The following is a 65,003-nucleotide window of genomic DNA, read 5'->3' as shown; positions in this document are numbered from 1 at the left end:
GTGTACCAAATGACGTTGTACCCCAGTCATGACCAACTTGAAATTCTTAATTGTAAAAACCATTGGTATGTTATCTTCAATAATCTCTCATTCCTCTGGTAAAAACTATAGCAAATGTTTGGGACTAGCCCAAATTAATGGGTTGGGCATTGCCTTAATGTACCTTTGAGAGCTTGATTGTTCTTTCTGATCTTTGCTGTGTCTGACCTGGGAAGCTTGATGAATTCATGGTGTAAAATAGTTATATTCCTGAGCATCGATTCATTTCAGCAAACTAAACTCTCAAATTTCCAATCGCTAATACAATATAATTAAGGGCTCAAGTAAATGATTAAATACTAAGGAGCAAAACATTGCGGATTCTGGAAAACCTAAAGTAAAAACAATATGCTGAGAACCCACCAGAGGTTAACCAGCATCTGTTGATAGAGAAATAAAGGACTAATTTTTAAGGCAAATAACATTTCATCAAAGTTGGAAGACATTACAATTTAATCACTTTTAATTAGGGCCAGGCCTTGTTATCTAGTGCAGAAACTTGGGCAACATCAAAGACTCTGACCTTGGTATCCTCCTCTTTTGCAATTTAGTTGAAAATCAGCTTGAGGAGCAGCACCTCGTCTTGGCTATGGCTCAGTTGGTAGCACTTATGCCTCTTGAGTCACAAGGTTCCAGGTTCAAGACCCACTCCAGGACCTGAGCACAAAAATCAACCCTAACACTCCAGTACTGAGGGAGTGCTGCATTGTTGGAGGTCCCAGCTGCCTGCTCAAGTGGATGTAGAAGATCCATAGAACCATAGAACATTACAGCACAGAAACAGGCCTTTTGGCCCTTCTTGGCTGTGCCGAACCATTTTTCAGCCTAGTCCCACTGACCTGCACCTGGACCATATCCCTCCACACCCCTCTCATCCATGTACCTGTCCAAGTTTTTCTTAAATGTTTTCTTAAATGTTAAAAGCATTCACTACTTCATCTGGCAGCTCATTCCACACTCCCACCACTCTCTGTGTGAAGAAGCCCCTCCTAATATTCCCTTTAAACTTTTCACCCTTAACCCATGTCCTCTAGTTTTTTACTCCCCTAGCCTCAGTGGAAAAAGTCTGCTTGCCTTCACTCTATCTATACCCATCATAATTTTATACACCTCTAGCAAATCTCCCCTCATTCTTCTACGCTCCAGGGAATAAAGTCCTAACCTATTCAACCTTTCTCTGTAACTCAGTTTCTCAAGTCCCGGCAACATCCTTGTAAACCTTCTCTGCACTCTTTCAACCTTATTAATATCCTTCCTGTAATTAGGTGACCAAAACTGCACACAATACTCTAAATTCGGCTTCACTACTGTCTTATACAACCTCACCATAACATTCCAACTCTTATACTCGATACTCCGATTTATAAAGGCCAATGTACCAAAAGCACTCTTTACGACCCTATCTACCTGTGACGACTCTTTTAGGAAATTATGTATCTGTATTCCCAGATCCCTCTGTTCTACTGCACTCTTCAGTGTCCTACCATTTACCTTGTATGTTCTACCTTGGTTTGTCCTTCCAATGTGCAATACCTCACACTTGTCTGCATTAAACTCCATCTGCTATTTTTCAGTCCATTTTTCTAGCTGGTCCAAATCCCTCTGCAAGCTTTGAAAACCTTCCTCACTGTCCACTACACCTCCAATCTTTGTATCATCAGCAAATTTGCTTATCCAATTTACCACATTATCATCCAGATCATTGATATAGATGACAAACAACAATGGACCCAGCACTGATCCCTGTGGCACACCACTAGTCACAGGCCTCCACTCAGAGAAGCAATCCTCCACTACCACTCTCTGGCTTCTTCCATTGATGTGGAGATGCCGGCGTTGGACTGGGGTAAGCACAGTAAGAAGTCTCACAACACCAGGTTAAAGTCCAACAGGTTTATTTGGTAGCAAATACCATAAGCATTTGGAGCACAGCTCCTTCGTCACTCCATCTGACGAAGGAGCTGTGCTCCGAAAGCTTATGGTATTTGCTACCAAATAAACCTGTTGGACTTTAACCTGGTGTTGTGAGACTTCTTACTGTTCTTCCATTGAGCCAATGTCTAATCCAATTTACTACCTCCCCATGTATACCTAGCGACTGAACCTTCCCAACTAACCTCCCATGCAGGACCTTGTCAAAGGCCTTACTGAAGTCCATGTAGACAATATCCACTGCCTTCCCTTCATCCACTTTCCTGGTAACCTCCTCGAAAAACTCTAATAGATTGGTTAAACATGACCTACCACGCACAAAGCCATGTTGACTCTCCCTAATAAGTCCCTGTCTATCCAAATATTTGTGGATCCTATCTCTTAGTACTCCTTCCAATAATTTACCTACTACTGACGTCAAACTTACCGGCCTATAATTTCCCACATTACTTTTTGAGCCTTTTTTAAACAACGGAACAACATGAGCTATCCTCCAATCATCCGGCACCTCACCCGTGGATACCGACATTTTAAATATATCTGCCAGGGCCCCTGCAATTTCAACACTAGTCTCCTTCAAGGTCCGAGGGAATACCCTGTCCGGTCCTGGGGATTTATCTTCTCTGATTTGCCTCAAGACAGGAAGCACCTCCTCCCCTTTAATCTGTTTGGTTCCATGACCTCCCTACTTGTTTGCCTTATTTCCATAGACTCCATGCCAGTTTCCTTAGTAAATACGGATGCAAAAAACCCATTTAATATCTCCCCCATTTCTTTTGGTTCCATACATAGCCGACCACTCTGATCTTCAAGAGGACCAATTTTATCCCTTACTATCCTTTTGCTCTTAATATACCTGTAGAAGCTCTTAGGATTATCCTTCACCTTGTCTGCCAAAGCAACCTCATGTCTTCTTCTAGCCCTCCTGATTTCTTTCTTAAGTAGTTTCTTGCACTTTTTATACTCCTCAAGCATCTTATTTGCTCCCTGTTGCCTATAAATGTCATACATCTCTCTCTTCTTTATCAGAGTTCCAATATCCCTCGAGAACTAAGGTTCCTTATTCTTATTCACTTTGCCTTTAATCCTGACAGGAACATACAAACTCTGCACTCTCAAAATTTCTCCTTTGAAGGCCTCCCACTTACCAATCACAGCCTGTCCCAATCCACGCTTTTTAGATCCTTTCTCATTTCTTCAAATTTGGCCTTTTTCCAGTTTAGAACCTCAACCCGAGGACCAGATCTATCTTTATCCATTATCAAGTTGAAACTAATGGCGTTATGATCACTGGAACCAAAGTGTTCCCCTACACACGCTTCCGCCACTTGTCCTAACTCGTTTCCTAATAGGAGATTTAATATTGCATCCTCTCTAGTTGGTACCTCTATATATTGATTTAGAAACTTTTCCTGAACACATTTTACAAACTCTAACCCGTCTAGAGCTTTAACAGTATGGGAGTCCCAATCTATATGTGGAAAATTAAAATCCCCTACTATCACAACTTTATGTTTCCTGCAGTTGTCTGCTATCTCTCTGCAGATTTGTTCCTCCAATTCTCGCTGACTATTGGGTGGTCTATAATACACCCCCATTAATGTGGTCATACCTATCCTGTTTCTCAGCTCCACCCATATGGCCTCGGTAGACAAGCCCACTAATCTGTCCTGCCTGAGCACTGCTGTAACACTTTCCCTGACTACCAATGCCACCCCCCATCCTTCATCCCTCTGCCTCTATCACGTCTGAAACATCGGAACCCTGGAACATTGAGCTGCCAGTCCTGCCCCTCCTGTAGCCAAGTTTCACTAATGGCTATAATGTCATAATTCCATGTGTCAATCCACGCCCTCAGCTCGTCTCTTTTCCCCATAATACTCATGGCATTGAAATAGACACACCTGAGAAGATTATTACCACCACACACAACCCTTCTATTTGTGATTTTGCATGAACTACTAACATTTATTTTCACCCCCCCCGCTCCACTATCTGCTCTGGCACTCTGGTTCCCATCCCCCTGCAAATCTAGTTTAAACCCTCCCCAATAACACTAGCAAACCTCCCTGCAAGTATATTGGTCCTCTTGTAGTTCAGGTGTAACCCGTTTCTCTTGTACAGGTCCCACCTGCCCCAGAAGAGGTCCCAATGATTTGGAAATCTGAAACCCTGCCCCTTACACCAGTTCCTCAGCCACATGTTCATCCGCCCGAGCATCCTACTCTTACCCTCACTGGCACATGGCACAGGTAGCAATCCTGAGATTACTACCCTCGGGGTCCTGCTTTTTAACTTCCTACCAAGCTCTTTATACTCACTCTTCAGGACCTCCTCACTCTTCCTTCCTACGTCATTGGTACCGATGTGTACCATGACATCTGGCTGATCACCCTCCCACTTCAGAATGCTGTGCACGCGAACAGAGACATCCCTGACCCGAGCACCCAGGAGGCAACAAACCATCCGGGAGTCTCTGTCATGACCACAGAACCTCCTGTCTGTACCTCTGACTATTGAGTCCCCTATCACTACCGCTCTCCTCTTCTTCCACCCTCCCTTCTGCGCTGCAGAACCAGACTCAGTGCCAGAGATTCGGCTGCCACAGCTTGCCGCAGGTAAGGCATCCCCCACAACAGTATCCAAATCGGTATACCTGTTGTGGAGGGGAATGGCCACAGGGAACCCTGCTCTGCCTGCCCTGTCCCTTTCCCTCGCTTGACGGTAACCCAATTACCTGTGCTCTGTGCCTTTGGCGTAACTGCCTCCCTGAAGCTACTATCTATAAACTCCTCATTCTCCCGAATGATCCGGAGGTCATCCAGCTCCTGCTCCAGTTCCCTAACGCGGTTTGTTAGGAGCTGCAGCTGGATGCACCTCCTGCAGGTGTCGTTGTCAGGAACACCGGAGGTCTCCTTGACTTCCCACATCCTGCAAGAGAAGCATTCCAACATCCTGCCTATCATTCTTTCTACTCTGAAGAAACAAAAACAACTTACCGGAACCTACCCTCGCCTCTGCCTGTTCACGCCAAAGCCTGTTTGAGCCAAAGCCGTCCCACTCTGCTCCCTCTCACAATGCGGCCCGCTCACAACGCTGCCCGCTGGATAGAGCAGCCTGCTTTTTAAACCTTCCGTGCGCTACTGGCTGACGTCAGGCGCCTGCGCAGTCTCGCATTCCACTCGCTGCCTCCATTGCTCCGACTCAAAAAATTCACTGGGGCCTACTTCCAGTTTTACACTCGCGGCTGCCTTAGAGAAAAAAAAACTCCGAAAAAAAGTGTAAGTTAAAAATACCTCTTACCTACTAGCCCTCCTCACTTGAACCACCACTCTAGCTGCTCCTCTGGAACAATCTCATAGCACTGTTTCAAAGAAGAGCAGGGGAATTATCCCAATATCCTAACTAATATTTATTTATCCTTCAATCAACGTCACAACAACAGATTATCTGATTATTATCAAATTGCTGCAAGAAGGGATTTGCTGTGCGCCATTGGCTGCCATGTTCCTTAGGTATAACATAGGAACAGGAGTAGCCCATTCAACATGTCAAGGCTGCTGCACCATTCAATATGATCATTGCTGATTGGACATTTCAATGCCTTTTACACTCACTGTCCCCATAACTCTATACGTTATTGTTAATCAGAAATAAAACTATGTTAAACAGACTACATTTCAAAAATACTCCATTGGCTCTAAAGCACTTTGAGATGTCCAGTGGTTGTGAAAGGCATCATATAAATGTCAGTTTTAAAAATTTATTTACGCACTTTAATAGCTTTCTGATCTTAACATTAACTTTAACAACTTTAGACCATACACACCTCTTACATTTTCTTTTCCACAGCACATGTTGACAATGTTGAATGGATACACTCGAGCAATAGGGAATGGGAAAGGTATGCGCTGTTACTTGGGTTGGGAAGCCCCTATCAGTATACAGTACACATGGTCTGGCTGCTTTTATTCTTCCACGTTCCAGGGCCATAGGAGCCCGATTTTCCATACTTCCCCCTCACTCTGCTATTCTGATGTCCTGATCTTAGCCTCCGACACATATACATTTCCAATATTGATTTGGGTCTCTGCAGTCACTGCATTCCACTGCTGTGTTTGCTTTTAGTTATGGGTTGTGGCCTCCCAGGTGTCTCTGCTGAATGTTATTTCTTCAAAGCTCCATTCGTAGCCATTAGTTGATTTTGTTTCAGATTAGATCAATCAAAAAGTTCCAAGTGCAACCTGCCTGGTTTGAATTTTAATGAAGGCTGGCCAGTAAACTGTTCTCTGCTGCATTCTCCATGGCAACACCTCTATCAATCAGAGTCCGTTTGCCAACCAATCAGCACTCTCTTCTTTTGCAGTGTAAATTGTTGTTCCCTTAACTGTTGGTTTAACTGTCCTGATGAGTGCAAGACAAAAAGATTTGATAGCATGTCTCTTTTTTCAGCAATATTCTTCGTAAATTCTCTCAAAGATTTTCACCTCTAGTGCATTAAAACAGATGTGGAGATGCCGGCATTGGACTGGGGTAAGCACAGTAAGGAGTCTCAATACCAGGTTAAAGTCCAACAGGTTTATTTGGTAGCAAGAGCTTTCAGGTGAGTGATGAAGGGGCAGCGCTCTGAAAGCTCGTGCTATCAAATAAACCTTTTGGACTTTAACCTGGTGTTGTGGGACTCCTTACTGTACTTAAAATAGGGATTGAAATGTTAAGAATAGGAAGGTTGATTTGCTTTATATTATGAAATGTTTAAACACCTATTAAGTTTCTTCTCAAAATGAAAGTCAAAAAGATTTTTACTCATGAAGGGAGGACACCATCATAAAAACAATTAACAGATTGGAATATTCCCTTTTTTCTTAAAATAGTTTATCTCCACCCTGATCTTTTTATTAATCATGCAAGAACTGCATCTGTACAGCATTATTTACTTCCACATGTCATGCCAAATCACTTTACACCCAAATTAATACTTTTTGGAGTGTAATCACTTGTCTTGGTAAATATGGCAGCCAAAAATGTACACAGCAAGATCCCACAAACAACAATGAGCTGAGTAACAATTCAATCTGTTTTTGATGGTGCTATTTGAGGGATAAAGGCTGGACATGGCAGCAGAGCTTTCCTACTCTGCAGGTAATGATGTGGGATCTTTATTATTCACCTGAGAGGGCAAAAAAGGTCTATGCCTATGTCATGGCTCAGTTTGTAGTAATCCCTTTAAATCTAATGCTGTGGGTCTAAATTTCACTCCAGAGTACGGCTGACACTCCAGTGCAGTACTGAGGGAGTGTTTTTAATGAGACATTAAACTGAGGATCCTTCTTTCCTCTCATGTAAAGGATCCCATGGGACCATGTAAAGGGCAGGAGTGTTCGCGAGGTGTCCTGACTGATATTTTTCCTTCAGCACAGTTAACAAGAGATTATCTGATCATTTCTGTTTGTGGAATCTTGCTGTGTACAAATTGGTTGGTGCATTTTCTACATTACCAAAGTGACTGTGCTTGAAAGGTACCTCATTGACTGAAAGGCACTTTGGGATATTCTGCGATTTTATGACATCTCAGCTGAAGATTGTACCTCGGTTATTACAGTAACTTCCACAGCGTGGTATCAAACTTATAAGTAGAAGCTACTAAAGAAGACAATGTGGACCAGTATGAAGATTTCTGAAATGTATATGGCTGTAGTAATGATTGAATAATGATGTAAATAGTGGAGCTGTATGAACAAAGCATCACTTCATAAAAATTAGGTTGTGGGGCATGATTTATTGCAAAACTAGAGCAGAATAAACTTAAAAAAAGAACACGAATCCATTTCCTGGATGAATTTACCTTTGTAAAAAAAATCCCAGAAACTCTTTGTACTGCAGTAATGCTGCAGTGACTTAATCCCAGATTGAGAATTGTTTTTACCCCTGTAGATTTGTAATCCCAGTCCCTTACTCCTTTTCCTCCAGCATTGCTTTAGAAGTGTACGTACCTACATGCATTGGCTGGATCTCCTTGCCCTTGTACTAGTTCATGCGTTCTTTGTGAACATAGCATCCATTTTCGACTACTGTAGTAATTTCCATAAAACGTCTTGGGAACACAACGTTTCCCATCAACCTTGTTACAATTATTTAATTATGAGACAATGTAACACTGAATTCAGTAAAAATCTGTGCAACAATGCTGAGAAGAGCATAAATTACAACAGATTATATTACTTCACAGAATCAGAAAATTGTTACAACACAGAAGGAAACTATTCGTCTCATAATTTCTGCGCTGGCACTTTGTAAGAGCAATCTACCTGGAGCCACTCACCCAACTTCTCTCCTCAACCCTTATAGAATCCCTACAGTGCAGAAGGAGCCCATTTGGCCCATTGAGTCTACACCGAGCACAATCCCACCCAGACCCTATCCCCATAACCCTTTGTATTTAACCTAGCTAGTCCCCCTGACACTAAGGGGCAATTTAGTATAACCAACCTAAACTGCACATCTTTGAACTGTGGGAGGAAACCAGAGCACCCAGAGGAAACTCACGCAGACATGGGAAGAATGTGCAAACTCCACACAATGTAACAACACACAGTGTTGTTAAAACTCTTACTGCGTAAACTCCACACACACAGTGACCCAAGCCGGGAATTGAACCTGGGTCCCTGGCGCTGTGAGGCCATGATGTGGAGATGCCCGCGTTGGACTGGGGTAAGCACAGTAAGAAATCTCACAACACCAGGTTAAAGTCCAACAGGTTTATTTGGCAGCACAAGCTTTCGGAGTCTCAGGCTCCTTCTTCAGGTGAGTGAGGAGTTGAGCAACTGTGCCACTGTGCTGCCTGTGAATTTGAATTTGATGATCAGCCATGGTCAAAATCAATGGCAGAGCAGACTTGAAGGGCTGAATGGCCTACTTGCGCTTCTATTTTCTATGTTACTTTTCAGATAAAAATCCGATTCCCTCTTGAATGCCTCCACCACACTTTCAGGCACTGCATTCCAGAGCCTATCCTCTGGCTACATGGAAAAGCATTTCCTCGTGTCGTCATCGATTCTTCTGCCAATTGCCTTAAATCTGCCCAAGCCTGCCACCAGTGGGAACAGTTTTCCCCCATCTGTCCAGAACCCTCATGATTTTTGAATACCTCAATCAAATCCCTCAACTTATTTTCTCCAAGGAAAATAGCCCCAATTTCTCAATAACAGCTCATTCCTAAACCTGCAGAAGTGATTATGCATTTGGCGTTTGCATGATCAACACCCTCCTAATCTTTATAACTGCAGCGTTTGTTTTACACGCCCGGAGCAGTGAGATCTGCCCCGCCTGGTTTGCACTGTTATACTGCAATAAAAGTTTTCTCACTAAGTTTCATTTCTCGCCTCGCACCTGACACCAGCCGTCAACAGAGGGCACTGGCCGGACCGGCGCGGGGTCTCCTGGGAATTGTAGTTTGCAGCTGGCGAACCGGATATCAAACCCCGCGGCGATGCTGGCCGGAAGGAACTACAACTCCCAGAAGGCAGCGCAGGTGCGGACACCCTTGAAGACGGGAGTGGGGGAGACAGCGGGAGGGAGGAGTTGGCAGTGGAAAGTTGTCAGCGTTTGTTTTTCCGCCCCCCCCCCCCCCTCTCACACTCACTCAGTATTAACTCCGGGGGCCGGCAACAGGAGGGTATGGCCACCTCGCCTCACGGAAGCGGAGGGGCAGCTGCCGGCGGAGGCCTCGGCGCCAGCGGCTCGGCTTTCTCCCTGGCGGTGATGTCGGGCTCCGGGCCGGCCCTGGGGCCACCGCTGGTCGCCGTGTGGGAGTGGGAGGACGAAGCGGCCCGCTGGCGGCCCTACAGCAGCCGGGTGAGCGAGCACATCGAGCGCTCCCTCCAGCAGCCGCACGGAGCGGCGGCCAAAGGAGCCAGCAGCATCTCCCTGGGCCAGGCCGATCCCCGGCTGGCACCCTACATCATTGACATCCCCACACTCAGCCAGTTCCGGCAGGACACGGGTAAGGCCAGGCACTCAGCCACAGCTGGCATCAATGCTATCCATGAAAATTCAAACTTCTGCCATTGTGTCTACTCTTTATTGTCCATTACAACTAAATATTTACTCCAGCTGCAAATCTGCTTTAAAATATTTGATTCCTTTCTTCCTCCCTCACATTACTTTGCTGATTTCTGTTTTCAATCCCAAAAAATATGTATTTTGTTTGGCACACTGCTGCCTCACAGCACCAGGGATCTGTTCACTTCTTGCTTGGGTCACTGTGGAGTCTGCACATTCTCCCCGTGTTTGCATGGGTTTCCTCCAGGTGCCCCACTTTCCTCCTACAGTCTGAAAGACGTGCTAGTTAGATGTATTGGCCATGCTAAATTCTCCCTCGGTGCACCCGAACAGGTGCCGGAGCATGACGACGAAGGGATTTTCACAGTAACTTTATTGCAGTGTTAATGCAAGCCTCCATGTGACACTAATAAATAAACTTTAAACTAGCTGGTTTCTTATGTCAAAAATAGAAACTAAACACCACTGTTTTATCACCTTGGAGGTTCACGGTCTCCCCGGAGCACCACAGTTCCTCTGGGCCACCTAAACAAATGCACTCTCACAATTTTATCTTAAAATAAAACTTAACAGATTTAAGAGACTAGTCATTTCTTCTTGTAGCTATTTTGATGCCCTTTTGATTCAGATATATATTTGTCAGATTTACCTTTTGAGCCCTCTTTCCGTATTTGGAGCACTGTATTCACTCATTTCCAATGGGTGCAACAGGGAGTTAGGTTGTCAGTGCTCTGTGCATTTGGGTTTTCTTATTCCAAAATTGTGCGGTGCTGTGGAAATCTGACGTAGCAACATGATGCGGATTTTGATTTTCCAGGGATTTTTCAAGTCTGAAAAGAAGCAAGTGATATCGACTGAGGAAAAACGTGCTTTCTAACGTTAGATCTGTAATAAGCAAAATGATATGAAGGAATTATTCAAACACTTGAAGTAAAGATGTGTTTTCATAAAGCTCTCTTTGCAAAGTATAAAGCTAAGTGGAGTCAAGATGTACTGCCATTACCTCCTCCCCAGTGGAACTTTGTTCGGTTCACTGTGCATGACCAGACAATTGAAGGTGTGTTCCGTTTCAAAGCTGGCTGTCGAGAAAGCTGAGTGGTCCCTGGAGCAAACGGGCAAAGCAATTGTGTTGATTCAAAACAGCAAATTTCAAGTTTAGTTTTTTTTTCTGCAGCTTTATCTCAATATTGGAATTGGGAAGGTGTGGAGGGAATAATTGGGCTTACCCATTGAACCAAAAAGCAAAAGAAGGCAACCTCAGACTGAATAAGCAGGCTGTCTCTAGGTAGATGAGGAAAAAAGCACAGTTATCTTAGTTTGCCTCCCTTTTATATTGGCTTTTTTACATCAACTGAATGTTATTTTAATTCTAGTTATCATAGAGCCATAGAGGTTTACAGCAAGGAAACAGGCCCTTTGGCCCAACTTGTCCATGCCGCCCTTTATTTTTTAAAACCCCTAAGCTAATCCCAATTGCCCGCATTTGGCCCATATCCTTCTATACCCATCGTACCCATGTAACTATCTAAATGCTTTTTAAAAGACAAAATTGTACCCGCCTCTACTACTACCTCTGGCAGCTTGTTCCAGACACTCACCACCCTGTGTGAGAAAAAATTGCTCTCTGGACACTTTTGTATCTCTCCCCTCTCACAAACCTATGCCCTCTAGTTTTAGACTCCCCTACCTTTGGGGAAAGATATTGACTATCTAGCTGATCTGTGCCCCTCATTATTTTATAGACCTCTATAAGATCACCCCTCAGCCTCCTACGCTCCAGAGAAAAAAGTCCCAGTCTATCCAGCCTCTCCTTATGACTCAATTCATCAAGTCCCGGTAGCATCCTGGTAAATCTTTTCTGCACTCTTTCTAGTTTAATAATATCTTTTCTATAATAGGGCGACCAGAATTGCACACAGTATTCCAAGTGTGGCCTTACCAATGTCTTGTACAACTTCAACAAGACATTCCAACTCCTGTATTCAATGTTCTGACCGATGAAACCAAGCATGCCAAATGCCTTCTTCACCACTCTGTCCACGTGTGACTCCACTTTTAAGGAGCTATGAACATGTACCCCTAGATCTCTTTGTTCTGTAACTCTCCCCACGCCCTACCATTAACTGAGTAAGTCCTGCCGTGGTTCAATCTACCAAAATGCATCACCTTGCATTTGTCTAAATTAAACTCTATCTGCTGTTCGTCAGCCCACTGGCCCAATTGATCAAGATCCCGTTGCAATTGGAGATAACTTTCTTCACTGTCCGGTATTCCACCAATCTTAGTGTCATCTGCAAACTTACGAACCATGCCTCCTATATCCTCATCCAAATCATTAATATAAATGACAAATAAGAGTGGACCCAGCACTGATCCCTGAGGCACACCGCTGGTCACAGGCCTCCAGTTTGAAAAACAATTCTTTACAACCACCCTCTGGCTTCTGTCAAGAAGCCAATTTTGTATCCATTTAGCTACCTCACCCTGGATCCCGTGAGATTTCATCTTATGCAACAACCTACCATGCGGTATCTTGTCAAAGGCCTTGCTAAAGTCCATGTAGACAACATCAACTGCACTGCCCTCATCTACCTTCTTGGTTACCCCTTCAAAAAACTCAATCAAATTTGAGTTCTTTGAGGAACCTTTCCACCTGTTTAATTGACAAGATCGGTCTGTTGACAATAGCACTTTTAGTTACATTTAGTGGGACGGGACGGTGGCATAGTGGTTAGCACAGTGCCAGGGACCCAGGTTTGATTCCAGCGTCGGGTCACTGTCTGTGTGGAGATTGCACATTGTCCCCATGTATCCGTGGGTTTCCTCTGGGTGCTCCGGTTTCCTTCCACACTTCAAAATTGTGCGGGTTAGGTTGATTGGCCATGCTAAATTGCCCCATTTTGTCAGGGGGATAAGCAGGGTAAATGTGGGGTTATGGGGATAGGGTTTGGGTGGGATTGTTGTTGGTGCAGCCTCGATGGGGCAAATGATCAAGATCCCGTTGCAAGCCTTTCCCCCCCCTTATGAAGGGGAAATGCTTCTTCCTATCTACCCTATTATTGTCCCTCATAATTTTGTACACCTCAACCAGGTCCCCCTCAGCCTTCTCTGCTCCAAGGAAAACAAACCCAGCCTCTCTTCTTAGCTGAATGCTCCTTGATGTCACACTCAGTCAAATGTTGCCTTGATTTCAAGGGCAGTCATTCTCATCTCACCACTGGAATGAAGCTCCTTTGGTAATTTTTGAAATAGTATGGTACTTGCGTTCCCAACATAAGTGTGCTCATGCTGGAGACTGAAAGGCAGCTATTTTGGGCTCCATGGAATTGTCCCACAAACCAATATGACTCGCCACATTTGTAGAAGTATTGGGTAATGGGGTAATTTCAGAGCCTGAAATTGGTCATATTCCAACATCTAGGATCAAGCTGTCTTTAGGGCATTTCATGTCCGACCAGGCCCTATTTTTTTTAAAAAGAAAGCAATCCTAACTTCTCCTTTTGTTCTTTTGCTAATTACCGTTCATTTTATGGCCCCCCTCATTACTGATCCACCAGTGATAATACCTCCTGATTTGTCAATTTTGATTTCCATCCAACCTCCTTTTAACCAATTTCATAGAATAATTGAATGGTTGCTGCACAGGAGGAAGCTATTCAGCCCCACTTGTCTGTGCTGGTTCTCTATAAGAGTAACTTGCCTAGTCCCACTTGCCTGCCTTTTCTCCACAGCCCTACAAATCTTTCTCTTTGGATGAAAATCCAATTCCCTTTAGAAAACCACGATTGAACCTATCTCAATCAAATTCTCAGGCAATCCATTCCAGATCCTAACCACACTCTGCATAATAAAGTTTTCCCTCATGTCACGTTTGGTTCTTTTGCTAGTCACCTTAATTAATTGTCATCTTGTCCTCAACTCTTCTGCCAATAGGAACATTGTCTCACTATCTACTCTGAACGGACCTGTCATGGTTTTGAATACCTCAATCCAAATCTTTTCTAAGGAGAATTGCCTCAGCTTTGTCAATCTGTTCACTGAACTAAGGTGTCTAATTTTTGGAATTATTCTTGTAAATCTTTCTGCACCTTCTGCAATGGCTTCACATCCTTGTAAAGTTTGGCACCCTGAATTGAACGCAATACTCCAATTGAGGCAGAACCAGTGTCTTATAAAGGGTAATCATAACTTCCTTGATTTTGTAATCTGTGCTTCCAGTTATAAAGATCAGAATCCTGTCTGCCTTGTTAATTGCTTTTTCAACAACAGGAGGCAGCTTGTTGGGCGGGTGGGATAAAAGGCCGGCTCACTGCTGCAGTTGTGGGGATGAGAAGGGAAGGTTGACTGCAATCGGGACATGGCGAGAGAGGCTATTGTGGGACAAGGGGTGATAGTCACCTATGGCGTGGAGAAAAATGGTGATTGGCAGAGAGGAGGCTCCAGTTCCTGGCTCCTGAGTGCTGCTGGGAAAGCCACTTAACCTTGTGGATGGAGCCAGCAACCCCCACTTCCCTTTCACTGCTGCTGAGGAATAAATTTACTGTGGGAACTTTCTGAGAGAAAGATCATGGGCCAGCAAAGATTAGCACTGCTGCCTCACAGCGCCAGGGACCCGGGTTCAATTCTGGCCTCGGGTCACTGTCTGTGTGGAGTCTGCATTTTCTCCCTGTGTCTGCGTGGGTTTCCTCCGAGTGCTCCAGTTTCCTCCCACAGTCTAAAGATGTGCGGGTTAGGTTGATTGGCCAAGCTAAATTGTCCCTAGTGTCAGGGGGATTAGCAGGGTAAATACGTGGGGTTACAGGGATAAGGTCTGGATGGGATTGTGGTCGGTGCAGGCATGATGGGCCGAATGGTCTCCTGCACTGTAGGGATTCTATTCTATTCTAACCTGCCCTGCCACCTTCAGTGGTTTGTGTGCATACACTACCAAGTCCCTCTGCTCTTGCACGAATTTAAAATTGTACCTTTTATTTTACATTACATTTTCTTGTTCCTGCTATCAAAATATATCGCTTCACACTTTCTCTGCCTTAAAATTAATCTGCCACATGTTAACCTATTCCACCAACCTGCCTTTATCTTCTTGGAATCTATTACTATCCCCTTCACAGTTCAAAATACTTGTAAGTTTTGTTTCATCTGCTGATTGAAATCTTGCCCTGCCCCCCACACATCTAGATTATTAATATAGATCAAGAAAAGCAGTGATCCTTACTTAGACCAACCTCTGGGGGAATCCCACTGTTTATCATCTTCCAATCCAAAAAACAACCGTTCACCACAGAATCCCTACAGTACAGAAGGAGGCCATTCGGCCCATTGAGTCTGTACCAACACAATCTCACCCAGGCCCTGTTCCTGTAATCCCACACACTTACCCTGCAAATCGCCTGACACAAGAGTCAATTTAGCATGGCCAATTAACCTAACGCGCACATCTTTGGACTGTGGGAGGAAACCGGAGCACCCGGAGGAATCCCATGCAGACTCGGAGAAAGTGCAAACACCACACAGACAGTGACCCGAGGCTGGCATTGAACCTGGGTCCCTGGCTGTGAGGCAGCAGTGCTAACCACTGTGCCACCTCAATCAGATTCCCATGCTCTGCACATGCACCATGCTCTGCTGTTTCCTGTCACTCGGCCAACTTTGAATCCATGCAAAGTCACTTTTATTCCATGGGTTTTTGTTTCTAATCCTTATTATCTTAAAAATTCTTTTCTGCCCTTCAGTCTGTGGCCCTGTTTCCCTTGCTAAAGTGGGCAATCCTAAATTGGAAGCAGTATTGCAACTGATGTTTAAATAATGATTTTGTGGAGGTGGACATTATCACCTTGCTTTTGTTCTTTTCAGTATATTTAAAATCCTTGTCACTGTCTATAAATACTTCCACAATCTTCCCTACCCCTGCTTCCACAGGTTGTTCCGGTCCTATAAATCCCTATTGAGTATTCCTTTCTTCTGCGCTTCTGTGTACACTCTCTCTTCCCTTCATTTCTTCGTTGGTGTAAGCCGTTAGCAACCTTGCTTCTATCTCTGGAGTACCCTTCCAAGACATTTTTGCGAATCTTGGAATGTTACCCTGTGATAAAGATGCAATGCAAATTCATGTCACATTTAATATTTCGGAACTCCTAGATCTCTTTTTTTTCGCTATTAAAGGGAAATACTTCCTTCAATATTTTTTCCAAAATGTATGCTCCCATTTCCCAAAATTAAGTTTTGTCTAACATGCTGAAAATCTGAAATAAAGATGGGAAATGCTGGTGAAACAACACAGGAAAGAAATTTGGCTGTAATGCCCTTATTCAGGACTCTTGCAGTTTGATGTTATGTTTACCCTGCAGCCAAGACATTCATATCAGCAGCGCTACCTTTTATTTTATATTACTAAGGCACTATTATTGCCTGTAGCTACGTGTTTATGATTAAACACCAGTATTGTGAAATAGAGACAAGGTACAGATACCAGTACCCAACTCCAAAATTATTTCTATGCAATTGTGTCATGAATTAGCATTGGAATGTACAAATAATGTAATACTGTTGACTTGAGATTTTCTGCAGCTGAAATAAATTTAGTACCATATGGCTCTACACAAGTACACTTTTGACACAAGATTGGAATGTGTCTTGTGATCCAGTTTGCTGCACTGCACGACATGTTCATTGTTTGCGAAATGATTGAAGGATCTTGTATAAGTGAGTAGAAGGTTGTGGATTTGAGCCTTACACCAGGACCTCAGCACAAGTTAAAGCTGGCACACTAATGAGTGACCCCCTTCAGATTGTTGAGATGATGAGAGCTGGTTAAAGGCTGGGAATTCTACACTGTGTAACCCACCTCCTGGCTCCCCAAAGCCATTCCACCATCTACAAGGCACAAGTCAGGAATGTGACTTGCCTAGATGAGTACAGCTCTAACAATACTCGAAGCTTGACACCTTCGAAGACACATGTCCTGCTTGATTGGCGCCCCATCCAACATATTAAATATTCATTCTCTTTACCACCAACATACAGTGGCTGCAGTGCATAACATTTACAAGATGCACTGCAGCAACTTGCCAAGGCTCATTCGATAGCATCTTCCAAACCTACAACCTCTACCAGCTAGAAGGACAAGGGCAGCAGATGCATGGGAACACCACTACCTGCAAGTTTCCTTCTAGCCACATACCATCCAGACTAGGAATTAGATCATTGTTTCTTCGCTGTCGTTGGGTCAAAATCCTGGAATTCTCTCCCATTACAGAACATTTGGAAAGCATTAGCGGGGTTGGACAAAGCCAGCATGGGTTTATGAAAGAAATCTACTGGAGCTTTTTGAAGATGTAATGAATAAAATCAATAAGGGAGAACCAGTGGATGTGGTGTATTTGGACTTTTGAGTTTTGATAAGGTTCCTCCATAAGAGGTATAGGGGGTGATGTATTGGCATAGATTAAGAATTGATTAACCAACAGGAAACAGAGTGGGGTAACACTTGAGCCCGGCTACTTACAATGTATATAGATATATTGTATAACTAATCTGGATGAGGGAACCAAATGTAACATTTCCAGGTTTGCTGGTGACACCAAACTGGGTGGAGTTGTGAGGAGGATGCAAGGAAACTTCAAGTTGATTTAGACAAGTTGAGTGGGCAAACACATTGCTGATGTAGTACAATGTGGCTGAATGTGAAGTTATACACTTTGGTGTAAATAACAGAAAGGAAGAGTATTATTTAAATGGTGATATATAGGGAAGTGTGGATGTATAAAGGGATCTGGGTGTCCTTTTACACTAGTCAATGAAAGTGGAGCGATAGGTGCAGCAAGCAATTATGAAGGCTCATGATATGCTGGTCTTCATTGCTCGAGGATTCGAGTTCAGAAGAAGGGATATCTTACTGCAGCTGTACTGGGCTTTGGTAATACCACACCTGGAGTATTGCATGCAGGTTTGGTCTCCTTACCTCAGAAGAATATACTTGCCATAGAGGGAGTGCAGCGCAGGTTCACTAAGCTGATACTGGAGTTGGTGGGACTCTTCTGGGCCTATATTCGGTAGAGTTTAAAGAATGAGAGGAGATCTGATTGAAACATATAAAATTCTGACAGGGCTGAACAACCTAGATGCAGGGAGAATGTTTTTCCTGGTTGGGGAATGTAGAACCAGGGGATACAGTCTCAGGATACGGGATAGACCACTTGAGATGAGGAAACATTTCTTCACTCAAAAGGGTAATGAATCTGTTGAATTCTCTAACACAGAAGGCTGTGGAGGTCAAGTCACTGAATTTATTCAAGAAGTTTTTTTTCGAGTTTAGTGGCATCACGAAGTATGGGGAGAAAGCAGGAATATGGCGTTGAGATAGAGGATCAGTCATTGTTGTGTTCAATGTTGGAGCAAGTTTGAAGGCCGAATGGCCTACACTTGCTCCTAGTTTCTATGCTTCTAACAGCACTGCAATGTGGGTGTTCTTACAACACATGGACCGCAGTGGTTCAAGAAGTGCCCACCATTGTCGTCTCAATGGCAACTAAGGATGGGCAATAAATGCTGGCCTTACTCATGATGCTCACATCTCAAGGATGAATTTAAAAATAATCCTGACCTATATTCCACCCCCCCCCCCCCCTCAAACACCACCAAATATAGTACAACTTTCAATAATTTAATTGCTGTTTGTGCATCATCGTTGCCACAGGCACCCACACATCCACCCACTTAACATTAGTCTGCAACTCATTGTGTGCGTACATGCAAAGTACTTTTCTGAGACATATGCTATATGAATGTTCACAACTTACAAAATCTCCTACAAGCAATCAAGATCAATTTAAACTTTTGAGGTTAGAGGATGTGAGGTAATGAATCCAACGTGGGGGTGGGGTGGGAGGAGAAGGGAGGAGGTGTGAGATAAGGAGGAGTCAGCAGTGATGTTGAGCAGTGGAAGGGAGAAGTGCTGGGGAAGGGCAATGGAGAGCAGTAGGGGTACAACAGTCAGAGCCGACCACTGAGGGAGGGCAAATAGGGCCTTAGAGAGGGGGTGGTGGTGTTGGTTGGAGGAGGTGATGGATATTCAAAACCCGTTCTTGATTTTTAAAAAATTTATTCTTAATTTTTTACTTGACCAAATTTCTTTCAATTAAGCATCCAATTTTAACCCTAAAATGAAACAAAATGAACTTTTCTGTCTAGCCTGCGAAACAGTTGGAATAACAAAAGTCTAAATTAAGGGATAGCCAGCAGCAATTTTGAGACTGGAAAACCAAAATTTCATTTTGCAATTACATTTCAAAACTACAAAATTGTACGGATATGTGCAGATCTGTTCTGTGTCTACAAACTGGTTTTAAATGTGGCCAGTCCAGTTGTGAACTGAGCAAAACCTAGCAGTGCTCTCTGCAACAAGCAGATAGAGTAAGAAGTCTCACAACACCAGGTTAAAGTCCAACAGGTTTATTTGGTAGCAAATACCATAAGCTTTCGGAGCGCTGCCCCTTGCTCCGAAAGCTTATGGTATTTGCTACCAAATAAACCTGTTGGACTTTAACCTGGTGTTGTGAGACTTCTTACTGTGCTTACCCCCAGTCCAACGCCGGCATCTCCACATCAAGCAGATAGATACAGGGTGCCGTGGATTGGCGATGAAAGAAATTCATAGCAATCCATTTGGCAGAAGGTCTTTGGCGCCACTGTAATAATACAAAACAGTATTGCTCCATTTGAGTAGGTATAAATTCCCTTTGTTTTCTGTGCTTAGTGACATCACGTTTCCAGCAAAAATTGAATGTTGAAAAGCCAATTTATGAAACTGTTCTGAAATCGAGCTGTGGGAGATGGTGGGAAATAATTAGGATCTGCGGCAAATTAAAGTTAAAACATTCATTTTACACTCATGAGTTTGGTCAAAATCTTCAAGGTATTAAGGAGAACTGATGGGGTGGACAGAGAAAAATACTTCTGCTGGTTGGAAAGGCAAGGACTAAGAGGCATGGTCTAAAATTTAGTCATGATGTGGAGATGCCGACATTGGACTGGGGTAAACACAGTAAGAGTTTTAACAACACCAGGTTAAAGTCCAACAGGTTTATTTGGTAGCAAATGCCATTAGCTTTCGGAGCACTGCTCCTTCATCAGATGGAGTGGATATCTGCTCTCAAACAGGGCATACAGAGACACAAAATCAAGTTACAGAATACAGATTAGAATGCGAACCTCTACAGCCAACCAGGTCTTAAAGATACAGACGATGTGAGTGGAGGGAGCATTAAGCACAGGTTAAAGAGATGTGTATTGTCTCCAGACAGGACAGCCAGTGAGATTCTGCAAATCCAGGAGGCAAGCTGTGGGGGTTACTGATAGTGTGACATAAACCCAAGATCCCGGTTTAGGCTGTCCTCATGTGTGCGGAACTTGGCTATCAGTTTCAGGTCAGCGACTCTGCGCTGTCATGTATCGTGAAGGCAGTCTTGGAGAACGCTTACCCGAAGATCAGAGGCTGAATGCCCATGACCGCTGAAGTGCTCCCCCACAGGAAGAGAGCAGTCTTGCCTGGTGATTGTCGAGCGGTGTTCATTCATCCGTTGTCGTAGCGTCTGCATGGTTTCCCCAATGTACCATGCCTCGGGACATCCTTTCCTGCAGCGTATCAGGTAGACAACGTTGGTCGAGTTGCAAGAGTAGGTACTGTGTACCTGGTAGATGGTGTTCTCACATGAGATGATGGCATCCGTGTCGATGACCGGCACGTCTTGCAGAGGTTGCTGTGGCAGGGTTGTGTGGTGTCGTGGTCACTGTTCTCCTGAAGGCTGGGTAGTTTGCTGCGGACAGTGGTCTGTTTGAGGTTGTGTGGTATTCTGATCAGTATTCTGTAACTTGATTTTGTGTCTCTGTATGCCCTGTTTGAGCAGATATCCACTCCATCTGACGAAGGAGCAGGGCTCCGAAAGCTAATAGTATTTGCTACCAAATAAACCTGTTGGACTTTAACCTGGTGTTGTTAGAACTCTTACTAAAATTTAGTGCCAGATCTTTTGGGTGTGAAATTAGGAAACACTTCTGCACACACAGGGTGGTACAAGTTTAGAACACTCCTGTAGATGGCAATTGATGCTGGGCCAATTGTAACTTTTTTTAAATTTGAGATTGATTAACAAGAATCTATCAGTGGTATTGAGGGATTTGGGGTACAGGAGGATATTTGGAGTTAGGCTACAGTTTAGCCAAAATCTCTTTGAAAAAGTGGAGAAGCCCAAGAGGCTAAAAGGCTCGCTCCTGTTCCTGATTTCCTTCAGGTGCAGATGGAGTTTGTTGCAACGTTATACTGATGATCCAGAATTTTGCAAAATAATACACTTAATTTCCCATAAACACCAAGAGGGGGCAAATATAAAAAGAGCTACCAAACACTGATTTCTAATTCTTAGTAAGTAGTCTTATATTCCAGAATAGGTTGTTAGTGCTTTTTGAATTGCTCAAATTGACATTTGTCAGTGAAATTGTGATCAGGGTTTAGTGCCTGTTGGTAATTTGCTGCCTGAAATGATGATCATGCGCAGAGATCAGGTTTGTTATTGATATGATTACACAGACACTGATCATTTGTGCAGAGCCATTCTAGTACTGGCTTCAGAAATACTATAAACAAAGTGAGTAGAACAGTAATGCCAGTGTATCAGATTTGAAAGATCTCCCACACACTGCTTCAAGTGGATCCAGTGGGCCACCTGGGCTATTTAGAGTTAAACTACAGCTACTGTGAACTCAAGAACTAGCGTTTTTGACCTATCAGGTCCTTAAACCATGTGTTATTCAGAGACCTCTCTCAGCTTTGGTTAATGCAGGTGGGTGTGAGATGTGTTCTGAAGTCTGGCTTATACAGCCACTTCTGTAAAAATGGATAAATGAAACCATTAATTTTTAAAAATTAATTTGTGGGACAATGGCGCCACTGGCTGGCCAGCATTTATTGCTCAAGCCTAGTTTTCCTTTGGGGCCAGTTGAGAGTCAGCCACATTGCTGTAGCTCTGGAATCACATGTCGGCCAGACCAGGTAAGGACAGCAGATTTCCTTCCCTAAAGGACATTAGTGAACCAGGTGGGTTTTTCCAACAATGGTTTCATGGTCATCAGTAGATTCTTAATTCCAGATTTTTTATTTTATTGAATTCAAATTCCATCATCTGCTATGGTGGGATTCGAACTCAGGTCCCCAGAACATTAGCTGAGTTTCTGGATTAATAGTCCAGCAATAATACCACTGGGTCATTACCTCCCCCAATATAAAAGTGGTGCTGTATTCCAGCTCTAGTCTTGAATCTGAAGATTCTTTGTAGTTCTTTTCTGAGTCATGTCAAGTTAAGATCCCTTTTAAAATCCACCAATTGTAAGAATTGTTAAAACAGTCTGAAGTTTTTACTTTTGATTTTGGATGCTTATTTAACCATGGTTTGATTTGCAAAGGAACGGGGGTGAGCCTTTCAGTCTCTCAAAACCAGTTCTGCCATTCAATTTGACGATTGATCTATATTTTAGAAACATAGAACATAGAAAAACTACAGCACAAAACAGGCCCTTCGGCCCCACAAGTTGTGCCAAACATATCCCTACCTTTTAGGCCTACCTATAACCCTCCATCCTATTAAGTCCCATGTACTCATCCAGGAGTCTCTCAAAAGACCCTATTGAGTTTGCTTCCACCACCACTGACGGCAGCCGATTCCACTCGCCCACCACCCTCTGTGTGAAAAACTTCCCCCTAACATTTCCCCTGTACCTACCCCCCAGCACCTTAAACCTGTGTCCTCTCGTAGCAGCCATTTCCACCCTGGGAAAAAGCCTCAGAGTCCACCCGATCTATGCCTCTCAACATCTTGTATATCTCTATTAGATCTCCTCTCATCCTACGTCTCTCCAAGGAGAAAAGACTGAGCTCCCTCAGCCTATCCTCATAAGGCATGCCACTCAATCCAGGCAACATCCTTGTAAATCTCCTCTGCACCCTTTCAATCTTTTCCACATCCTTCCTATAGTGAGGCGACCAGAACTGAGCACAGTACTCCAAGTGGGGTCTGACGAGGGTCTTATATAGCTGCGTCATTATCCCCGGACTCCTAAACTCAATCCCTCGATTGATAAAGGCCAGCACACCATACGCCTTCTTAACCACCTCCTCCACCTGCGGGGCCGATTTTAGAGTCCTATGGCCCCAGACCCCAAGGTCCTTCTGATCCTCTACAGTACTAAGAGTCTTTCCCTTTATATTGTACTCCTTCATCCCATTTGACCTGCCAAAATGGACCACTACGCATTTATCTGGGTTGAAGTCCATTCCTCTAGCGCACCTTGTTTCATAATTCTTTATTTCTTTGCTCAACAAACAAAGTAGCAGTCAGTTTTGTGATTTTCAGTTGAATTAGTGTCAGCAGCTTTTTGGGGGAAGAGTTTCAGATTTTCCTTTCTGTGAAAAAGTGGGTCCTGACATCACTGGTTCTAGTAGGGATCAGCTCCCAGACCATTGCCACTCTCCCCAAACTTTCCTTCTGGGAAAGCACCAGATCTCTGTCCCATTTCAGGAAGCTGAAGGTCAGATTCTCTACTACATTGGGAGCTGCAAGAATAACGTACTGCCTTGAAAGTAAAGAATATTCCATGATGCTATACAAATAGGAGAGGTTTTAGACAAATCATGACATTTCTGGATGAATTTTGAGTCATTAGATAATAGTGCCAAAGAATGGAACACTCCCACATTGACTTCCAGCATCAGGATCAGGCATGTCCTGTTAGGTTTAGGACAATCTGAATGTTAGACAGGGAGCCCAAGTGTAACTTCAGTGTCAGCCCTCTTGTACCTTTTTAAATGAGAGCTAATTTGTACTGAATTATAGGTCATGTTGTCCTTTGGAATCCCTACATGGGACCAGTTTGGGAGGCCTTTACGTAGCACCAATATGCAGCTAAAAAAAGAGGAGACATTTTGTATTTGTCTCGGCCTGAGAGGTGAAAGGACTGTATGTTAACCTAAAATAACAGCCACTACTTAATGTTATCACTATTCCTGATTTATTTTCCAATGCTTTGAGGAATGTCCAACCTATTTTGTGTGCAAGGTTTTTAAACTGTTGGAATATCAATAGGGTTGGGCTGCTCGGAAGTATAGATAAAATATTATTTGACAGACACGTGGGCCAGATTATACAGAATGGTTTTACAGCTGTCTGCACACTGACACCATGGCCTTCACAGGAAGCCAGAAAGAATAACAGGAAACTTGTGAATGCAAAGGTGATTGTTGCAACCACAGAATAGTCCAGCGACATTTAATTGTTTTGTATGTTAGACAATTAGAAAATGAATTGCACGTGTTTCTGCAGTTGGTTCGTAGGGTTTGAGATGGATGAGGTTTTGTGCAACTAAAAGGAACAGTGTAAATTTGACAGTGCTGTTGGAATAGACCTGGAAAGGCCAAGGAGGTTATGACTAACTTGTGTGTTACGTCATTTTGTAGTGGCCCCACCACAATATGGTTGACCCTGAACTGCACTCCGAATTGGTCTAGCAAGTTACTCAGTTGAGTTAAACAGCTACAAGATTAAAACTGAATGAACCACCCGATATCAACCGAGGTACTGACACAAAAGCGCACACAATCTAATCAAACCCTGCAAACTCCTCACGAACACGTGATGCTAAATTTGGAAGTGATAACCCACAGATGAGTCAAGAAACAGTCCAACGTAGTCATTCAGAATCCTACCTTTCAGCCAACTTCCCAGACAGCTTCCTGTAGGACAGACCCACCAAAGATAATGGAACATTTATATACGGTCTGGAGGGAGTGACTCTTCTCATACAGTCGCATGACATTGTCAAACATGGACAGGGAGATTTCCTGCTGACTATCACCTACTACCCTCTAATTAATTAGTACTTCTCCATGTTGAACACCATTTGGAATAAAGCATTGGTGCATAATGTACTAGGGACCTCAGTGTCCAATGCAAGGCAGCACTAAGGGATATAGGTATTTTGTGAATGGGCAAACATTTGACAAAGAATATAATAGGTTTGTCCACTTTGGCAGAAAGAATAGAAAAGCAGAACATGTGTTAAAAATTAATAGCAACTGCAGAAAAGTTTTTTTTAAAGTTTATTTATTAGTGTCCCAAGTAGGTTTACATTAATACTGTAATGAAGTTACTGTGAAAATCCCCTAGTTGCCTAGTCTGGCATCTGTTCGGGCACACTGAGGGAGAATTTAGCATGGTTAATGCACCTAACCAGCACATCTTTCGGGCTGTGGGCTGTCAGGCCTCCCAGTCTTTCGGGCTGTGGGAAGAAACTGGAGGAAACCCATGCAGAGACAGTGACCCAAGCTGGGAATCTGACCCACGCTGGGAATCTAACCCAGGTCCGTTGCTGTACAGAGGAATCTGGGTGACCTTGTACACTAATCACAAAATTGGCACACAGGTACAACATGTAATTCGGAAGGCAAATGGAATTTTGGCCTTTATTGCAAAAGGGATGGTGAGTAAACATAGGGAAGTCTTGCTGCAGCTGTACAGGGCATTGCTGAGACCACACCTATAAGTGTGTGTACAGTTTTGGTCTCCTTATTTAAGGATGGATATACTTGCATTAAAGGCAGTTCAGAGATAGTTAATTCCTGGGACAAAGGGGTTGTCTAATGAAAAATGGGCCTGTATTCAGTGGAGTTTAGAAGAATGAGGGTGATCTCCTTGAAACATATAGATTCTGAGGATAGTTGACAGAGTACCTGCTGAAATGATGTTTCCCCTCATGAGGGAATCTAGAACTAGGGGCCATAGTTTCAAAATCAGGGATTTCCTGTTTAAGAAAGATCCGAGGAGAAATTTCTTTGGGGTTTATTGATCTTTAGAATTCTCTCCCCCAACAGACAGTTAAGATTGAATGTATTCAAGGCTGAGTTAGACTGATTTTTGATCTACAGTGGAGTCAAGGTTTAAAAGGAACAGGCAGGAAAATGGGGCTATGATCTTATTGAATGGCAGAACAGTCTTAAGGGGCCAAATGACCAACTCCTCTAATATACTAATCAAGCTGAGTCCTGAAGGACAAATCTACCAGATTGGGCTTGCAACAGGTGGTGAGAAGACCAACATGAGGGAAAAATCTATTTGACCTTGTAACCACCAGTCTACCTGTTACAGATGCATCCGGTATTCCCTGCACTGTTGTGCTCCATAAAGCCAGTTAGTGAAGGATAGTGCTGGAGTAAATCTTTACTCAGTCTACAGAGTGAAACATTACAAGCACAAGCCTTCTAAAGGGGAGGATTCATATTTTTTGGCTGTGTGATCATAAATCTGTGTTTTACTGTGTGTTCTCAATTTAATTTAATTTCCCTATTTCACAATCTTCTTTACAGGAAGAATGCGACGAGTGAGGAGGCAGCTTTACGCTCAGTCATCTGCACCAGGACAGGGATTGTTCTGGCAATGGGAGAATGATGAAGGTGGCTGGACAGCCTATGAAATGAATATCTCCGTTTTCATAGAGGAGTGCGTCACTGGACGGCAGCAGATAGCTGACTTGGGGCAATTTGGTTACAATTACATAGTGGATTTGACCAGCTCATCTCAAATAAATAGAATCACTGGGTTCAGGAGACGAGTTCAAAGACTTTCTGATGCACCCTATCCGTCAGCTGTTCTTGGACCAATTCACAGAGGTCAGATCTGCTCTTGCAATCAGTGTCTAGCTTATACTGGTTCTGGCCCCATTTTAAATCGTAGTCGACACATTGTCTCCAACTTAGCAGGTCCTTCTACTCAGCTGACTTCAAACAGGTCATCTCTAATGATGTCTCATAACCATGGATACTCCCCTTATAGCAAGAGGCCAGCATCTATGGGCCCAATGCCTTTCACAAGTTCTAATTGGCCTGGTACTACAGCAACTTCTGGTTCACATTTCACCAATGGTTCAAGGTATAGTATTAAACATTAATGCAGTACATTCATTTACAATTGAAAGGACATTGAGGAATCGATGATACAGAACCTTTCGGCTTAATCTAGGCTCTACATGGAAATACCAAGGGTGAATTAGTAGCTGCAGTTGTATTGAATGCACTCAATGGCACAGTGATATAACAATTGGTGCATTGTTTTTCCCATATATTTGACTGCCTAGCCTATATTGTGACTTTGGGAACAGTAGACTGGCCGTGCATTGTAGCAGTCTCAACATGCCCGGGGAAATGTATGTGTCCAATTGGCATTAAACCCACCTTTTGAGCTAATTCTGTTTTAAACCAAGTTTACAGCAACATACACATTCGTACATAATAAAACATCCCAAGGTGCTTCATGCATTATCAAACAAAATTGGGCATCAAGTCACATGAGGATACACAAGCCAATGGGGGCAGTATTTGTGAAGAAAGAGGTTGAAGGAGGGAATTCCAGAACTTAGAGCCAAAGCAACTGAAGCTCCAGCCACCAACAGTGTATCGATGAAAATTGGGAGCACAGAAATTGGAGATTGAGAGGCAGAGAAAGTTACATAGATGAGGAGAGCCAAACCATTGAAGGGATTGGAAAACAAGGTTAAGAATTTTGAAATCAACATGTTGCCAAATTGAGAGTTAATGTAAGTCAGTAAATGCAGGGATGATGGGTGAGCAGAATTTGGTTAGGATATTCCTATTTGAGGATTGATACAAGAGTACAGACGCTCTCATAGGGAGCACAAAAAACCAAACAAGTCCAATGCTATTGTAGATAATTCACAATACAGCAACAAAAGCATGTAAAAAATTTGAAGAAAAGCAAAAATGTTCTTGTGTCTGGCAAACATTTATCCCTCATTTAGCATCCTTGAAATACAAATCATCTGGTCATTTCATGGAATTGATACAGTGCAATAGGAGGCCATTCAGCCCATCATGTCTGCACTAGCTCTCCAAAGGCGCAATTCACGTAGTGCCGTTCCCCTGTTTCTCCCCATAACCCTGCACATTTTCCTTTTCAGATAAGTCTAATTCCTTTTTGAATGATTCGACTCGACCTTCCTCCATCGCACTCAAGGCAGTACATTCCAGATCTTAAACACTTGCTGCACGAAAAGGTTTTTCCTCCAGTTGCTTTTGCTTCTGTTGGCAATTACTTTAAATCTGTGCCCTCTCATTCTCGATCTATTCACACATGGGAAGAATTTCTTGTGTAGTCTGTCCTGACCCTTCATGTCGCTGAATACTCCCATCAAATCGCCTCTCAGCTTCTCTTATCCAAGGAGAATAGTCCCAACTTCTCCAGTCTATCTTTGTAACTGAAGTTTATATCATTGCTGTTTTTGGGATCTTGCTGTATGCAAGTTGGCTGTCAAATTTCCCCACATTACAAGAGTTACTACATTTCAAAAGAAATTCATTGGCTGAGAAGTATTTGAGACTTCCTGAAATTCTGAAAGATGCTATTTTAATATGTTTGGTTTGAGGTAGTGGTGAGAACATGAACAGGTAAAACATAGCAAGTTTATTCTATTGACATGGATAAGGTTGCAAAAGGGCCACATTAATTGCATTGTCTCTTTTATATATCTCTTCATATTGCATCATCTATAGAAGTGCCACATAAGGAATGGACCAAAAGAGATTTTTTCACTCGTGTGTGAAATTTTCGGTGTTCTTTATTTTAAACCTGTGCACCCTCAGTCATTGAGTATATTCAAGGTTGAGATCAATAGATTTTTGGGAACTAGGGGAATCTAAGGATATTGACATTGGGTGGGGAAAGTAGAGTTAATGTAGAAGTTCAGTCATGGTATTGCTGAATGAAGGGCAGACTTGATGGGCTGTGTGGCCTACTCCTGTGGCACGGTCGGTTAAGGACAACATGGTGGCTCAATGGTTGTCTCAGCGCCAGGCACACTGGTTTGATTCCGGCCTTGGATGACTGTGTCGCACGTTCTCCCCGTGTCTGCATGGGTTTCCTCCGGGTGCTCTGGTTTTCTCCCACACTCCAAAGAAGTACAGGTTGGTTGCATTGGCCATGCTAAATTATCCCTTGGTGTCCAATGATATGTAGGTTAGGTGGATTAGCCATGGTAAATGTGTGGGTTTACGGAGATAGAATGAGGAGGTGGACATGGTTAAGATGCTCTTTTGGAGAGTCGATGCAGACTCGATGGTCCAAATGACCTCTTCTGCACTATAGGGATTCTATGATTCTCCTCCTACTTTTATTCTTGTGTATAGCCATAGAATTATGTTTAAACTTTATAAATTTCTGAACAGAAATGTTGAATACTATAGCTACTTGCTCTCAACCTGCCACTAATGGAGTGCTTTCACCTGTCAGTCGTCATCATCAGTTGTTCCCAGTCAGAAGCCAGTTTGAGAGACGTTAGGTTGGATACTGAATGGGTTTAAATTAAACATGTTCTTCGGGAGGTTGGTTGAAGAAACAGGTGGAACCCGATTTGCTGGAGGCACTGATCACAGAGAAGGTAAATGATTGACTTGTAAACCACGTGGTGATCTGTGCATCAGCCTGTGACTTCAGTTTAACATGAAGTGCTTCGGATCTACTACAGCCCATGCAAAGAAACTAGGCATACTTTCTGCAGGGCAGTTTAGCAGAACTCTAGTTGGAGTGAGATTCTGTGCTGCTCTGCGTTGGGGGGGGGGGGGGGGGGGGGGATTAGGACTAGTATTCTGTTTTCCAAAGACAAGTTGGCTTCAGTTGTCATTCTTGGCAAAAGTGATGCTTGAATTGATGGGTGGGAGACCCTGCGCCTGACTTATGTGCATGTTGTTTTAGGATATCATTAATCAGATGCCACTCAATTAAAATAATTACACAAGAACTAGGAACAGGAGTAGGCCATCTGGCCCCATTCAATAAGATCATGGCTGATCTTAAAAGAAGGGACTTTGCATTATCCGTTCAATTACTTGTATCCGAGCCGTCTCACAACCGCACCCCCCCCCCCCCCCCCCCCCCCTTCCTACTTTCACGCTGACATGAGGGAATCACTTGAAATAAGCTGTTGTTTTTGTCCTCCTTTCCTCTCCTTTGCTTGATCAATAACAGGAACGTTATTTAAAATGTGGAAATCTTTAAGGTACCTTATTCTTTGGAATAATAAAATAAATATTAGCCTCTTTTGAATCTATACTGGACAGTATTTGCTAGGCTTCCTGAGGCTTTTCCTCCCGATGATGATAGCCAAGTTTTGTTCTTCCTGCCTGCCTGGTTATATTTATCTGCTATGTTCAGCTCTGGCAAACAGTATACATAATTAAAAGTTATTGGCAAAAAGGAACTGCAATATACCAAATTCCCCTCCCATCCTAACTTGGAACTATGATGTTGTTCCTTCACTGTTGCTGGGTCAAAATCCTGGAACTCTCTTCCTAACAGAATTCAGCCAGTTGATGATTCTAATCTGAGGATGCTCCTTCAACTCATGGACTATAGTGGTTCAAGGAGGCAGCTCACCACCACCTTCTTGAGGCCAATTGGGGATGGGCAACAAATGCTGAGCGACGCCCACCTCCCATGATGAGTAGTTTACACTGAAAGCTTCAACCCGAATAGTGCTTTTTCATTAGATTATTTTCCATGTTTGCAAATCATTGCCTGTCTGGTAATGGCCGTGGAGGGAGTGGGGGGCTGCGGTGTTTCACTATCTGTCTGATAATAGCTGGTGGGATGTTGGAAGGGCCAATAAATTCAGCTCCCCTGATGTAAGTGAATGTGTCACCAGCCAATCATCCTGGAAGATCTCAGTTTCTCTAATTGCCTCTAATGTAGTCTATAAACACACCAGAAGTTACAGTCACTGATTTAATTTTTCCACATGTTTGTTTACTTTTCTGCCTTTCAGTTTTAGCGGTAGTTTTAATTGTGGATTAGAATGTTTGAGAGAACCTGTAAGTTCTGGAGTTTTTGCAGCATATTAACTTTTCAGGTTGTCTGTATTGGATAATTTCTTGGTTTCTTATAATTACTATTGGACTAATTACTCATTTTAATAATCCAACTGGTGCCCAGGCTTGTTTTATGCAACACAACTTTATCTCATTCTATACTAACAAATGATTTTTGAGCTTTCTACTTTTCCTGACCCTATTATCAGAATATATATCTTTCTCTTTCTGCTTTATCTGCTCTCATCCTTGTCACCTTCATCCTTATCCCCACAGTTGCTTCTAATCACTTCTGTCCCCTCAGACACACTCCCACCTGTCCCACCACTCAAATGCAGTCAAACTGAGAAGAAGATCAGAAAGCTCAGAGCAACACACAGCAGATCAGAAAATGAAACTGAAGAACTGGATATAATCAGTACTTAAGACAGAAACTGTGGAGAAACCGAATTCAGCCAGTTGATGATTCTAATCTGAGACATTTCCTCTGAACTCAGACCTGAAATGCTGATTGACTGTCATCTGGTTTTCCCCACATTTGCTGCCTAACTTTCCTTTCTGACCTATACTTTGATTCTTGCCTCTGCATGTATTTTTCTGCCTTTGCCTCTTGTCTCTACCACATTTGCGTCTTGCCTGCTTAACTGGCTACAGACGCCACCACCTGATAACAGAGCCTCCTGTGGTCACCAGCATAGTAGGTGAGAAGATCCCAGCTGCCAGCGAGTATTTTTTGAGGTTACTGAGAGAAAAAGTGGGTGGTTTTTATTTGCAGCAGTAAGCTGAGTCTTCTCTCAAGCCACTGGCTGGACGGAAAAAGATGCTGTTACATAAATGATTTTTGGAATTTGTTCATTTGGGCAAGTGAGTAATGCTTGCAGCTCCTTGCAGATAAACCTGCAATGAATCAAGGTTATGGCAGATCCAGTTCGAGGTGTTTTTCACAAAATGAGAACTTGCAGATGCTGAAAATCTGGAGTAGAAAGTAAAAAATGCTTGAAATATTCCACAGATCTGGAGAGAGAGAGAGAAACCGAGTTAACATTTCAAGTTTGTGACTTTGATCAGAATAGGTTTTTCCACCTTGTCTGTAAACCTAGTAATAGTGAAGATGGGAATAGCAGCACATTTCCTATAGTTGTGACATATGCATCACTTATTAATATCAACAAGTAGCCTACCTGTCTTTTTCCATTGTGCAGTAGACATTTATCTGTGAGCCATCCACATCATTAAAAATAAAGCTTCACTTTAGATATTATGGTATAGGAATCAGATGGTTTCGGGCTGTTTCCATCTCTCAGTTGGTGTTGCGTCTCATGCTGTGCATAGTTCGACAAATATTCAGTCCTCCAAAACTGACTGATTCATATGTCATCCCTTAGTTTCACAGCTCAGCATAAATCTACCTTCGCTGGGCACCCAGATCCACACAGCATCCAAACCAGACGTATGCTGTGATGCTCATCTGGGCCAGATGGTTTGCTGATTCACCGTGAAGTCCTCTTTGTATGGAAATGGCCACTTTGTTTCAAGCCTGAACTCTGAATAGGATTGGCCCAACCATGAGACTATACCTTCAGGGTCAAATAGTCTGCCAATGCTTGCTGTGAAAATCCATATTAGAAAGGCCACTTGGTTGGGTGAAGGTCTGAAAGTGATGGACTTTGGGATAGAAGGGTTAAGAGGAAAACAGGCATGCAAGTCACTGGTGATTGCAATTTGGGAAGGGCCAATAAATTCAGCTCCCCTGATGTAAGTGAATGTGTCACCAGCCAATCATCCTGGAAGATCTCAGTTTCTCTTCCCTGTTTCTGCTAAGTAGAGCAACCATTACCAAAGCAGAAGTAGGAGCTAGAGTGGAAGTTCTTAAAATTTCCACTCATGTTTCTGCTTTTGTTTGATCTACCAGGAGCTAAAGCTGTTAAGCATTGACTTGAGAGAAAACAGTGTCCACTCAACATTGCACGTGTTCAGCTGGGAGTTGCTGGGATAGTGATCAGAACAACTTGTGAACACTTGCTCGTGGCCAGGCATAGAATCTGTCCAGTGCAGAGGATGCCATTCAGCCTGTTGAGTCTGCACTGACTCTTCAACGGAGCATCTTTCCCAGGCCAACCCCCTGCTCTTCCTCTGTATTACGTAATATGTACCCCACATATTTACCCTGCGAATTCCCCTAACCCGCACATCTTTGGACACTAAGAGGCAATTTAGCATTGTCAATTCACCTAATCTGCACATCTTTGGACTGTGGGAGGAAACCAGAGCACCCGGAAGAAACCCATACAGACCCGGGGAGAACATGCAGACTCCACACAGACAGTGACCCAAGTCGGGAATTGAACCCAGGTCCCTGACGCTGTGAGGCAGCTGTGCTAACCACTGTGCTGCTGTCTTCGTAGAACTGCACCCCAGGCTCCTTCAGCAGGTCAGCGAGAAAGGAAAAAATTGGCCAAGAGGTGAAGATTTTGGATGTATTATGAATAGAATATGAATAAATAAGATAACTATTGCAACATGAAGTTCCTGATTTTTAATAACCTGTCAATCATTAAATAGCCAAGATATATCCCTGCAGCAACAACTAACCTCTCTACACAATATTGTGTATGGCAGGCCGCGTGAAGCCATTTGCGCAGTATCACTTTCATTGATTTTACCAGAAATCCCCCCAGCCCCCTGACAGCTTGGCAAAGTTTTTTTAAAAATTGAAGGGGTTTTGGCAATTTATATTAAAACATCACTCTACACACTAGAGCCAGATGTTGCTTTCTGCTCTTTCCTTTCAGTTTTCTTCACCCTCATGTTACTGCTGGAATGCAATTTCACAGGTGCCCTTCCCAAATCGAGCTTCCTCTTGTGTGCGCCTGAATGGCAAGTGCTGCCAGGACATTTGACCCCAAAGCAAATCACAGTATGGTCTGACTCGTCCCTGTCTATTATTCTCACATGCCCATCCTTCCGTTCTACAAAATGTAGACCAAGCTCAGAACAACTGATTGACATTTTCTTTGCCAGTGAAGAAATGCTAAGACCAATTGTATTTTCCCAACTGCTTCACTGCCTGAGATGAATCAATGTGCCAAAGGATTGGGAAGAGAGAGAGGGGAATCAATTGTCTGTGTGTTCTAACACTTGGTCTATATTGAATGGATCCTGTTTTGTCCTCGTGCTAGGTGAGGACAGTTTGGCGACCCTAGCTGTGATTCTGCCCAGAGTCAAATATCCTGCCAAAAGCCCCTGTTTGACCCTGCACATGAGGTCTTCATGCACTAAGCAATTGCAGTCCTCGTGAGGCTGCCAAATTTGAATTGAAGAAACTTTTGCAATCAGCTGATCGAACAGTGTTCCAGAGCATTGTGCCCACATTGATAGCTGTAGCCCTTTCCTGCAATTTTTCCACGCAACTTCTTAGTCAGGCTCCTCCACCAATAGGACTGAGAATAGCTGGAGAGCTGGTTATGATCAGCATCATTGCAAAAGTGACTGAAGTCAGAAGCAAGCATCCATTTTGGGGATCTAGCTCTCAATCTCATGTTTAAATACACAGACCAAATGACCTGTTGCACATCCACCCCCAGTACAACCATCAAGCATCCCTGTAACCTTATAAACATGACTGGAAATACCATCTCCTGAAGCAGTTAACAAAAGATAAAATTGTGTCACAAGACTCAGCAATCCTTTCAGCAAATGCCTGGTTAAAGTTTTTAAGGGTGATGTAAAGGAGGAGAGAGCAGTAGAGAGGTTGCAAGGTCAAGGGAGTGAAGTGCAGAGAGTGGGGCCTTGCCACCTGTGGGTGTGGAAAATTGGGGATGTGAAAGAGACCAGAATTGGGGGAGTGCCGATATCAGAGAGGAGTGTGGAGCTGGAGGAGGTTACAGAGGTAGGTTGGGTTAAGCCCATGGAAGGATTTGAACACAAGGATGAGAACTGTAAATTCAAAACTTTGTGGACCTGAAGCCATTGTAGATCAGCAGGTGATGTGTGAATGGAACATGGTGAAAGCTCCTTTCCTGAGATTGGACAGTTGGTGACCAATCAGGAAAGAATTGGAATGGTTGAGCCTAGAAACAACAAGGTTGTGGATGTGGGCTTCACCAGTGGATCAGCTGAGATGGGTGGAGTCAGGTGATGTTGCACAGGTGTAAATAGGGGTCAGTTATGGAGAGGATATGGAGTCAGAAATTGTAGTTGCAAACTGGCTCTGCCAAAGATGCTCCAGAGTGGAAGTTTGTGCTAATCGAAAACTGGACAAACAGCATGACAAATGCGGGTTAGGTTGATTGGCCAAGGGGCGCACGGTAGCATAGTGGTTAGCACTGCTGCTTCACAGCTCCAGGGACCTGGGTTCGATTCCCGGCTCGGGTCACTGTCTGTGCGGAGTTTGCACATTCTCCTCGTGTCTGTATGGGTTTCCTCCGGGTGCTCCGGTTTCCTCCCACAGTCCAAAGATGTGCGGGTTAGGTTGATTGGCCATGCTAAATTGCCCCTTAGTGTCCCGGGATGCGTAGATTAGTGGGTAAATATGAGGGTTAGAGGGATTAGCAGGTAAATATGTAGGGATATGGGGATAGGGCCTGGGTGGGATTGTTGTCGGTGCAGACTTGATGGGCCGAATGGCCTCTTTCTGCACTGTAGAGGTTCTATGGGTTGGTGGTAAAACAGAGCTGGGTGTTATCAGCATATATGTGGGGTTTATTTTTATCTAATAGGTTTTCTTGCACAGTGAGCTAACTTGTCCAATGGGCCAAGAGGCAAAATGTTTTACTTCAATCCAATTATGTAGTTTTGCTTTCCTCACCGTGGGGAATTTCCACCATATCAGACAGTTGCGGCACCTCTGGCTCTATCAAAAGAAAAATTATTGATTTATAACAAACCAATGAACTTTACTCTTTTTAAAGGGAGAACTGAAAGCATCAAAATGATCTTCCATGGCTTTGTCTGTGGTGAAGATGTGAAGCTGCTTCCTGTAACACTTTGTTTGCAACTCTTAACACTTGTTTTTAACCAGCTATGTTCAATAACCCTGACAAAAAGACGCACATTACAAGGAGAGCCAATTCTTTCAATTTTTAGATACAAGTGGCTCTGTGGCTTTGATCACCACGTGCCTGGAAGACCGTTATGTTTAGCTCTTGGCTTTTTAAGGCAGATGTAATCTGTGGGGAAGTGGTCTAAGTAGATCCTGAGGTCAGCCAGGGTTTAGCAGCTGTTTGCTGAGGGAAGTCTGCCAGGAACTTGTGAAGTTTTGGCTCCATGTCAGGAATGAACATAGGCACCATTTCTCATTTATGTCCATACTTTTGACACGTGATGTCTGAAGTGTGACAGCTACTCTCATTATCGTCAAATATTGGATGAATGTTGTCACTGCTGTGGATGAGGTAGCAGCCTTACTTAGGCAGAAAACAGTCAGCCATGTGTATTTTTTAAAAATATGAATGCGCTTAAGCAAAACACTTAAAATAAAACAATTTTTGAGCTCTTGGCCTGGGCAGCAATGGGAACACTATATTTGCCTCCTGTGCACGAATTGAGCAAGGCTTCTGTTCCTGGCCACTGTCACTGATAGGGCTGGGCTTTGATGTTTTAACTAGTTTGCTTTCTCACAAATGAATGACCAAACCCCACCCAAATTGTAGTCATGTGATGGATCCCTGTTTCACGCGGATGTGCACTGCATTGAAATTTTGTTCATTCAGAGTCGTCAGGATTTGGAACACTCTAACTGAAAAGGCGATGGAAGTGGCTTCCATAAATAACTTTAAAAGGGAATTGGAGACCTTCTTGAAGATGAGGAGTTTACAGGGTTATGGGCACAAAAGTGGGACAGAAATGTGGGACTAATATGACAGCTCTTCCAAAGATTCAACAGAGACACGGCAGGTGATATGGTTATAAGTTACAATGATTCATACTGTAAGTATTTTAGGAAATGAGAAAAGAAAACTGCGGATGGGAATGGGAGAAGTGGGGAAAAGATGGATAAAGCCTGTTTGACTTATGCTTGCCAAATGCTATTAATACTATTCTATCTTCTCTATAGCCAAATCATTTTGCTGGAGGATGGTGGGCTGATGGAAATGTTGGTGGTTGTTTCCATTAATTAATGTTGCAGTTTGGTTCATTTGTATATAGGGTGAATGGCAAACCCATAGGCCCTGTCTGTTGCTGTCTAAAGTCATGACTCAGTGTCAAGTCCAAGGTTGCAATCTGATCAGACTCGGTGGCCATTCTTTACAGATGCATCCAGATAGTGGGTCAGGTCAGGGTCCAATTCTATTCTCCTGCAACATCAATGCCTGCTTATTTCAGTCCTGGTCTATTTTCTCTTTACTCGACCCAATAACTTGTTGCTGAGTCCATTTGCAGGACTGTGACTGATCAGGGATTCTTTATTTTTTAGGCCTCCACAGAGTCTGTTTTGTGGGTTAATTTTGTAGCTGAATCGACAGTCTTGCAGGAATGTACTCTTCTTGTTACGCTAAATACCATATAAGCTAGTGGATAAATTAAATACATTCCCTCCAGAGTTTAGCCTCTGTGTGCATAACAAGCCTGAAAAATGTTTGTTCTTGCTCTTTAGGTCAATCTACCTGCAGCCTTACATGATATAATATCACGTCAATATCACTCTCTTCCCCCTCTCTCCCCGTCCTGACCCCACCTAAAAATTGCTGCTGTGGTGTAAGTGTGCAGTGTTTTTAGCCACGTGATCAGCAAAGCAAATGTTAGTTGCTGTTAGCAGTGAAGAACAGAATTTTGTTCTGCCAGTATTTCAATAATGAATGGCTAATCATGGTTTCTGTGTGTCTCAGACATCTGAAGCCATTTATTTGGCTGAAGCACTTGGAAAATATAGAGCTATCCTGATGGGTGTAACACAAAACCAGAAAGTTATTTACTTTGGCTGGTTTCACCTGGCGGTAGGGTTGCTCTGACTAGGGGTAGCCAAAATGAGCCTCTGTTCCCATTCTTTATTATTCAATGACTCCTTTCGTAATTTAACACTAAGATAATCAGTTGTGATGATCTTCAGCCATTACAGCTGATCCTGTTCTCACCTATAATATACAGGTTGAACAACATTTTACCTTCTGTTCTACCACTAACTGCTTTGAAGGACTTCTATTTTGCAAATCAGCATTAGCGTGGTGCTTGAAGCAAGTGATGGAGCCAAAGAATTCATATATTTCCCATTTACGATCTATTTTTGTGAGAGCTTAGCTGCTAAAGTTAGCTCTTCCTCTAGATTGTCTTCTTGGGACCTTTGAGCTGCTACTTTGTGATGCATCCTTTTGTCTGATAACTCTTGTGCAACTACAGTTTCCTGTTTGGACGCTTCTGAAAATAACTGTTCCATAGAGAGAGGACTTCCTCCTGGTTGTGTCAGTCTCAAAACAATGATATTGATGAATGTGTCTGGAGTTCCTCTCCTTGCCCATTTAACCCAAAACATTACTGGACCTCGCAGGTGAGACTGAATCAATACTATGGTGTCTGGAATTAAGAAAGAGAGCAGGAAAAAGCAGAGTGTTGTGAAGCTGTGAATTGCACAAAATTAGCAATTGAACCAGAGATCATTCAGTATATTTTCCTTATTCATTCAAAGGATATGGGCTTCACTGTCTAGAATCATTGAATCCTACAGTGCAGAAGGAGGCCATTTGGCTCATCAAGTCTGCACCGACCACAATCCCACCCAGCCTTATTCCCATAACCCCATGCATTTACCCTAGCTAGTCCCCCTGACACTAAGGAGCAATTTAGCATAGCCAATCCACCTAACCTGCACATCTTCGGAGTGTGGGAGGAAACCGGAGCACCCCGAGGAAACCCACGCAGACATGGGGAGAACGTGAAAACTCCACACACACACACAGTTCCCTAAGCCGGGAATCGTACCGGGTCCCTGACGCTCTGAGGCAGCAGTCTAGGCTGGAATTTATTGCCTATCTGTAACTGCCCTTGAGAAGGTAGTGGTGAGCTGCCTTGAACCGCTACAGTCCATATGGTTTTTGTACAGCCACAGTACTGTTAGGGAGTGAGTTTCTAGATTTTGGTCCAGCGACAGTGAAGGAATGGCGATACATTTACAAGCCAGGGTGGTGAGTGGGCTGGCAGAAAACCTGTGGTGGTGGTATTCCCAATTGCTTGCTGCCCTTATCCTTCTGGATGGTAGTGGTCGTGGGTTTGGGAAGGTGCTGTCTAAGGAATCTTGAGTTCCTGCCGTTGCATCTTTCAGATGGTACACACTGCTGCTACGATGGATCATTGGTGGAAAGAGTGAATGTTTGTGGAAGGGTTGCCAATCAAGTGGGCTGCATTTGTCCTGGATGGTATCAAGCCTTTTAGCTGTTGTTGGAGCTGCATTCATCCAATCTCCTGACGTATGCCTTGTTGATGGTGAACAGGTTTTTGGGAGTCAGGAGGTGCAGGATCCTTGCTGCAGGATTCCTAGCCTGTGACTTGCCCTTGTAGCCACTATATTTATTTGGCCAGTCCAGTTGAGCTTCAGGGCAATGGTTACCCCAGGATGTTAATAGTAGGGGATTCAGCAATGTTATGCCACAGAGTATCAAGGGGTGATGGTTGATGGTTAGATTCCTTCTTTTTGGAGATGTTCATTATTGTGGCACTTGTGTGGCGCGAATGTTACTTACCACTTGTTTCAGCCCAAGCCTGGATGTTGTCCAGGTCTTGCTGCATCTCGACATGGATCGCTTCAGTATCTGAGAAGTCGCAAATGGTGCTGAACATTGTGCAGTCATCAGTGAACATCCCCACTTCTGATCTTATGATGAAAGTAAGGTCTTTGATGAAGCAGCTGAAGATGTTTGGGCCTAGGACGCTACCCTGAGGGAATCCTGCAATGATGTCCTGGAGCTGAGATGACTGTCCTCCAGCAACCAAAACCATCTTTGTGCTAGGTATGACTCCCAACCAGTGGAGAGTTCCCTGATTCCTATTGACCCCATTGCTGGAGCTCTTTAATGCCACATCCTTGTCAAATGTGGGCTTGTTGTCAAGGGCACTCACTCACTCTGCACCTCTGGAATCCAGCTCTTTGTCCATGTTTGAACAAAGATTGTAATGAGGTCAGGAGCTGAGTGGCCCTTGACAGAATCCAAACGAAGAGTCAGTGCGCAGGTTATTGCTAAGCAAGTGCTGCCTCATCACACTGTTAATGACCCCTTCTGTCACAGTACTGATGATTGACTGATAGGGCAGTAATTGGCCGGTTTGAATTTGTCCTACTGTTTCTGACTAGGAAATACCTGGGCAATTTTCCGTATTGTTGCTTTTGCAGCTGTACTGGAACAGTTTTGCTAGCGATGCCGCAACGTCTAGAGTACAAGTCTTCAGTACTATTGCTGGAATATTGTCAGGGCCTATTGCCTTTGCAGCATTCATTGCCTCCAGCTGTTTCTTGACAGCACATGTGAATTGAATTGGCCGAAGCCTGACATCTGTGATCCGAAAGCTTATGGTATTTGTTACCAAATAAACCTGTTGGACTTTAACCTGGTGTTGTGAGACTTCTTACTGTATGCTGGGGACTTCCAGAGGAGGCCAAGATGGATTATCCATTCAGCACATCTGGCTGAAGATTGTTGCAAATGTGCTTGGTCCTCCATCATTGAAGATTCGGGTATTTTTGGAGCCGCTTCTCTAGCCATTTGTTTAATTGTCCACCACCATTCACTGCTGGATGTGACAGGACTGCAGAGTTTAGATCTGATCCATTGGTTGTGGAATTACTGACCTCTATCTATCACATGTTATTTATGCTATTTGGCATACAAGTAGTCCTGTTTTGTAGCTTCACAGTTTGACACCTCATTTTTAGGGCTCCTGGCATGCCTTCCTTCTTGAATGAACTAAGGTTGATCACCTGGCTTGGTGGTTATGATATGCTGACCATGAGGTTACAGATTGTGGTTGAGTACAATCCTGCTGCTGCTGGTAGTCCACAGCACTTCATGGGTGTTCAGTTTTGAGTTGCTTGATCTATTCAAAACCTCTCCCATTTAGCACAGTGGCAGTGCTACACAATTTGCATTTACATAGCACCTTTCTTACAAGACATACCAAGTGCTTCATGGGGAAATATCAAACACAATTTGACCTTGAACTATGAGATATTAGGACAGGTGATCAAAGAGAGGTTTTAAGAAGCATCGTAGAGGAAAGAGAAAGATACATAAAAGTTAAGGAGGGGATTTCAGATCTTTGGGTCTAAACACCATGACAACTATAGCGGAGCAATGAAAATTGACGATGCCCAAGAGGCCAGAATTGGTATAAAAATAGAATTTTATGCTGGTTTATGCATCAGTATGAATGTTTGTGTTTCTTATCTCTGGAAACAAAATCCATTCCAAGCATTGGCTCAAGATAGGTTCTTCTCTCTTGGGTAGAGTTACATAGAAATGACTGGCCGTTCACCCTTGTCAATCCCTGCTGGTGTTTATCCTCCACAATCTAAACCTGTGTGCCTGTTCCCTTTTCATTCAACCACTTGTCTAACCTGTTTTTAATTGTTGATATGGTCTCTCTTTCAGTCACTAACTCCATGAGCACATTCCACAGCTTTGCAACCCTCTGAGCACAGGAGGAAAATCACAAACAAGCGGTTGTAGCTTAAAAATTTTAAACTGAAGGACAACCCTGAAAAAATTGAACACAAAAATATCAATCGAGATATTTGATAAAGGCATGATCCAGATTTACTTAAAAAGCAGTAGCAATATGAAGATCTTTGGGAGGAATGGCAGGAAATTGTGATTGAGCTATTGTGGCTAACAAACGCTGGAAAGAAGCTAAACTGGCTAAGTGGCAGCTCTCTCATGTTCAAACTCTAGCACAGAACTTGAAGCATAAGACAGACATACACTTGCAGCACTGAAGCAGTATTGCTGCCTTTAGGTGAGACTTTAAATCAAGCCTGAATCTACTTGTTCAGTTTGATGTGAAAAATCAAATACTCCATCAATATTCAAACAAGTGCAAGGAATTTCTCCAAATATCTAACAGTTACCCCTAAACCAAAACAGATTATCTGTGTATTTGTCTCATTGTTATTTGCAGATCCTTGTGCACATATTGCTTGCTGCTTTTACTTAAATGCACGCTGTGCTGTAAAAGTAATTCAAACTCTTTGAAAATGTGAAAAACCCTATAGCAATGTCCTGTTCAGCTGCAGCACCCACTTTACCACGAAGATCGAGAGGTCCCAGGCTGTCTCAGCCTCTCGAGGTGGCTTAAATAAAAACAGGAAATGCTAGAAATGCTCAGCAGATGAGCCAGCATCTGTGAAGAGAGAAACAGAATTAACATTTCAGGTTGATGACTTTTCATTAGAACGAAAAGTCATCGACCTGAAGCCATGATGTGGAGATGCCGGCGTTGGACTGGGGTAGGCACAGTAAGAAGTCTCACAACACCAGGTTAAAAGTCCAACAGGTTTATTTGGTAGCACAAGCTTTCGGAGCGTCACCCCTTCATCAGGTAAGTTGAACCTGATGAAGGGGCAGCGTTCCGAAAGCTCGTGCTACCAAATATACCCGTTGGACTTTAACCTGGTGTTTCTGAAACGTGAAGCATTAATTATTTTGCTTTCCAAAAATACTGCCAGACTTGCTGAGCATTTCACATTTTACATTTTCATTTCAAATTTCCAGAATTTCCATTATTTTGCTCTGTTTAGTATGATGTGGTCATTGTTTATCTTGTTCAATCCCAATAACTTGCACTGCATTTGTGTTTTCTTTTGCCAGCATTCAAACATTGCCAATACAGCTGAATGGTCCAAACAACGTACTCCCGGCTTTTGCAGGTATTATGACCTTTATTATTGATAATATTTGGATGATCGGTAAAATGACTCCCAAAATTCCAGATTAGATGTATCCTGTTAAAAGACAGTGAATCTGAGCTTAACATTTGATGTGGCTTCTAAAGCAAAAATGTCTTCTGGATAATAGGGGTTGGAAGGTCTGACTTATAGGGCACTATTCTTTCAGTCCTTGAAACACACACGAATGCATAACCTAGACACAGGAGAAAAAAGCTGCCCTGGCTACACGGAGTGCATGCAAACATGACACCAAGCCATAGAACGAGAATCGACTCCTACCCATTAATGTTGAGCCAGCTGATCTCTTGTGGTAGGGCTACTACAATTGACCTCAGCAAATCAAGATTAGAGAATGTAAATATAAATCAGGATTCCTTTTAACTCCTAATCCTTTCAAATAAATTGTCTTCAGCTTAACTCTGATGCAAGGCAGACGTCTATTCAGGGTCACATGTTTTTGCCATTGGTCTTCATTTGACTGAACAGGGTGATTCTCAAATAAACTCACACTCATGGATGCAAGGCAAATTGTACAACCATGGAGTCTGTTGATAATGTGGTGAATGCTCATTTGCCCTATCTGATTTGGTATTTCATTTTCACTTGTTCAGTGAACCTTAGAGGGAATCTGAAAGATAATACTTAGTTAAGTGGATGTGAATGCTAATGTACAGTGCCCTGTAACTCAATGGACCACCATTTTCTATTACCATAAGAGTTATATCTTGTGTGAATCTGCGTTGTCAAAAGGGGAAGAAAGTACAAGAATGGAGAGAGAGAAAAGGCATCACCTGTCATAGTCAGACATGCTAATGGTAAGAGTCCAGGTGATTTCAGTCTAGCTTTCAGTGGCAGTAAGGCCACAGAACAACACTGTCCATTATCTTGCTCAGAGAAGGTCCAAAGAGTGTGGAAAATGAATAACAATGGGGCTATTCATAAGGTAAGTGTGAAATGCATTGTTGAAGCATACTGAGGGCATTATAGTTTGTCCCTTATAGCTTACCTTCAGAAAGCTTGATTGTATATTATTGATTACTAAGAAGATAAATGTTCTATTTTCTGCAACAGTTTTTTTTCTCTGCAATCTCTCTACACCATCTGCAAAGTTGTTTAAAGAGACTTCATCCTCACTTTTTATTCATTCATGGGATGTGGGCATTGCTGGCTGGGCCAGTGTTTGTAGACCAAAAATAATTGCCCTTAAACTGAGTGGCTTGTTAGGCCAGAGGGCATTTAAGAGTCAACTTGTGCTGAGTTACGTCACACCAGACCAGGTAAGGATGGCTGATTTTCCTCCCTAAAGGACAGTAGTGATCCAGATGAGTTTTTATGACAATAATTTCATCGTTAGACTTTTCATTCCAAATTTATTTTATTGAATTCAACTGTCTGCCATAGTGGGATTTGCATGCGGGTTCCCAGATCATTAACCTGGATCTCTGGATGACTAGTCCAGTGATAATACCACTGTGCCACCGCCTACCATTGGTCTTTCATGATTGGACCACTTGTTTAGTTTGCCAGCTAAGCAGTATTGTTTACTTTTTAGATTACTGTAAATCTACTGATTCATTTAAAAAGCCATGCCCTAAAATTACACTGAGAAATACTGAGAGTACATAATGTATTTGTCTGTAATTCTCTCCTCTCGCTAGAGGTAGCAATCCACTGATTTTAAATAGTTGACAAATGTGTTAAATGGCCAAGTGTTGGTATTATGGGATGAAATTTCAGAGCCTCAAAGATGCTTTTATTGTTCCCTAGCATAGTAGTCTGATATTTAAATAAATAAGCAGCCATTCTTATAGATGACAGTGAAGGAGACATCTGCAGGAAAACACTGCACAAATTCTTTCCACAAATGACAGAGGTGCCCAACTTTGAACACAGTTATCAATTTAAAATTTGCACTTCAGAAATGGTTTTCTGCAGAGACTTTAGAGTTCTGCCAGGATCATTGTATTTTAGATTGATGTGCTAGTTCCACAAGGTACCAGTGCTAAGCGATCTTGTCTGAAGATCTCGGCGGATTGGAGAAGTAGATGTGCTTTTACAGTGCTCGTAAACATTTAGCCTTAAAATAACAATTTTGCTTGTCAAGTATATGCAACCATTTTAAAACTTGCTGTAAAAATCATGAGTCAAAACTGGGTAAACTTTAGTTTGATTGGTAATATGCTGCCTGCTGTCAAGGGAAATGGTATCTGAAAGTGAAATTGGATGTTTATTTAACATAAGTACAGTATCGGTGTGGTCTGGTTACATTGACAGTGGCTCTCAAAAGCAGTTTGAATGGTTCTGTCTGAGCTCCTGTCCCCAGTGCTGGCTATTGCAATTGGGAAGTATCATTAGTCTACTTCAAGGACTCAATGCAGCTCCAAGTTACACTGAAAATCTAGTCACTATACACAGTTCCAAACTTTTATGATCTTTCCTTATAATTCATTATCTGCACATTTGGAATAAATCTTGTTGCTCTTTCACTGCACCATCTTCCATGTCCCTTTTGAAGCATGGCGTCCAACTATACACAGTATACTATATAGTTTGATCTGTAATGCACAATAAATGTCCCTATAAAATCTTACTACATTGATACTGTCTACTTATCCTGATCTTATTTCCTTGTTAAGTGATCTTCCACACTGCCTTAACATTGAAAATTATACATTTAGACGTATCGTGATTCATTGGTGCATCTTTATAGATTCATTTTTTATTAAATAGCATTTAATCAAATATGCATTTGTATTTTTTTGCTCATTGATACCCTCCATTTAATCTAATATACTAGTTAGTCCCTTAAACACCCATGACATCCTTTCAAATTTTGATAAGTGACTTTCAAAGACGCTTGTACTTATTTTTGAACAGGGTGTTTTGCAAACTCAAATATAAACTGTTACTACTAAATTTCACCTCCTGAACTTCCCAAAAGTTCTGTTTTGGATTTAGGATTGCTTTTGAGACTGTACAAACTCTGTCTGTCTTATCTGTGCTTCAATGAACACTGACTTCGTTAACCATCCTGAAGTCAATGGATGACATTTTGGATCACTTTTGCATGGCTTCACAGCAACAGTAGACAAAGCAGCAGTTTGATCATTCTTATTTGCCCCTTTATCCTGGTCAACAATCGTGGATTGCTTCCTGCGGGGCAAGTTGCAAGCCAAGAATGCAGAAGAGTGAGAAAATCTTCTTTGACACACATTAGCATTTAGAGAAATCTCAACCTTCTCCATGGAGAAATTTGCATCAAGTTGAGAAAAATCTGCAAGAGCTTTGGGGAGCAAGTTGTACAGAGCACTCCTTTGATTCCACAATTGTGACATATAATATAATTTCCAATTGTGCATCTGAGGGGGGAATGGAGCAGTCCTGCAGAGAGCACCTGCACCTAATACAAAAGATGAAGAGAATTTATTCTACAAAAAGAGAATGCAGTTCACTCTTTCCTACTTAAAGAGATTGCTAACCAAAGGCTGATGTCAATAATCTGAGCACCAGTTTCAGACCTGCTAGGCATTGATGTTTTCATTCTCTATTGCAAGTTCTGTGTAGTTATTTAATTTTAGAGCTCTTTCAGTGCTACAGTAAAACACGTATCTGAACAAAGATGTTCCCTGATCCGACTGTTTGCAAAAATGCTGCTGTTGCCATGGTATTTACTCAGGCCTGCTGCCCTTATTGCTTATTCTGTGGGGTTTTGTTCACTCTTTCAAATCACTGGTGAGGCCTACAATGTCTGAAACTAATTGCACTTTTTTTGCCTAATGAATTCATTTTGTCACTTGGTGATTTGGATTTTATTTTGTCCTGTTGACTTCCTTCCTTTTATTTTCCCTGGTTCCCTTTTTAATTTATTTTTGTGTGCTTTATTTTGTTTTTTTTTACCATTACCCCTGTGCATGCTGATGACCACTGAACCTGTAGGCATGACCGCAATTCTGATGTGTGCTGCTGGACTGCCTGTGTGCTTCACCCGCGCAACTAAACCCGTACACAATCCCGACTCAAGAAAAAGCGATAAAAAACTCTGCACTGTCCGAGATAAATCATTTAGGAGATCGAGGAAAGTGTCCAAAAAAGGTAGTTAAGTAAAGACATTTCCTATCTACTTGCAGTGTTAATCTGTTTTCTTTTGCTCAGTGGGGTAGAAGTTTCAAATTTGGTTGCAATTTGTTTTATTTTTATTCCTATATTTCACTCCAATCTAATCCTTCAAACAATGCTGCATTTTAATAACGTTATTGGCTGATGTGGTTTTGAGACGGAGGATGGATTGCAGATGTCGAGTGTGGTTCTGTACCCACAGTGCAATTTAAAAACATAAAACCACAAATGATGAAAATGGACAGCAGGTTGATTAGGATCTGAAAGTGAAAAATAGGTTTGATGCTTTGGCTTTGAACCTGATGGAGTGTGCCTGAAACATTAACCTGTACTCTCCCTTTCAAATGTATTACGGGCATTTTCCATTTCCAAGCTCTCCCGAGCTCCAGCTAAGGTACCAAAACTTCAACTTGGTCCCGGCATTCTTTTCTACAGGTAAGTGATCTGGGTTTTTGCACGTTGATTTAATGTTAAGTTTAAAGATCCAAAACGCTTGCATCCGTTTCATTGTACCTCTAAAACGTGATGTTTATCATTCACTTACCGAACAGGCCAGATTTTATCCTATAAGGTGACATTTAATAATGGGCCTTATTCTCAAATTGAAGGCAAAGTCCAACTTCTCATACATATTGCTCACAGCAAGATGCATGTTCCCACCTTTTTGAGTCAATGGATATCAACTTTGCAATTGCTGGGATTTTTATATATTAAAGTAAGTACATCATAATACATGTTGTGGAGTTATACAATGCTATCTGTCCATTTTCTTATCCAAGTGCCTCATGTTCCGTTCTCCCCTGATATTCTTATTGAATCATAACATGATTACGGTTACAACGAGGCCATTCAGCCTATCATGCCCGTGAGACTCTCTGCAAGAGCAACTTACTTGTCCCACTTCCCCATAGGCTTGCAATGAATTTTTTGAAGCCCACGATTGAACCCATCTCCACTGCGCTCTCAGGCAGTGCATTCCAGATCCTGTGCATTTGCTATGTTTTTTTAGAAAAAGTCTTTCCTCATGTTGCCATTGCTTCTTTTGCAAATCACAATAAGTTGATGTCCTCTGGTCCTCGATCTTTCCATCAATGGGGACAGTTCTTATCTATTCTGTCCAAACTCCTCATAATTTTGGCCACTTCACAAAATCGCAGAATTGTTTCAGCAAAGGAAGAGGTCATTTGGCCCATCGTGCCTGTCCTGGCTCTCCAAGCAAGCCATAACTTAGTGCCATTCCCCTGCCTTTTCCCTATCAACTGCACATTGTTTCTATTCAAGTAATCATCTTGAATATCTCGATTAAACCTGCCATCATCATACTTTCAGGCAGTGTGAAAAAGTTTTTTCTCACTTCTAACAAATCACCTCTTAGTAATCTCTCCGAGAAGGACAGACCTAGTTTCTCCAATCTATCCATGTATCATTCCAGGGATAATTCCTATGCAATTTTTCTGCACCCCCTCTAATGTTTTCCTGAAGTGTGATGCCCAGAACTGGACATCATAATTCCAGGTTCCATATGCAATCTTAAATGTTTACATATATCAGATTTTGTCATTATAGTTAATTAATGCACCATGCAAACAAGTAAACACAGGTCTCTGTTCTGAAAACTATATTTTGATTGCCATTGGCCAATCTTCAGATGTGGAAGGGATGAAAAGTGTGATGTTTTTCCTTCAGCGCAATACACCGATTGCACAATAATTATTGCTGCAGTAAATGGTTATTTAATAGCCTGATCTGACATAATGAGTAGTTGTCCCTAACAGGTTCATTATAGGTGTAGTATTGGTGGAGTGTGGTGAAAGGGTGAGTCTTTACCCCCCCAGGAGGAGGAGAGTAAATTCAAAGAGAATTACAGCAGCTTCACAAGTGTCCCTTCTAGTGGTTTTAGTAGCATCACCCTGGGAGCTGACTGGCCTGGGATATAGTGCATGTCAGGAGGGTAGCTGAACGTGATAGTTTTGAAATAAATGATTACCTCTGTTATATTCTGATCCATTCCATTGATGGGTATTTTACTAAATAAAAGTGTAAAATATGCTCTCCAAAGACCTGGGTAAATGCCACATCCTATATTTCTTACCAAACATTAGACTCTCAATCGAAACACAATCTGTGGCAATTTATCTAATATTAGCCAGGCAGCAAGAGGAGTTGAACCTCAATTCCTCTGTGCTAGGGAGGGAAATATAAGACTCTTGGGGCCTTTGGGCAGTGTATTTGTGTGGATGTTTAGTGGGAACAGGATTAGATTGTGCTGTTATTATCTATGGTAAACATCCTCTCTGGGCTTCCATGAAGAATGGCCTTTTCCAGGGACTGAAACTCCGATTTGTGGTTCGATATTTAACGTGGCCTATATAAATTGTGAGCAGTTTAAACAATTCACTGAATTAGTTATTTTCCCTGTCCTAATTCAAATTTAAAGTATGTAGTTTTGATCAGATTAGAGTACTGAGAGTGGCAATAGTTAGTGGTTTGCATCTCATTTTATTTGCCACGGAGGTTGTTGGGCGTAAGATTGTTGAGAGCCAGGTCAATCCTGTAGCTCCATTGTAGCTTTTTGGTGGCATTCTTACACAGCTTGGATTTTGTTCTTGCAGTTTTAATGTCTCTGAATTCATCATTTGGCTTAGTCTTGTAATACGCTCTCAGGTCTCCATCTTAAATTTGAATAAGACACTTGATACTTGTTTGCTTGTTAATATTAAATTATGCTAATATGACTCAATTTTATATCGAGTCCCATGTGGTCATCCTTAGGCTTCCATTCACTATCGTTCCTGTAACTTCTCAGATTTATGGCTTTTCGAGTTTAGTAATTAAATATATAACCCAAGATGTGCAGGTTAGGTGGATTGGCCATGCTAAATTGCCCCTTAGTGTCAGAGGGACTAGCTAGGGTAAATGCATGGGGTTATGAGGGTAGGGCCTGGGTGGGATTGTGGTAGACTCTATGGGCCGAATGGCCTCCTTCTGCACTGTAGGATTCTATGATTCCTTTGGAGTATCTGGCATAAAAATTACATTCACTTATGTCACAGTCTCCGCATTGACCTATAGAAATCATAGAAACCCTACAGTGCAGAAGGAGGCCATTCGGCCCATCGAGTCTGCACCGACCACAATCCCACCCAGTCCCTACCCCCACATATTTTACCCACTAATCCCTCTAACCTACGCATCCCAGGACTCTAAGGGGCAATTTTTTTAACCTGGCCAATTAACCTAACCCGCACATCTTTGGACTGTGGGAGGAAACCGGAGCACCCGGAGGAAACCCACGCAGACACGAGGAGAATGTGCAAACTCCACACAGACAGTGACCCGAGCCGGGAATCGAACCCGGGACCCTGGAGCTGTGAAGCAGCAGTGCTAACCACTGTGCTACCGTGCCGCCCAATGCTTATAATGCTTATAACCTATTCAACCAAGAAATAGATTCCTAGTTGACATTTCAGTTGTACAGTGAAAAGTAAACATGAATGTTTTGGTATTTCTGAATGGTGATGAAAATGATACAGCATTGTAAGATTCTGAAGAACTTTCCAGTTCTGGAATTAAAAGCAAGCCTTACTAATGATGATCATGAAACTATCATTGATTATTGTAAAAGCCTATCTGGTTCATTAATGCCTTTAGGGAAGGAAATCTGCAGCCCTTACCTGTTCTAGCCTACATGTGACTCCAGATCCACAGCAATGTGGTTGACTTTTAACTGTCCTCTGAAATGGCCTGGCAAGCCACTCAGTTGTCACCATCACCGTCTCTAGGGTAGTTGGGGATGGGCAATATATGCTGGTCTTGCCAGTGATGCCACCATCCCACGGATGAATAAAAAGTATTCTATTTAAATATTAATGATTGCTGCCACCAAACACAATTGGTGTGTGTTTTGCAATAGATTAAGACATTGCTAATGTAGCACAGTAGACTCATGACTAAGGTCATAATTTGTGGATTTAAGAGACAAGAGCAGAATGGATAACGAACTGGCCAGAAATCAGAAGGTAAGGGCTAGCCACTCAGGTGGGAAGTTGGGAATGGTGCTATAATTTCAAAATTTCCAGATTACATCAAATAAATAGGTTTAGTTAACTCCGAAGTGATACAAGATATTATTAAATTTGCAGAATGACATGTAATTGACACAAACTACAATATAGCTAATTGTGATAGCACATTTTTGCAATGAAAAGTTAGGAAGCTCCTTGTAAAATAAATGTCTAAAATGGGTTGAGAAGCATGTGGATCTGGGAGTACGAGTATGCAAATCACAAAGTAGTGATGCGTGTTAAAAAGGAAATCAAATTAAACATCTGCAATTTCTACCTTTCCTCTTCAAGTATTTCAATAAGATCGGCTAAGCATGTCCTTCACTTTTGGAATCCATGCTGACTGTTTATTGTATTTTCAGTTTTTAGGCATTTTTCTATAACATCTGAGTATCTATTCTCTTTCCTGCACTGACATGAATTGGCCTATGGTTCCTTGGAATTGTTCGGTCTTCCTTTTGATATATAGGAATCACATTAGTTATCACATTAGAGGATTAAAAGTCCTCTGGCACTAATCCTTCCTAATCAATTTTTATGCATTCAATAGTATACACAGATGCAATCCATTTGGACTAGGGATTTTTATCCCCTCCAAGTATGATCAGTTCATCAATGATCTCCTACCTTTAAATATCCTTTCATTAATATATTTGTTTTCTAACATCATGTTAACTTTGCCAGTAAATACCAACGCAAAGTAATTTGATGTTTACCGTTCCGCCACCATTACCTGTGAGTTTACTCCAATCTGATTTTTTCCTTGATTATTTATTTGTCCATAGAATTGTATTGCTTTTTTATATTCCTTGATATTTTGATTTTGTAGTTCCTCTTTGTTATTTTTTAAACTTCTTTCCTGACCATTTTGTATTCCCCTTTGTCACCCTTTTCTTTGTCTATATACTTAGTGTAAATCTTTTTCCTTAGTTTCAGTTTTTCATTTATTTCTTTATTCATCCATAGTGTGTAATTACTGGTTAGTTTATTGTTTGTTTAGTGGAATATACTTCTCCTGAAGACTCTTGCCACTATTGTTCCATATCTAAGCAAGTACCTTTTCCCAATTTACTTTTAATAGTTCCATTCTCATGCCCTAAAAATCAATTATTTGGCAATTTATTACTTTGGTTTGGGTATTACTTTTGTTTTGTTTCTGTCCTGCCCAATCTTTACCTAAAATCTCATATTGTTATCAATAATTCCTGGCTGTTCCCCTGCACTTACTGCTTCATCATTCTGACACAGTTCTCATTACTTGATCCAGCAGTATTTCTTCTCTTGTTTGGCTTTTTACTACTGGACGAGAAGGTCCCAAAATGGAACCTTGGCTGAAGACACCATATTAACTTTTACTTTTTCTTAGAATTAGTGGAGACACAGAGTCACTTAACTGCCAATTAGTTTTTAACTACAGGAAGTTATATTTTGCTTTGATGAAGATTTAAATTATCCAGCAGTATGAAGAGCACAATAGGCATTTTAGCACAATTTCATTTTGAATTCACAGATAATTCAAATCAAGTAACTTCACACTATGAGTAGACTGTTTAAAGAACTTGGCAATAAAACACTGTCTGAGGCATAACTGTGACAGGACTAGTGCTGCTCTGTAATCCTCTTCAGTAAATTGCTATATAGACTGTTACTGCATTATCCATAGCACAGACTATTTTATCCCCTCAACTGAAGGAAAGTGTTTGTAAGGAATGAAAGGATGAAATCGGAGTGGAAATGAGACCATCGGGAGAATAAATGAGTTTGGAGAGTGGTTGCTGCTTGGACATTTCATCAAACCTTGCATATATAATAATGGGAGGCTTTGTTGAGTAATATTTGATTTATTATTGTCACGTATTAGTATACAGTGAGAAGTATTATTTCTTCTGTGCTATACAGACAAAGCATACTGTTCATAGAGAAGGAAAGGAGAGAGTGCAGAATGTAGTGTTAGTCATAGCTAGGGTGTAGAGAAAGATCAACGTAACGTGAGGTAGGTCCATTCAAAAGTCTGGCAACAGGGAAGAAGCTGTTCTTGAGTCGATTGGTATGTGTCCTCAGACTTTTGTATCTTTTTTCTGATGGCAGAAGGTGGAAGAGAGTATCTCCGGGATGCGTGAGGTCCTTGATTATGCTGGCTGCTTTTCCGAGGCAGCGGGAAGTGTAGACAGTATCAGTGGGTGGGAGGCTGGTTTGAGTGGTGGACTTGGCTTTGTTCATGATCCTTTGTACTTTCTTGCGGTCTTGGACAGAGCAGGAGCCATGCTAAGCTGTCATACAACCAGAAAGAATGCTTTCTATAGTGCATCTGTAAAAGTTGGTGAAAGTTGTAGCAGACAGGCCAAATTTCCGGAGGCATTTGTGGGCTTGCTTAACTATAGCGCTTGTGAACTTGACTACGAAATGCTGAATTAATTTAAGATGATCAGACGTTTTGCCAAATGATCCTCACTTCAGTGATAAATGTTGATATCACAATTGTATAATAGCCCTCAGTTGGTGACATTATTTGCCTTCTGTTTTGAGAAAATAATTTTTGACCCTAGAAAAAGACATGATGACAGTGTCGGGAATTGACATCACCTTGTCTTTCATCCAGTTTTGTAAAAATGGGCAGTGATACTGAGATTCCCTTTTTAACCATTCTAGGAGCTGTTGGCAGTGTTTTGTTTTCTATCATTTGACCTTTGATTTTGAATTTACTCATGTTTTCCATCTCATTGCTTGTAACATTCAGATTAAATTACAGATAGAATTTAGGAAATTTGGTTGGAATAGATGTTGAGCTACCACCAGTGTGGGTATTTGGCAGTCAAATCATTGTGTCATGGGCAGAATGTGTGTTTTCTTACTGCTTGAGATCAGTGTATTTTGTATGTGATAGATATGTATTTTCTTACCCGCAAAGTGATTGGGCCAGTGTAAATAATTCTAGCCACAAGCATTTTGTGAATTTTAAAATGAGGAAAGCAAGACACACTTGCCCCAGGAGCTTAAAACCCTACATCTCTCTCACTCGACTTGCCTATACTATTACTCACACACACATTAGCTACACACAAGGGAAGAACAGCATAATTACAATGAATGATTGTCTCAGCCTCTCTTTCATGACAGACCTGTAGTTTCTTGGATGAGTTGATGCTTTAGTTGAAGGGAAGGTCTTGTACAGCAGAGGATTTTCAGTAAGCTGCGAAGGCTCTTGTAGCTGACTTTCCAGGAAGTTGGTTCACGATGAACTTGAAGTTGGAAAAGGTTGGAGAGAGGCCTTCTCCCACCTTCACGGTATGGTTGTTTATTACCTTGGCTGTTTAGTTGATATGCAGCTGGTTCAAATGCTGCCTACAGAAAGGCTTCTTGCTATATTAAAAGCAGGCACCAAACATGGCTGTCTCACTATGTGACCGAGTTCAAAGTCCTTTTCCAAATGAAGTGGTAGGTCAGGTTGATTTATACACCCTTGTGTGATGACTTTCACACCTTGAGAATTCGAGACAGCTAGTGTCTTTGTACCTGTTGAATTAGTTTCAGGAAAAGGCAACATCAGTCTGGAATGTTCCTTTTGATCCATCTTGAGACAAGGGAGTGTTTGATACCACAAGAGAAGTCAGATGACTGTCTTTTTACAGCCTTCTGTGGTTTTTCAAAATAAACAGTATTGATGAAAATTCTTAAAATCCTGAAAAATCACAATTGTGTAACTTGCCTTTCTCTCTCTCCTTTCATTCCAGAAATGGTAAAGGACCCAGAGGAGGTGGTAAAGAAGTACATGATGAGAACAGAACAGATTCCAGATGAGGTGAAGTCAAAGTTTTGTCATTGTCGAGCTGTGATTTTTATGATTAAGCATTGATATTTAAACAGAGTGCTTCCAAAGCAGAAGTTTGCTTTTTACAGTTTTAGGCTTTACCCGATGCATTTCCACAACACGTCTCTTCTAAAAGCACTAGAATCATTATTCTGTTACCAGCCCCCACCCCCAATGTCAAGAGATTGTACTTGTTTTTGAAAACCGCCTAGTTGTTTTATTTTTTTAAAAGCACAAAGTGTTCTTTTATTCACTCCACTGTGTTCCGTTCTGCCAGGAATATACTGGGTGGGAATTATTACTTGAGGATAATAGCTGGGCAGTTGGCAGAGCTCTGGGAACAAGTCATTTATTCAACCAGGTTACTAAGTGACGCAAGAAGACGGAGGAGACCCCTAAAATGAGACCAAAGCAAAACTGTTATCTTCAACTCTCCAGAACTGAGAACAAAATGTGGATTTATTACTTCAGCTCTGACAACAGTTATGTGCACAGTGTAACATGTGTAACAGTTATCCGCACAGGACCTTCAACCGATGCTATACACTAGATACATCAATGACATTTTCTTCCTTTGGACTCATGGTGAACAATCACTGAAACAACTATATGATGACAACAACAAGTTCCATCCCACCATCAGACTCACCATGGACTACTCTCCGGAATCGGTTGCATTCTTGGACACACGCATCGCCATTAAGGACAGTCACCTCATCACCTCACTGTACCGCAAGCCCACGGATAACCTCACGATGCTCCACTTCTCCAGCTTCCACCCTAAACACGTTAAAGAAGCCATCCCCTACGGACAAGCCCTCCGTATACACAGGATCTGCTCAGATGAGGAGGATCGCAACAGACACCTCCAGACGCTGCAAGATGCCCTCATAAGAACAGGATATGGCGCTCGACTCGTCGATCGACAGTTCCGACGCGCCACAGCAAAAAACCGCATTAACCTCCTCAGAAGACAAACACGGGACACGGTGGACAGAGTACCCTTCGTCATCCAGTACTTCCCCAGAGCGGAGAAGCTACGTCATCTCCTCCGGAGCCTTCAACATGTCATCGATGAAGACGAACATCTTGCCAAGGCCATCCCCACATCCCCACTTCTTGCCTTCAAGCAACGGCACAACCTCAAACAGACCATTGTCCGCAGCAAACTACCCAACCTTCAGAAGAACAGTGACCACGACACCACACAACCCTGCCACAGCAACCTCTGCAAGACGTGCCGGATCATCGACACGGATGCCATCATCTCACGTGAGAACACCATCCACCAGGTACACGGTACATACACTTGCAACTCGGCCAATGTTGTCTACCTGATACGCTGCAGGAAAGGATGTCCCGAGGTATGGTACATTGGGGAAACCATGCAGATGCTACGACAATGGATGAATGAACATCGCTCAACAATCACCAGGCAAGACTGTTCTCTTCCTGTGGGGGAGCACTTCAGCGGTCACGGGCATTCAGCCTCTGATCTTCGGGTAAGCGTTCTCCAAGACGGCCTTGACGACACACGACACTGCAGAGTCGCTGAGCAGAAACTGATGGCCAAGTTCCGCACACATGAGGACAGCCTCAACCGGGATCTTGGGTTCACGTCACACTATCTGTAACCCCCACGACTTGCCTGGACTTGCAAAATCTCACTAGCTGTCCTGTCTGGAGACGATACACATCTCTTTAACCTGTGCTTCACGTTCTCTCCACTCACATTGTCTGTACCTTTAAGACTTGATTAGCTGTATTAGCATTGATTAGCTTGATTAGCATTCCAATCATTATTCTGTAACTTGAGTTTGTGTCTCTGTATGCCCTGTTTGTGAGCACATCTCCCACTCCACCTGACGAAGGAGCAGCACGCTCCGAAAGCTAGTGGCATTTGCTACCAAATAAACTTGTTGGATTTTAACCTGGTGCTGTTAGACTTCTAACAGTTATGTGACCCCACAATTGGAATGTCAGTGCACTTCTAAATCTCAAATTGTTCTCCACTAGTGAGCTCATTTATTCTAATAAACATGTTTTATTACTGTGTTATACAAAATCTACAGGTCATGGTATCGTGTGGTATACTTGCAGATATATGCCTTGAGATTTTGTAGAATTTTACTGTTCTGTCTGGTTAAGTGGGATCATATCGGGTCAGGAATCATGAATATGGCAGACCTCTCAAAGACAGATCACCCATTCATCAGGAAGAGGTGACTTTGGGCATATTTGCAGGATGGAGGATGGTTGCATACCCAAAGGTTTCCTGTATGGTGAGGCAACTGGAGTCAGAAGGCCAATAGGATGTCCAAAGCTCCACTTCAAAGATGTTTACAAGCGGGACGTGAAGGCCCCAAGCATCAATTTTCACACCTTGAGATGTCAGCTGATGACAGAAAAACTATGGCATCACCTGTGGGCCATTGTGCACCACCGTGACTATCAGTGGCTCCTGTGGCTTGGCAACAGGCACCAACACGAAAAGCAACCCAGAACAACAACTGATAACCAGCTCAAAATACACAACTAGTGGCGGAAGCTGCCCTTCAGGGCCCTCAGCAAAAATACACTATTCCATATTACCCCATCCCTAACAGGTTTGCTACATGTCCATTATCCTAGGTAGACAGAAGGGTGCCTGGACACAGGGAAAGGTCCTGGATTGAGAAAAAGCAATACGTTTGCTGGAGTTGTGATACAGCGAGCTGCTGAAGCCTTGCCTAAGATGTCCATGGTATTACTTGTGGATTATGAAATGAAGTAACTATGTAATATGTTTGCACAAGGAACCGGAAATATATGGGAATTTAGAAGGCATGTACTCATCATAGCCTAGTAATAAATTATGCTTATTATTCTCTTGTATTAAACCAATTCTGGAAACTTTGTTAACATTTTCCATTTGTTGAGATTGACTGAATTCTCTATCGGCCTATCCATGGCGCAACAGCAAATTGGAATGGGATGAAAAAAAGGAATGAATGCTTAGGAAGATGTGGGTAGCTGCTTGTGGGGGTGCTGCTTTATTCACTTAGTGTTTTAATGACCTTCCCATTATGATTAACACTTGAGTCAATAGAGCAGATAAACATAGCTGTCCTCTTATCTTCTTTAGTTAAATGAAAAATAGAAAACTTGAATTAATATCACATCCTAAGATTTCCCCAAGCAGTTTTGAATTAGAGGATTCATTCTGAAGTGCAGCCACTGTTCTGCAAGCAAATATGGATATTTGGTTTGGCTGAGAGGAAAGTTGGCCAAGGCACGGGAAAACAAGATACAACAATAACAAGTACACTGAACCATCAATCTAAGTTGTGTGTTCAAACCTGGAGTAGGATTTGAACGCACACCCATGTGCTGAGAATTGACTGCTGCCAACTAAGCCAAGATGGCACATTATAGATGTCTGCAATTTACAAGGAAAATGAAAATCTGGATCAATCTGAGACCCAGGGCTGAATGCTTCAGCTAAATTGCTGTCATCAATTTACTCGTAGAGATTGAATCCATCTTTCTATTTAACTGCAGTGATCACACATTCCTGAGCATTAGAGAACACACTTCAAAGTAGGTGCACTTTTGGTCTGGTACCTGCTCATTCTCCCACTGCACCCCTCGGTGCGCTCCGAACTGGATGTCAGCATGATATTCTGCTCAAATCTACTGAATGTGAAGCTAAATATTGTTCTTATTTTGTGTGTTTTAGGACTGTATGATTTGCATGGAGAAGCTGAGTGCCTTGTCTGGGTATGATGGAATGTCCAGGACGAGAAACATTCCGCCGGGTGCAGTGGGGAAGTTCACAAGATGTGGCCATGTCTTCCATTTGTTGTGCATGGTGGCCATGTATGAAAATGGAAACAAGGTATCAAAAACTCTCTCATTTTATATGTACTTCAGCCGCAATAGTGAAGCAAGGTTTTTTAAAAAGTGACATTGCAATCTTCGCTAAAGGGGGAGAATATTCTTTGAACATTCTTTGATATTGTAAATGGTAAACTTTGGCTCTAGAGCAGTTTGTGGGGATTTTTTGATTGATTATTTCTTGCTAAGATGCCAATTATTTGTTCATGCCTTTTTCCCTCCACGTTCATTCATTGTTCTTAGTGGCCACGCATTGGTGACTTGTGATAAGGAACTACTGTAAAAATCAAGTGTAATCCATCCACCTCAGCCAAGACAGCTCAGCTCAGCCAGATAAACTCAGAAGCCTTCCTTGTCTGCTTCACTCAGAGCTGCATAGGAGTGCCTTATGAACCATGTTTGCAGATAATAATGGACAGTCATGGGCTGGTTCATTAGGCAGGGAAATGTGTTATTCCAGTATAAATTAATTGTTTCCAGATGAGAGAGGTGCGATAAACAATTGAATTTATTTTTCAGGATGGTAGTTTGCAGTGTCCTTCGTGTAAAATAATCTATGGTGAAAAGACTGGAACACAGCCGAAAGGAAAGATGGATATTTATTTATTACCACAGTCACTGCCTGGATATCCCGACTCTGGGTCTATACAAATTGTGTATAATATCCCTCATGGTATTCAGGTAACCACTCGAGTTATTTGTGACAGTAGAAACTATACTTCTTGAAGATTCAGATTAGCTAACAAATAAGTTGTGGGAAGCCAATATTCTTTTACAGTCATCTATGTTTTGCATGTCTTGTTGTAATAATTTCAGTGCTGTAGACAGATATAATCTGTTTACTATTTAAATTAATCCCTCAGTGCTCATCAATGGATAATTAATGTTTCTTGTCCATCCATTCTTGCATTGCACCAATCAGTTGACTATGACTGTAGAGCCTGAGCTATTGTGTCTGCAGCTTGGGTAATGAAAGTTCAACCTCAGTTTGTGTTGACAACTAACAAGAGATCCCAGTGAAGGGAGCTTGAGGCTCAATTTGAGTTCATTAATTACCACAAATTCACTATAGTCAGATTTCAATCCCAGTGTCTAAACTAGAATGCTGGTTCATTTTTTTTATTTATGAATACGTTGGCCCAATTCAATAAAGTTTACATCAGAACATTTGATTGCAATGGAAATAGGTTTTCCAAATCTGATGCCCTCCTTTCCACCTAAATCTGTTGAGCAGCATGTGGTGCGGTGGGAGGGGTGAACCATTAACCTAAAGGCAGGTGTCATTGTTAGAAATGACTCCCATTTCCTAATTTGTTGGGATTTTGATAGAATCATTGATAAAAGTTCTGGGCATGTGTAAGTGGGCCATGGCAATGTGTTTAGTGTTTTAAGTGGCTGTGTCGCTTGGACTCCCATTATGAATGGGATGTTGATATTGGGAAGACAAGAGATGCTGTTCCATGGGGACAGTGGACAATGCAACATGTTTAGCACTGGGTGTTTTTTTTTCTCTTGATCACTAATCGTACTGCAAAAGGAGGCCATTTGATGAGATCAAATGAATCAGCTTTGTGTAAACTACCATCTGTGTCAAGTCTTTTTTATATCTCTGAACCATGTTCATTTTGAAGGGCTCTCCCTCTCTCCTGCCTCGTCCATCAAGCCTGCACAGACAATTCCACCCAGGCCCTATCCCTGTAACTCCATGTATTTACCCTGCTGATCCCCTGACAGTAAGGGGCGATTTATCATGGCCAATCAACCTAACCTGCACAGCTTTGGAATGTGGGAGAAAACTGGAGCATCCGGAGGGAACCCATGCAGAGATGGGGAGAACGTACAAACCCCAGTCACCCAAGGCCAGAATTGAACCGGGCTCCCTGACATTGTGAGGCAGCAGTGTGAACCACTGTGCCACCATGGTGCTGCCTAATGTTTTAAATAAAACTATTGAAATCTTAAATTTTCAGACCTGTCTAGTCCAGTAGTCATATGCGAGTAGACCACATAATTAAATAAGCTGAAGCACAGAGGCTATCCCAAGTGAGCCCTGACATGTCCTCACCTGGAAATCACAGTCTCTTTCCAGCCAGGCAGCTGGATAATAATGGGGTGGGATTTGGACTGGAAATTCCTGTCCAAAATCAATGGATTTTTGCAACAAAAACAGAAAATGCTGGAAAATCTTAGCAAGTCTGGCAGCATCTGTGGAGAGAGAATAGAGCAAACATTTCGAGTCTGGATGATCCTTCATCAGAGCTAAGAGCAAAGCAAATCAGACAAAATTTATACAGGCGGTGGGGGGGGGCGGAGGGTGCTATAATTGAACAGAGGAAATGTAAATGATGATGAAAAAGGCGGAGAAAGGTGCTAAAAGTGTCCATTAAGTGATCAGAATGTGTGAATGGCAGAACAGAGGTACAGATTGTTAAGGCACTATCTGAAGAATGTGGTAGTTGCCCTGAAGGAGGGGTGAGGGAGGTGTGGTTTGGAGACAAGATGGAGAGCGAGAATGGAGAAGTGGGAAAAATAGAAGTGAGAATGAAGGGTGATAAAAATGGATGAATGAGACAGAAGAAGAAATGAAATAAAGTAAATGGGGTGAAGATGGAGAGTTCACGCTCTGAAATGGCTGAACTCAATGATCAGTCCAAAAAGTTTGTAAAGTGCCATTCGGAAGGTGAGATGCTGTTCCTCCAGTTTGTGTTGGGGTTCACTAGAACATTGTAAAAGGCCAAGGACAGACATGTGGACAGGAGAGCAGGGTGGTGTGTTTGAAATGGCATGCGACAGGGAGGTCTGGGTCCTACTTGTGGATGGACCGAAGGTGTTTTGCAAAGTGGTCACCCAGTCTCTTTGGTCTCTCCAGCATTTGCAGTATTTTGCCTTTGTCAATGGACTTTTGGCTGCTCTCTAAACTTTCTGGGCCCACCTGTTCCAATTCTCATTGTGGGCAGGACCAGAAAATCCCGGCCAGGAGCTGAGACTACCTCTTCCCACCCCAGCCTGGCTTAAACCACTGAGGTACCACTCCAGCAGAAACCAGCCAACACAACATAGACTGGGATTTGAGCTTGGGATCTGGCAGATCTGTATGGATCCTACACTGTGTAGTCCGAAGACATTTGGAGAGTTGATCTTTTGTTTATCTCCTTATTCCTATATTAAAACATTTCTGAAAGTGTTATTAAGGATGATGGAATGTCCCACTGGGAACTGCAGCTGCAAGCATCGCTTTGCTCATGTTTTTACTTACTGAAATTAACCAACTTCTCTTTGCTCACAGGGTCCAGAGCACCCAAACCCAGGCAAACCATATACTGCCCGTGGTTTCCCCAGGCATTGCTACTTGCCTTATAGTGAAAAGGGCAAACAGGTACGGTAGAGTGTAACAGAGTAGATTAAACTGTTTTTACAATTAAAATAACTCATCAATTATTTAATAGTTGTGATTGCCACCTACTCTGACTCTGATATTGGGTAGATATTCCACATTGTAGATGTGTGAGAATTGAATTGATTACAAGAATGTAACCTTATTAAGACATCACAGAATGTGTTGATCAAAGAAAAATAATCAATAATTTGCTCCATGAATGCGGTTCTGCATCTTGCTGGATGCTGCATTCTGATGCATTGTGTAGCTATTGGGTTCTCGCAGTTGAGATCTGTTAGCGCAGAGTGGAAGTTACTTGGGGGACAATGATATAGTGAAATTATCAAGTCTGAAATGGCTTAACAAGTCACTCAGCTCAAGAGAAATTGGGGATGGGCAACAAATGTTGACCGTGCCAGTGATGCCCACATCCCACAAAATAGTTTTTTATAAATCCCAGGACACCAATGAAGTTCCATTTTATCAGTGCTCTCGCTGTAAAGCTGTGCATGGTACAGCCCCTGGAAATGAATGAAAACCGTGTTGAATCATGTGTTTCAGGTTCTGGAACTTCTCAAAGTAGCATGGCACAGACGGCTGATTTTTACTGTGGGCACGTCAAACACAACTGGAGAAACGGACACCGTGGTTTGGAATGAAATTCACCATAAAACAGAGATGGGGTCCAACGTCTCGGGACATGGATTCCCTGACCCCAACTACCTGGACAATGTCATTGCTGAGCTGGCTGCTCAGGGCGTCACAGAGGACTGTCTTCGGCAATAACCGGACCTGTTTGGGGAGGGCCTTTCAATCCACTGCTGCCTGTGGAATGTCTCTGACCTCTTGCACTTTCTTTAGAGCTAGCTGTGTTTCCTCCTTCCTGATTTTTAATGCAGTATCACTTTCCACAGCTGTGAATGGTAATGCAAAGGTGCACAGGCTGCATCTTACAAAGCTCTGATGTCTATCGTCATAGCATTGGTGATACTCTGAAGCCAGATCAAGCTGAGCTGGACTCGCCTGTTACCCCTTCCGTTTTTCCTTGATCTCGCCCTCTTTTCCAGGCACTTTGGAGCACTTCCAATCCATGTTTACACTGTGCCAACCAGCAAAGACTTCAACAAATTGAATCTACGTAACTTACATAGTTTCTTGTGTATTGCCTGTCATATTGCAATTTGCCACAACAGTGATATTAGAAACTGTAGACTCTGTAATTTCTGTGTATATCCTTCTCATTGGTTTATTGTCTTTTAGCCATAAGCATTAAAAATAGAATAGAATTGAATCCACAATGGAGTGGATAGTGGAACCTTTATAGCATGTGCGCAATTATGGGATTAGGCAGTGGAACATTATGACGTGCACCATTTTTCTCATTTTAAGAGGGTGAGGCAGTGAAACTAAAGCACGGGCACTACTATCTGATCTTAGTAGCACAAGGCTGTGAAATCCTGTCACAAAGTGTACCTTTGTTTGCAGCCTGTTTCATACCCCAGACAAGGAGATATTATCTGCAATTAGTAAATTCATTGCTTTTCTACTGGCTTCTGTTGTGCTCAGGGAGGCCTAATAACCAAGATGACTTACATGTAATAAAAGTTTTACTACTAGCAAAATGGTCGGACCAAATTATGTTCTGAAGTTGTTGCGGTACAAATTATTTTAGTTACGCACTTTCTTCATTCTGTCGGGTTCAGCTTCACTAGTCTGTCTCTCATTGGAGGACATAGTGTCCATACTGATCAGTGGTGGCACAGTGGTGGTTAGCCCTGCTGCCTCACAGTGCCAGGGACCCAGGTTCAATTCTGGCCTTGAGTGACTGTGTGGAATTTGAATTTTTAAAAATTTGTTCATGGGATGTGGGCATCGCTGACTGGGCCAGCATTTATTGCCCATGAAGAGTCATCACATTGCTGTGGGTCTGGAATCGCATGTAGGCCAGACTAGGTAAGGACAACAGATTTCCTTCCCTAAAGGACAGCAGTGAATCAGATGGGTTTTTACGACAATCAACAATAATTTCATGGTCATCATTAAGCTTTTATTCCAGATTTCACCATCTGCTGTGGTGGGATTCGAACCCTGATCCCCAAAGCATTACCCTGGATCTCTGGATTACTGCTCCAGTGGCATTGTCACTGGACCACTGCCTCCCCTTTTCCTCCGGGTACTCCGGTTTCCTCCCACAGTCCAAAGATGTGTAGGTTAGTGGGGTTATGGGGAGAGCCTGGGTAAGATGCTTTGTTGGAGAGTCAATGCAGACTCATTAGGCTGAATGGCTTCCTCCTGCACTGTAGGGATTCTATGATTCTGCCTGCCATCTCCAGTGATACCTGATGCAAGAGAAATCCAGTGCAGTGGAGAGCACTGCACTGCTCGTGATCACAGCTTCTACCACGTGTATTCACAAAAGCCATATTTTGGGAAGTTGGGTTTATATTCAAAGATTCCATTAAGAGGCACTGAATTCCCCCGCCCCTCTCCCCCCAGCCTTCAATATAGCCATAGTCTGCTGGCCTCGTAAATCACTGGGATGTAGAAGTCTGCTGATGCTCTCGGAGCTCGCTGAAGAAGAATACAGAGAGTTAGGGCAGTACGGTGGCACAGTGTTAAACTCTGCTTCCTCAGCACCAGGGACCCGGGTTCAATTCTGGCCTTGGGTGACTGCACAAACTCCACAGACATTCTCCCTGTCCCGAGAATTTCCAGTCCAAATCCCACCCCATTATTATCCAGTTACCTGGCTGGAAAAAGAGACTGTGATTTCCACATGAGGACACTGGGCTGACTTGGGGTGCCATCTGAGTTTGCACGTTCTTCCTGTGCCTGCGTGGGTTTCCTCTGGGTGCTCTGTTTTCCTCCCACAGTCCAAAGATGTGCAGATTAGGTGGATTGGCCATGCTAAATTGCCCCTTAGTTTCCCAAGATGTGTAGGCTAG

At 42.5% G+C, this 65,003-nt stretch overlaps 1 protein-coding gene across 2 annotated transcripts; it reads left to right on the top strand.

Annotated features, from left to right (window-relative positions):
* The first annotated feature begins 9,501 nt into the window (after nt 1–9,501).
* Nucleotides 9,502–63,695, top strand: dtx2 (deltex 2, E3 ubiquitin ligase). Of its 2 annotated transcripts, XM_078225117.1 has the most exons (9): nt 9,502–9,973; nt 26,441–27,002; nt 42,739–42,797; nt 46,755–46,910; nt 54,730–54,797; nt 58,525–58,683; nt 59,202–59,363; nt 61,969–62,058; nt 62,620–63,695. In XM_078225117.1, exons 1-9 carry the CDS (start codon nt 9,649–9,651, stop codon nt 62,842–62,844), a joined length of 1,806 nt encoding a protein of 601 aa, XP_078081243.1. In that variant the 5' UTR covers nt 9,502–9,648; the 3' UTR covers nt 62,845–63,695. The 2 variants fall into 2 exon arrangements, with proteins under 2 accessions (XP_078081243.1, XP_078081244.1); XM_078225118.1 differs by lacking the exon at nt 46,755–46,910 and having other exon boundaries at nt 62,620–63,673.
* The last annotated feature ends 1,308 nt before the right edge of the window (nt 63,696–65,003 follow it).

This window comes from Mustelus asterias, chromosome 12 (assembly GCF_964213995.1).
Source record: "Mustelus asterias chromosome 12, sMusAst1.hap1.1, whole genome shotgun sequence".
Taxonomy (NCBI): Eukaryota; Metazoa; Chordata; class Chondrichthyes; order Carcharhiniformes; family Triakidae; genus Mustelus; species Mustelus asterias.
This window is presented reverse-complemented; position numbering and strand designations above follow the sequence as displayed.

Bases quoted from the DNA above. Each gene is read 5' to 3' on its own strand.
- dtx2 (XM_078225117.1), top strand. From the start codon at position 9,649: ATGGCCACCTCGCCTCACGGAAGCGGAGGGGCAGCTGCCGGCGGAGGC. The intron at 42,798-46,754 runs GTATTATGACCT...CTGAACCTGTAG, and splicing joins CGTACTCCCGGCTTTTGCAG to GCATGACCGCAATTCTGATG. The intron at 62,059-62,619 runs GTACGGTAGAGT...CATGTGTTTCAG, and splicing joins ATAGTGAAAAGGGCAAACAG to GTTCTGGAACTTCTCAAAGT.